The sequence below is a fragment of the Lactuca sativa genome, chromosome 3 (assembly GCF_002870075.4).
Source record: "Lactuca sativa cultivar Salinas chromosome 3, Lsat_Salinas_v11, whole genome shotgun sequence".
Classification (NCBI taxonomy): Eukaryota; Viridiplantae; Streptophyta; class Magnoliopsida; order Asterales; family Asteraceae; genus Lactuca; species Lactuca sativa.
Window position 1 is genome coordinate 180,653,341 of NC_056625.2, and position 72,089 is coordinate 180,725,429.

General features: G+C 32.5%; 1 long non-coding RNA gene across 1 annotated transcript; it reads left to right on the plus strand.

Annotated features, from left to right (window-relative positions):
- The first annotated feature begins 38,889 nt into the window (after positions 1-38,889).
- LOC111909418 (uncharacterized) lies at positions 38,890-41,962 on the plus strand. The gene is made up of 2 exons (XR_002856198.3): positions 38,890-39,211; positions 41,332-41,962. It is a non-coding gene; the product is annotated as an uncharacterized LOC111909418 (long non-coding RNA).
- The last annotated feature ends 30,127 nt before the right edge of the window (positions 41,963-72,089 follow it).

Consider the following 72,089-nt stretch of genomic DNA (forward strand, 5'->3'; position numbering starts at 1 on the left):
CGGATCATTCCGTATGTGCATCGATTATAGGGAACTCAACAAACTCACAGTTAAAAATCGCTACCCTCTTCCCCGCATCGACGACTTATTCGACCAACTGCAAGGGGCGAGTTACTTCTCCAAGATTGATATTAGGTCTGGGTATCACCATTTACGAGTGGTTGAGGAAGATGTTCCGAATACAGCCTTCCGAACACGTTACGGGCACTACGAGTTTGTAGTGATGCCCTTTGGACTGACTAATGCACCCGCAGTGTTCATGGACTTGATGAATAGAGTGTGTCGTCCATACTTAGATCATTTCGTCATCATCTTTATTGATGATATACTCGTCTAATCTCAGAGCGAGGAAGAACACAGGAATCATCTACGACGAGTCCTAGAAACCCTACGATCGGAGAAGTTATACGCGAAGTTCTCTAAGTGCGAATTTTGGATCCAAAGAGTTGAATTCTTAGGACACGTGGTTAGTGAAGAAGGAATCCACGTGGACCCATCCAAGATTAAAGCTATCGAGAACTAGTCAGCACCGAAGACGCCTACAGAAATTCGTCAATTTCTAGGCCTCGCTGGCTACTACCACAGATTCATAGAAAACTTCTCTCGGATTGCGAAACCTCTCACCATGTTGACACAGAAGAGCGTAACATTTGACTAGGAAGAGAAACAGGAGAAGCCATTCCAGACCCTGAAGCGAGCTCTATGCACCGCACCGGTACTATCCCTTCCCGAAGGGACAGAAGATTTTTTGGTATACTACGATGCATTGAATCAAGGGCTCGGTTGTGTCTTGATGCAACGAGGTAAGGTCATCGCCTATGCCTTGAGACAGCTGAAGACACATGAAGTTAACTACACCACCCACGACCTTGAGTTAGGGGCGGTCGTCTTCGCTCTAAAGATCTGGAGACATTACTTGTACGGAACGAAGAGCCTAATATACACTGATCATAAAATCCTCCAACACATACTTAACCAGAAAGAGCTCAACATGAGACAGAGACGATGGGTTGAACTACTCAATGATTACGGCTGTGAGATTCGTTATCACCCGGGAAAAGCCAATGTGGTAGCAGACGCCCTGAGTAGAAAAGAGTATTCTGGTCGAAGAACCAAATCATTAAAAATGACTATCCATTCGCATCTATCCACACAGATTAGGGAGGCTCAATTCGAAGCCTTAAAGCCTGAGAATGTGGCGGGAGAATCCCTACGTGGAATGGATAAGAGCTTGGAGGTCAAGAGTGACGGAGCCTATTATCTCATGGACCGAATCTGGACTCCGCGCCATGGTGGTTTCAGAGACTTGGTCATGAAGGAAGCACACAACACTCGATACTCCGTTCACCCAGGTTCAGATAAGATGTATATGAATCTCAAAAAGCTATACTGGTGGCCTAACATGAAAACAAAGATTGCTACCTTCGTGAGTAAGTGTCTTACTTGTGCAAAGGTCAAGGTCGAATACCAGAAGCCATCAGGTCTCCTCTAACAACCGGAAATACCGGAATGGAAGTGGGAGCGGATCACCATGGATTTCATAACCAAGCTACCCAAGACAACGGGTGGGTTGGATACCATATGGGTCATCGTCGACAGATTGACCAAGTCCGCGCACTTCTTACCCATCAAAGAAACAGACAAAATGGAGAAACTCACAAGAACATACATTAAGGAGATAGTACGACTGCATGGTGTCCCTGAATCTATTATCTCGGATAGAGATAGTAGGTTTACTTCAAGATTCTGTCAATCACTGCAAAAAGCATTAGGGACGAGGCTGGACATGAGTACGGCCTATCACCCACAGACTGACGGGCAAAGTGAGAGGATGATCCAAACCTTAGAGGATATGCTGCGAGCCTGTGTGATTGACTTTGGTAAAGCATGGGATACACACTTACCCTTGGTGTAGTTTTCCTACAACAATAGTTATCATACGAGCATCAAGGCAGCTCCATTTGAAGCCCTCTACGGTCGAAAGTGCAGATCCCCTCTTGCTTGGCTGAGGTGGGTGACACTCAGTTAGCTAAAGGACGAGTTCCTGATAGCACCCTCATGGGTCCGGAGATCATTCGAGAAACGACCGAGAAGATTGTACAGATTTGCGAATGATTAAAAGCCACCAGGGATCGACAGAAAAGCTACGCAGACAAACGAAGAAAACCTTTGGAATTCCAGGTGGGGGACCGAGTCCTTTTGAAAGTCTCACCCTGGAAGGGCACGATACGCTTCGGAAAGTGTGGAAAGCTAAACCCAAGGTACATAGGGCCTTTTGAAATTCTCACTAGAATCGGCCCCGTAGCTTACAAACTCAACCTACCCCACGAGCTAAGTGTTGGATTAATGTCTAAGTCCATAACTATAATTGGTAAGACTTGACCCGACCCGACATGGTCCATTTGGGTTGCATGGCATCATGCACTTGGATAGACTATAATGAGAGAAATAAGACACTTATGATTATTAATATATTATAAGTTCTAGTATATTAATAATAAGAATAATAAGATTATTTAATTAGTATTGATCAAGATTTAATCTAGGATTAATTAAGTGATCAAAAGAAGACTAATTAAATATAAGGAGTGATTGTGTAAATCATCCATACTTATATAGTGGGCTAATGCTCCATGGATTATCTAGTTGGGCTAAAACCCATATGATGCTCCATGGTGTATTTGTACCCATGGATCATGGAAATGAAAGGCCATGTCAATTAGGGTTTACATGGTGTAACCCTAACTATATAAGCATCTTATTCTTGACCAAAATCGAACACTAGAGTGTGTAAAAGGAGGGCTAGCCGATTTCATGAAGTGTAGAAATCTCTCAAGTTATTCCAAGTGTATTTGGTGTTGTGTGAACCATTTGAGGTGTCACACTTGGGGCACTAGGCACTCAAGCTTCATGAAGACTTTCTACATCAAAGAGGTATGTATTCTATCTTGTTACATTCATTGTTTTGTATGCTAGATTAGTATAATACCTTGGAAGTTCTTATTTGCATGTATAATAGAGAAAACATAGATCCAAGGTATTTAAGGTTGCATGTACACTTAGAAGTGTTAGAATGCTCAAAACCCAACAGTGGTATCAGAGCCTAGGCTTGTTTTCAATTATACTTGATGCAAATTGCTGAAAAATGCTGAAAAACTCGATTTTCTGTAGAAATCTCTCAAGTTATTCCAACTGTAAAAGGAGGGCTAGCCGATTTCATCAAGTGTAGAAATCTCTCAAGTTATTGCAAGTGTATTTGGTGTTGTGTGAACCATTTGAGGTGTCACACTTGGGGCACTAGGCACTCAAGCTTCATGAAGACTTTCTACATCAAAGAGGTATGTATTCTATCTTGTTACATTCATTGTTTTGTATGCTAGATTAGTATAATACCTTGGAAGTTCTTATTTGCCTGTATAATACAGAAAACATAGATCCAAGGTATTTAGGGTTGCATGTACACTTAGGAGTGTTAGAATGCTCAAAACCCAACAGTGGTATCAGAGCCTAGGCTTGTTTTCAATTATACTTGATGCAAATTGCTGAAAAATGCTGAAAAACTCGATTTTCTGGCTTTCTGGGCACTGGACTCGCCGAGTCCACTGATGAACTCGCCGAGTCCATGAGTAAAATCATCCTACTCGCCGATTAGGTTCATGCACTCGACGAGTAGGATCCCCAGACAACATATTTTCGAGGTTTTTGGCTAGAAATGGACTAGGAACATTACCCTAAGTTGTTTTTGAACTTATAAACTTGTTTTTGATGTGGTAATGTTCATGCTAATCCAATTTGAAAGATAAATGTCAATATATTCATGTTTTGTATTAGTTTAAGGTTTAGACTAATTACATGAAAAAGTTTGATTTGAATTATCTTGTTCTTATGAGTTGCTTAGATTAATAGAAAAGTTGAGTGAAATAGTTGTTTTCAATCCAAATTAATCTAAGAGTTGATTCTAAAATGTGTTTTTGTAACTTGTCCTCAAGTTATATGAAAAGTCACATTTAAGTTTCATAAAACTCATAAAAGTTGGCAAAGGTTACAAAGAAAATGAAGAGTCTAGTTCTAATTAAAAGGTGTTATGACTCCATAATTTGTCCTCAAGTTATGGAGGACCAAGAGTCTCTTCATTAAATAATAAATTAAAAAAAAAAGTGTAACCTTAATTAATTCCATAAGTTATAAAATAAAGAAAAGTTAATTCTTTTATTAGTTTAAAGTCTTCCATAACTTGTCCTCAAGTTATGGAACTTGAAGAGTTTTTGGATTAAAACTACTTTAAACACATAAGTTATGGAATTAATTAGTTTTGAATAGTTTCAAAACTTGCCCTCAAGTTTTGGAATTTGTAAAGTTTTCTCTTATGAATACTTTAATTCCAAGTTAGCCCTTAGAATTTTAAAAGTTAAAATTCAACCCTTATACTTTATAATATTATAAGTTAATAATATATATATGTATAAGAGTAAAGTCAGTCTTACCGCTAGTACGCCTCATTCACGAAGCCGGTCTATAAGGTGGGTATAAGGTTGTTGCCTATAAAATGGCAACTTAATGGGTGTCCACTCTCACCCACCGCTTGCTTGACCGGTGGAAGGTCGTTAGCCGAACGGATTTGACAGGACTAGAATTCTCCCTTCATTAAAAGTATTAATGATAAATACTAAGTAACTAAACTCTTAATAATACCCAATCTTAGTTACTTAGGAAAATGTGAATAAGGTGCTAATCCATGAAATTACACTTTTCACTTGTTTAAGTCGGTTGGTGGAGCGTGTGTGGTTAACCGGCACACTAACTCGTATTTAAAAAGGTAGGCAAAGGGTAACCTAATGTTTATCATAGTATCGATGGAGCGTGTGTGGTTAACCGGCACATCGATTGAGGGGTAAACACTTAAGGGTACCAAGTAATTTGCATGGTTACTTCACACCTTGTTTTGTGATCCTCGGCATCCCAGTCACAAAACCTGAAGGGCACACTCGAGATTGAAACATGCCATTGAACAGTTCAATGAATCTCAAAGATCTAGGAGTTTCAAAACCAATTAAAACCTAATAATACATTTCGTTTATCTTGGTGGAAATTGGTGAATCGTCAATCACCTACCTTCAAATATTTTATAGCTTGGATTACGGCATACCTCTTCTAAGTTATAAAATAGTTTGTTGGGTCGTAGCCTTAATATTTCATATTGGGTGTCATATTAAGGACTTAAGATCAACTATCTTGAATATCTCCCAAAAGATGTCTGGTTTAGACATTTATGATCTTCCCAAATCTCTTGAAACAAGCTTTCCTAAATGAAGATGATGTCCCTTGGAAATCATAATTCATTCACCTCCTCCAATTATTCTCCCTAACCCACAAGTTCTTGAAAAGTTTAAGGTCACTCAAGCCCAATTGGCAAGGCAAGGTCTAGGTGTGGTCACGTCTTGGAGATGTAGTCACATATTAACAAGCCGGGAGAGTTGGGTGTCAAAGTCTTGAGAAAGTTGGTGGTTCAACTACTTTCTAAGTCACATAGTGAGTTCTTTTGGAACACCTATGAAACAGACTATGACAAGACCCTTAATGATCTTATCTATTTGATAAGATCAACTTCCTCAAACTTTATGGACATTGACAATGATGACATTGGATATCTAGTAAAGCTCTCTCTTCCCAGTGGAAAAGGGATCAGCCATAGTCAACTGGGTTGACCAAATGGTAAAGAGAAAAGCTAAGTCTGTGATAGTCCCATGTACCATTATCAAAGGGTTCGTATGTTTATATTGCCAAAGGAAGGGGCATTGGTTGTGAAGCTGCCAAATTTACCTAAGGATGTTAAAGTCAATAAGTTTGACTCTACTTTAGGTAAAGTCCACTATCTAACTCTGCTAAGTTTCTAATCTGAGATTCTTGATACATGATGTGACTGGGTCACATGTTGATGTTTTAAGAATCAAAGAAAAGTAAAGAAACTTAAAGAAAGAATATGCTAAATCTGATCGCATAGATGGATTTCTATCGCGTAGTTTGAAGATTGGATTCTTGAGCTACTTCTTAGGAGTTATGAGATATTGCTTAGGAATAGATAACAACAAGTTTTCATATGGATTGTAAGGACAAGTTCTTCCGCAAAGTTTTTTAAAATAAAAGGAAAATTTTGATTTTATTTATTTTAAAATATCCTTACAATGGCATCTGTGGAAATTTTTGTTGCTTATAAGATTCCATTAATAGCAAGAGTGGAAATATGAAATTGATTCTTTCATTTGTGGTAATGTCTAAATTTACCAAATAAGGAAAGATCCTCATCACCCAAGTTTCAATTGGACCGAAACTTGGAATCATGCAAGTGGTATAGCATGATGAATGAGAACTTTCAAGCATTGGTAAAATTAAGACTAACTACTTGTTCACATGGATGTGTGAATCAAGTAACAGACTAAGGGATCGAGTACACATTCTTGTGCACTGATTAAGTCCACCACAAAAGATTGATAAGACTATTTGTCATAGTTTACTAAAGCTCAGTAAACATGATTATACTTACAAGCTTAAGTGTAACTCTGAGACATTGGAAAAGGTTCTAATGTATGGCAGAGCGAATAAGAAGAATCAACTTAGGCAGAAAGATAAAAGTTTCTCAAATCTGAAAAGATGGGAGAGTACTTTAGTGTCAGTTTTGTGATCATCTTAATGATTAAGAAACCATAGCACAATTAGTTCTCTAAGGAAATCTTAGTGCATTCTTATGACTAAGAAGAGGAACTTGAATTGTTGAAATGGTTAAATTAAGAAGATGAGTCATACTTCGTTCCAATACAAGTCTTAGAGTCATATCCAAGATTGTAACTTGAGTGACATGTCTTAAAGAAGGTTTAAAACACTTGTCAAATGTAAGGGTAAAAGTTTTCTACTCTTGTACATTTGAAATTGGTATGTTGTGATGTTTTGGATAAAACAAAGACCAACTTAGGCCAATTGTGTGAAGTGTTTGTCTTGATTAGAATCCACACTATCTCTTAAATATCTGACAAGAAAGTCTTAGAGGTCAAGAGGACAGTGGGAGTCTTAAAGGTCTTGAAAGTCTCAAGAACTAATCAAGAATAAAACCCGAAGTTCTTCACTAGCACACGACTTGAAGTTTATAATCTATCGTGTTGACATATTCTGTGCCCATTCCAGTTAAAGTTGGCTTTTCATATGAGTTCTTAGAGTTCTCAATTTGTTGCACAACAACTTGGAAGCAATGGCAGGCCCTTAAGCTGCCAGGTGGCAAGAAATTAAGATTGAGTTCAGTCCATATGAGTTTGGATTTGTCATTATCCTTGCCTTGTGACTATGGTTTTGACAATTCACATGGATAAGAACACATACAACATTAAATCTAAGTGTCATAAGGTTTTTCTCCTATTCATGAAAATGATGGTGAGGAAACACTTTCACTAAGTAGATTTTAGCTAGATAGCAATTGTGATATTTGCATTCTCAAAGTCGTTAGTGGAGCGTGTGTGGTTTACCGGCACACTAACCTGGACTTGTGAGAAGTGGCAAAAAGGTCTAACCATTATGATTACGACATCCCTCTTCATAATTTTTTAGACACACAAGTATGCTATCTAAGGGAAGGTGTATGATTTTGATAAAGTTTTATCAAAACAATCTAGTATCAGAAATCTGAACTTTGGTAAGAACGTCAGCTGATTTCTAAGTACATGTCAAAGCTAGTGGGAGCATAAGTGTTATGCTAATAATCATCATGTTAGTGGGAGCATGATAATTATGATATGTATTGCAAGCTAGCAATGTTAATTATAGAAAACAAAAGATTTCAATTGGGAAAAGTTGTTTTGCTATAATTAAGGGAGAGGAAATTATACTTCATCTCAAATCTATAAGCTTATATCATGAGGTTTTAATATATATATATATATATATATATATATATATATATATATATATATATATATATATATATATATGAATTTCATGTTGGAATGGTTCAACATAAGGAAATTCTGTATATGGGTCCCATTATTTGCGTTCTAAAATTCTATTATGATTACGGCATCCCTTTTCATAATCTGAATTATGAGAACTTGGCAAATTGAAATGGAAATGTTATAGCAAAAGACTGGTTTAGTCTTTATGTGAGACATCATGAATCGTGTCCCATATGCTTCAGATATAGGATCGATTACATGTGCTATATTCATCCTTTCTAAAATTTTCCAAATGCCTGGGGCATTAAGAAGGGAAAAGGTTTAGAACTGGATATGACTAAAAGGATTAAACAATTGTCAAGGACAATCTAAAGTTTACCAAAGATTGGTTGCTCAAGGACAGTTGGAAGTATAGTGATAATTCTGGAAGGACCATATTGACATAATCTGTAAGGAGGCAACTCTTGTTCATAAGTGATAGTCAAAATGGTATCTGGAAATGTTTCAAAGTTAGAATTTTCAATCTGTTTAAGATTAGGAAACTTAATGCAAGAAGGATGTTCCCAAGGAGCTGATCTCCTTTGGAATGCTCTGTAATGATTGTTGTCAAGTCTTTCTGACTTTGTGCATAATCATTACAAGAAGATCAATGCATATAAGTTTAGAATCTAACAGAATTCAGTAAATGGCATGAATTTGGAATTCTTGCATTTGCAGTAAGGATTTGGGACTGTGAAAAGAGGATCATTGAAGTTATGTTCAATTGATCTAGTTCACAAAGTGAAGATCATAGACAAACATAGTGTGCATACTTGGTGTGTGGCATGACTAGTGTTTAGAAAACATAGTGTACATGCTTGGAGCATGGGACAACTATTGTTTTAAATTCAAGAATAAAGTTGATAGCTGAAACAGTATACAATGAATAATGTGTAATCATATGGTGATAAATAAAAGGTGTTTTATTTATGTTCATAGGTTTTGATATCATATTGGATTCAATTATTATTGTGTTTCATTTTGCATGTTTTAACTTCCAGAATAAACTAGGTTATTCTTCCGGAATGACTAAGTTATTCAAACTATCCACAGTCACTCATATGTTGGAAGTAGATATGAATTAAGATTGTCATGGGTTGGATTGTAGAGGTCTAAGGTGTTGGACAAAGGGCTACAACACTCATGAGTGCTCATAAGTTCTGAGTATTGGATTCAACCCGCGCTCATTGGAATCACTTCATGGATTTTATCACAAGTGATCATGAGACGATAATATCTTATATTCTTCAAACCTAGAGATATGAGTTGTTACTATGAGTTGATAGTACATTGATTGCACGAAAATGCATTTGGTAAGTCGGTGCTATAAAACGTGTCTTTGTGTATGATTTAACAAGTAGTAGAACAAGCCATATGAGTCAAAGTTTATCCATTCCTTTTACCTTCGGGATAAAAGCGATATCTGTGTGCCCGTCAATGATTTGATGATGACAAATGGAAGTGCTCGGCCGGGCCAGGACTGATTTGATTTGTTCAATTAGTCAGTCGTCATAAATCGGAAATCGGGAAACAACAAATGGACAGAGAGAATGATTATAATCCATGTCCCAGTCCATATGATATTTAGACTGGAGGAATATATGATCCCTTATCTAATGGACAAGTCACTGACAAAGGTCAGAGTTCATCTACAAGGTCAGAGTTCGACAGAAGCTTTTGAGAGCTACGATTGCCAGTTGGTTCCTGAAGTCATACGCAATAATAGTTTTAGACTTATCCAAGTGGGAGATTGTTGGATTAATGTCTAAGTCCATAACTATAATTGGTAAGACTTGACCCGACCCGGCATGGTCCATTTGGGTTGCATGGCATCATGCACTTGGATAGACTATAATGAGAGAAATAAGACACTTATGGTTATTAATATATTATAAGTTCTAGTATATTAATAATAAGAATAATAAGATTATTTAATTAGTATTGATCAAGAATTAATCTAGGATTAATTATGTGATCAAAAGAAGACTAATTAAATATATGGAGTGATTGTGTAAATCATCCATACTTATATAGTGGGCTAATGCTCCATGGATTATCTAGTTGGGCTAAAACCCATATGATGCTCCATGGATGCTCCATGGTGTATTTGTACCCATGGATCATGGAAATGAAAGGCCATGTCAATTAGGGTTTACATGGTGTAACCCTAACTATATAAGCATCTTATTCTTGACCAAAATCGGACACTAGAGTGTGTAAAAGGAGGGCTAGCCGATTTGATGAAGTGTAGAATTCTCTCAATTTATTCCAAGTGTATTTGGTGTTGTGTGAACCATTTGAGGTGTCACACTTGGGCCACTAGGCACTCAAGCTTCATGAAGACTTTCTATATCAAAGAGGTATGTATTCTATCTTGTTACATTGATTTTTTTGTATGCTAGATTAGTATAATACCTTGGAAGTTCTTATTTGCATGTATAATAGAGAAAACATAGATCCAAGGTATTTAGGGTTGCATGTACACTTAGGAGTGTTAGAATGCTCATAACCCAACACTAAGTAACATACATCCTACCTTCCACGTCTCGAACTTGAAAAAGTGTCTATCCAACGAGACTCTTGTAATCCCACTCGACGAAATCGAGATCAACGAGAGCCTCAACTTTGTGGAAGAACCTGTGCAAATTATAGATCGAGAAGTCAAGCGAATGAAGCAAAGCCGGATCCCAATTGTAAATGTTTGCTGGAATGCCAAGTGAGGACCGGAGTTCACTTGGGAGCGCGAGGATCAAATGAAACATAAATATCCTCATCTTTTTGCTTAGTTAATATGTAATAGCTTAGTTGCTTGAACTCTAATTTCGGGACGAAATTCCCCTAACGGGGGGAGGATGTGACAACCCGACACTTTTACACTGAGCAAATCGATCCATATATCTATGATTCACTTGAATTTAGCATCTTTTAATAGTATATTGAGCCCGTGCTAGTGTCTTAGGCTTAATATATCATAGATATGGACCTTAGGAAGGATTAGGAAGGGTGTTGCATCACAAAAATCCAGCCAAACACACCAAGAGAGGTCTGTGCGGCTGCACACTAGTGTGTGCGGCCAAGCCAGCCGCTCACCCAACAGCAAACCCCTCCAGCCTCACACTCAACCTTATATAAAGTGGAGGACCCCCTTTCCATTCACTTTTGGCTGCATCCTTTCTCTCTCTATACTTTCTCTCTCGAGAAAACCACCCAAGAACACCTAGAAGGCCTCCAAAACGTGAAGAACATCATCATTTAACTTGTCTTAGAGGTAAAACACTTGAATCTAAACCTCAAACTCATAATGTTCTTCATGTTCTTCATCCTATGAAGGAGTGCGGCCGCACAACTTCATCAGGTGGCCGCACACACTCATAATACCCTCAAAAGTGGGAGTAAGGCCACACAATCGACACATGGGACTCAAACAAGGAGTGTATGGCCGCACACCCCTGTGTACGACCGCACACACACCCTATACGGCCACACACTCTAGTGTGAAGCCTCACACACAAGTCAGGCCGCATACCCCAGCCGCACACTCACCTTTATGACCATACACACACCCTAATACCCATATTTGACCTTAAACTTGCATAGATCATTGAGTATAGAACATGGGATACTTAGTCTTAGCGATTCCAAGCTCTTTGGAGGGATTTCCCATCATGTTTAGTCATGAAACACCTTAGCTCTAACTTATATATGTGTCACCATATAATTAATAGGGACTACTTGCGTTCAGAGCATCCGTTGACACTCAGCACTTATACGAATCGCATACTCAAACCCTACATTAAACAGTGAGTTCATACCCCTTAACGAACCTTTTCAACTGGTTTTACATGTTTTAGGGGGGGGGGGGGGGTACAAGTATAATGCTACAAGATTTATTATTGAATCATATGTGATTCACCAATTATCATCAAAAAGGAATTTCTCTACACTTTAACTGTCTTCCAATAAAAACTATTTTAGTTGATTGTCAAATGCATTTTAAAAAAAATTGTTATTAAACTGCTTTTAAAACTGTGTTTAAATTTACTTTTATTTTTAAAATATATATCTACACTAATATATTTATATAAGTAAGGCTTGAAGGACTTAGGACCGATAGCTCGCCTTATTTCCTGTTCTTGTTTGATGTGGTCTTAGGGTATCGGTTATCCGTCCGACTGTCATTGATTTCTTAGTTATATATCGCATATATTTGTATCAGATATGAAAGTCTACATCATACTCAATACCTTTGTTATTCAGAGGCAAGAAATCATACACTCTAGTTAGCTATAATAGGTATAGCTAAGACCACTACTCGTTATCTGCATTACTACTATACTCATCGTAACGGCTATCATTACAAGTTAATTCTCGTATAAGAGAACACTCTATGAACTATACAAAAGATTACTACACTATAATACAAGAGAATACGCTAATCCAGAGTATAACACACTATCTCTCTATAAGACACCCTACTACGCTTATACCATGTGACCAGGGCTTTTCGGAAGGCAACACTGCACATATAGATCTATACGGGGAAGACACTACTACATCCCAGCTGTTAACTACAGTCCGAGCCGACCAGGCCCGGGGGTGGCACTACTTCACTACACTACGTATGACCGGAAAGGTCATCGGGTTCTCTACTACTATAAAATTGGTCACATGAAGGATTAGACCTATATTCAAACAAATACACTAAGACTAAAGTCTAAGCTAACATCCCGAAGTAAATACGTATCTATTACCAACGGAAGTTTGCACCACTACTACTGTCAACAGGCGTAACTATTCTTCTTCTATGTTACCTACCTGGGATTTATTACCATACTTTTGCAACTGAAGGTTTTCAATGATGATACTTACACACTACTCAAAGGATTTAACTTACATTGTACTTTTATAGAAAATATAGGATTTTCTAGGGATTTCTACCACTTGTAAACATAAAATTTTGTTTTTATACTATGAGTTTGTAAACACTTTTATATACAACAACGACACTAAATTCGTATGAACTCACCAGCTTTATGCTGATACTCGTTTTCAAAATAACTTGTATCCTCAAGTCAAAGATAGACAGGTACAAGTGCAGCCTTTTGGAGAAGATGGAGCATACAAGACCCAGCTCTTATTTTTGATATACTTTTGGTGTCTCTTGAAACTTTATAGAACACGCTTGTAATTAAACTCACTCCGTAAATAAAATGGTTGTTTTCTCTTGTTTTTACTATTATGCAATTGTTATGATACTGTACATGACGTCCTCCACCCCAGAACGTATTCCGCCGTTATTGGTTTTGGGGTGTGACACTGGCGCACCACTGCCCCTGAAGTCCTTAAAGGACAGTGTGCGAGATCCTGACAGGCCAGATGTCATGTCACTCCTGAACGCCCTGAGGCGGTACTCCATCAGCTCAACTATCCCTTCCTTGATCGACCCGAAAATGATGGGGGTCGACTCAAGGATGCCTCTGGTGATCTCTGACGCGATGAACTCACATAGCCTCTTATCTACTGGCTCGGAACCTGATCCCGAACCCGATCCCTCTCTAGAAATGCCATTAGCTGGCCTCTAACATAGTACCACCATTCTGCAATACACACAGGCAACCATTAGTGATACTGATACCTCTAAAGGGATCACATCTATTTCAAGTTCCCTGGACTTGTCTCGGCCTTCCTTATTTCGGGTACGGATCCTCTGCTTTTAGTAGTATGGGCCCATACTACCTTCCATATCTATGCGTACCTTCTTCAAGTACTGCCTCAACTCCACCAGATCCCTTTCACTACTACTCATCACTGCTATACTCATCCTAGGCTTGCCCTAGGGAAATCTCTGACTCCACCCTACCTGGTCCTCAGCTGCTGAAGGCCTCCTTGTAATGCCAATTAGCCATTACCTGAATACCATCACATGTGATGAGGCTCAGATAATCCTTCGAGTAACAGACTCGTCCCTACAACGGTTAGACTCAAACGAGAGCTGCGCAATAGGGCAAAATCCAGCACTCTAAGTTTATTCAACCTTGGTCACATGTGACGTGACGTATTCACCTAATGGCTAACTCCCATCACTCATAGCCCCACAAATCACAAAGCAAGCAGCATTCAGACAAAAGGGAACAACCTCAAGCAAATCTGTTCTAATAGAGAGAAACTGATCTAGCATACAGTGCTAGACTCATACTGTCAGGTATAACCTAACAATCTATCATACTGCTGTCTACTCAATACTAGCATGCAATTCTCATAAGCTGAAGCACATAGAGCAAGCATGTAAGGTAACACTCCTAGATCCTTAGTCCTATTCTAGCATGCTGATCTACTAAAACTGTTAAACATAACATAAACTTGTATGGGTATTTTGGGGAATACTTACTTGAGCCCAGCCGGTCGCGCACATCACACACTTCGTTTTTTCGTAAAACTCTTTACTTAATCCTTTAGAAAACTTTTTCTTTTTCAAAATCCTTTAATCCCTTGATTTGAGTTCAGACATCCCCGAGGGTGTGTCCGAATCCCTCAAACCAGGGCTCTGATACCGACTTGTAACGACCCAATTTTCACAGCCAAAAATTTCATTTTTAAATCAACACATTGGAAAACATTTGTGTATAAACATCATCATTTCATAAACATAATTCATGTCCGAAATCAAAACATAAAAACAACCATAAATTCAGAGTACAAATCCCAGAATATCTCGTAGTGCAGAAAACAAAGAGCGTGTGTGTGATATGCCGCTTCCGCGCCAGCTCCTTCCTTTTCGTTGAAGAGGTACTTGAAACAAAACTATAAACCGTAAGCATGAAGCTTAGTGAGTTCCCCCATAATACCGCATACCATACAATCATATAATGAACAGCTAGGAGATACGGGCCTCACCCACACTCCGCTAGCTGGGAGATACGGGCCTCGCCCACACTCCGCTATCTGGGAGATATGGGCCTCACCCACACTCTGCTATCTGGGAGATACAGGCCTCGCCCACACTCCACTACTAAACCATAACGTACAAGTATCACACAGACAACGGGTATAAACAATTCCACCACACTAGCATGTATCATCATCAGACTCAACTAAGAGATACAGGCTCTGCCCACACTCCGACACTATCATATCGTCTATACGGGCCGACCTTGGTGCCTTAGACCCGTTCCTACTGGAAGGAAACTCACCTCGAAAAGTAGATGTTGAAAGACTGCTTGCTAGACGTCTGACTTCTGCACCGGTAATCCTCCGGCTATAAATCCATAGCATAGATTAGTCACTCATAATACCCTTGAGTCAAATGACTGACGTACCCCTGGTCCAAGGTCAACATCTTGATCAAAGTCAACTTCCAGTTGACTGGACTCGCTGAGTCATGGCACAGACTTGCCGAGTCCCTCTCCGATTAACCCAGTACCAATCCATTAAGTCCCTCTTCCACTCACTGAGTCACTTATAACTCACTACTTGGGACGATTGGACCGACTCGCGATCCGACTCACCGAGTCCCACGAGCAGATCTCCTACTCGATTCCAAATCCTCACCAGAGCATCCATCTTGAGGATTTGGGTTTCTGGGACTATTGATACACGTTAAATTGCTAATTCCGTGTGTAGATACGAAGGTTTGGACCTTCAACACTTAAACCCCTCTTACTCAGTAACAGTTCATATGACTCGCCGAGTTTGAAGAACAACTCGTCTAGTTCCAGGCAATCTTCATAGGACTCGTCGAGTTGTTCATCCAACTCGCCGAGTCTAAGGCCATCTTCATAGAACTCACCGAGTTCCACTTTGGGACTCGCCGAGTCCCTACGACCCATTTCCCATACAGACCAAATCTGAGACATACAACGCTTCCAAACCATAGATCTATGATCCTAGGGCATGCTTATCACGTAAAGTTGCAAACTTTATGTGCATGCATGGCCCTATAAGCTCCAAAAGGCAAAACCAAGCTCTTAATGAGGTCATACACTCAATGTGGTCCTCAATCACTTCAATCACATAAACTTTATACTTCTAATACGTCCATAAGGTCTAGATCTGAAGTCCTTTCGGATCATAGAGCACAAATACATGGAGTTTGAGGTTTTAGGGCTTGAAAACCACTCATTTGGGACAAAAGGGGGATCTAATGAACTAGTGATCTAGGTAAGAACTTTTCTACCTGAATGGAAGCTTCTCACAATGTGGATTCCGGATCTACCTCCCCTCCTTGCACACGTCAACCTCTTCCTTCTTCTTCTAAACTCTAAACCTTCTTCACAAAGCCAAAAACACTCTCAAGAACAATTTGGGGGTTAAGGTTTCGATCTACAGCTCTCTGGAAGTGTTAGGGACAAAGGAGGCCAAGTTAGAGTGCTTAAATAGGGTGCAAACACCCGGGTTAGGGTTTTTGCCCAAACAGGGCCTACTCCCCGAGTCCGGGAACCGACTCGCCGAGTTCGAGGCTCAGACCCCATGTCTCATCCCGCTCCTACTCGGCGAGTTGGTCCTTCAACTCGCCGAGTCCAAGGCAAATTTCATTAATTTAAGAATTATTAATTACAAGGAATACGTACTAGGAACCAGGTGCTACAGAAGTCCAAACTATATTTTTATAATTGAGAGTCTAACTAGGAAAAACTTTTACACACTCAAAGGATCAAACCTACAAGTAACCAAGTCCTGGAAGAAGACTACTTTTACTGGAAAATATAGGATTTTCTAGAGATTCACACTATTTTCAAACTTGATAACAACTTTCATGTTACACAATTGTAAACACTTTAATACAAGCAATGACACTAAATTCTTATGAACTCAACAGCTTTATGCTGACACTTGTTTTCAAAATAACTTGTATTCTCAGGTCGTCAAAATAACTTGTATTCTCAGGTCGTCAGTAGATATACAAGACAACTCTTTATTTTTTATTATACTTTTTGGTCTCTAACAAACTATACAGAACATGCTTGTATTACAATTACTATATTAATGCAATGGATGTTGTTGCTTGTTTTTACTATTATGCATTGTTATGATACTGTACATGACGTCCTCTACCCCAGAACGTATTCCGTCGTTCTCGGTTTTGGGGTGTGACAGGCTTTACATACTTGTATAAGGGCTTAGGTTATTCTATTCAAAGTAATTATTGTGTTATTGTATGCATAAATGTGGGCCATTCATTTTACTTATTTTAAGAAAGTGATTAATACATATTATTGAATTAAATATAATTAAAAAAATACCATCTAGTTTAACTAGAAGGGTATTTTAGTCAATTAATATAGATTTAATAAGGGATATTTTCATATTTTAAGGGATCATAGATTCTATTAATTTTAAAAATCCGATTTTACGAATTATAAGGTTTTTAATTCGGACATTCTGACAGAATATGTTTGACTATGTTCAAAAATAAAAGTATTCTTGAACCATAAAATAATAAAAATATTCTTGAACATATTTCTTGATCATGACTTTAAAAATTTCTTGTAGAATAACAAAATTCTCGAACCATCAATTGAAGAATTAAAACAAAAAATACATTAATTCTTATAGAATACATATAACAATTGCTAAGAATTACATTTATTGCTAAGAATTATATTTATTGTTAAAGAATAATACATTCTGATAGAATATTGTTGCTAATCATTTTGACAGAAATAAATGTTAATCCATTTTGAACGAATATTGTTGTCATACTTTCCATTTTTCACGAAGCTTCTTTTTCTTTGGTTGATGTTATTTCTTTCAGAATTTATAGCTTCTTGAGAATTTATAACCTTCTTAAACCTTGCTTCATTGCTGTACATAAAAAATAAATAAATAAATAAACATTACAATTTGCTTAAGCATAGCCGGACGCATAAGAATTATGTATATTCTAATAGAACGTGCAACTAACATATTTGTTAAAACCATAAAAGTAACAAATTTTTAGCCATTATTTTAAACTTTAAACTTACATATCGTGTAGATGAGGGAGCTTGGATCTCGTTCTTTAAGAATGATGTAATTATAAAAAAGAAAATTAAAATAAAGTTAGTAAACGAATCGAACTATACATTCTCCATGAGAATTCAGTGCATTCTAAAATAATAAAATTAAAAATTGGAATAGAATATGGTCGTAGGTCCTGTACTATGCTGCAGGAGAGGTTGTGCATGGGGCTGTTGATGGAATTAATGCAACTACACTTGGTTGTGGGTAAGCTTCTTGTGTCATTCTGAAAATATTTGTATGAACCATTATGATAGGATTCTTGTGCAAAAAATGTTACAAAAAGTAGCAGGTGATCAAACCTTTCCAATTCAAACAGAAAATCATTAGTACAAAACCATTCCCATTTTTTTATGGATTAAACATAGATCATGCATAATATATAGAGCCTTTTAGTCGATTATCTATCATAATTATTAAATTCCCGGAATAAATATGATATGAGAAGTGTAAATCATATACTAACATTTTAGAATCTAAAATAAAACGATTAATAATTAAACGTAATTTGAATGAAACGATAGCTAAAAAAAAGAGACATTAATTGTATACACTTTTGTTCTAGAAGGTTGCGTTGTGTTTCAATTTATTTAGTCGAATTCATATTAAAAACCTAATACCCAAACCAATTAGATTGCATAGAAAATTAAACAAAAATTGGAATTGTAAAAAAAAATCATGTGAATAACCATATTAACAAGAATGTAATGCATCACATACCTAACCCCCCATCATTCATCGCACATGGAGGCAAACAAGAAGCAATAGAATACATGTCACCACCGTTAAGATTTCCTTCCCAACAATTTGGTATTTCATCCTCTGTTATGGTCCACATAAGTGATATTGGAATAAAAGACTTATTCTTGACACGATAATCTTCATCCGCCTAATATCGATTGCAATACAAAATCGGTTTACTTTCTGAAAACTCACTGTCGTCAATGTTTTCTTTGATTGCAACCCAGAGTTGGCTCTTTGATTTTTAGAGTTGCTGTAAATCGAGGGGGTGGTCGTCGGTGGAAGGTTTTATGGTGGAATAGGGTTTTTGATAGTGAACAGGAGTATATAAGAATGAAAAGAAATTAGGTCATAGTCAAAATAACTAGCATAATTATAGGATGTATTTATGGAAGTTATTTATAAAATTACTTTATTACCCTTATTTATTTATTTAATTATTTAATTATTTATTTAATTTTGATTGGCCCACATTAATGCATACAATAACACAATACTTACTTTAAACATTTGAACCTATCTCCTTGTATAAGTATGTATTTCCACATCCATTTGTTGGGCTGAAAGATGATCATTAATTTATGAAACATAACTTTTTGGTACTAAAACTTCATCTATAATGCAATTACCACATCATGTATCTACGAAAGATAAATATTCTATTATATGTGTATTAATTCTTATTTTACTTTTTATTTTAGAAAAAATTAAATTATCAGTATTGCATATGAATTTTGTATAAGAAGGTAGTGTATAAATTTGTTCTACAAATATATTTTTTCTTGAATAATATTTTTTCCTTTGATATTGTTTTCAAACACATTAATTTTTTTTTGTATTAATTTTAGAGTATCCTTTATAACTTCTATTCTTTTACTTAAAAGTTTTCTTCCTTGTTTTTCAAATTCTATAAAAATGGGTTTATCAATTTTCTCTTCAATCTTAATAAATTTTTTTTGTTTCTAAACAATTTATACAAGCTTCTAAAAAACAAGTTTCATATCGGGCTCGTAAATTTTTATGAGGATAAAATTTACAAATAAAAAATGAGATATTATATGATCCTAAACTCTTTTGCCAATTATGATTCCATTTTTCTATATTCATTAATTCATATCCTTCTTCACTAATTGAATCTTCATATTCTATATTATCTTTTGAAAATTTTTTAATGGTATTACATCATGTATTATTCTTTTATACATGAATGGTTTCATCTATTGAGACTATACTATAAATGGATTCATTGTCACTAACACTTTCGTCTACAGTATTAAATCATTGTTAATATATTCTATTGGTATACTATTTTTCTCATGATTATTTTATCTCGTTGTACAAGTTCTAGCTAGATGTTCAATACTATTACAAACAAAACAACTAAGTTTGTTTTTATAATTCCTTTCGGGTTTGAATTTTCTAACATGTCTTTTTTAAGCTAAATATGGTTTCCTTTTATTAGATTTTCTTAAATAATATTTCGTCTGGATAGTTTTCTTGTACTTTACGTAGTTATTACTTCTTTGTGGTTTATTACTTCAATAAGTTTAGGGTGCATATATTTCACTACAAAATTTGTAATTACTCTGTTTTACTTTTTTTTTTGTATTTGTAAATCTACGCATTTTTCTTCTAATATTTTTATTATAAATTGAGCTGTTTGTGTTATTGCCCATAAATTAGTTCAATTATTTTTAACCTCATGTAATTTATTCCATTTTATATGAATTTCTAGTACTAAAGGTCCGGGTAATTTATGAAATAATTTTTCTACTATTTCTTTTTTAAAATGATTTGCTGCAATTGTAGTTAGATAAACATAATGATTTACAAATTTTTTAACATATAAGCCACTAATCCAATTTTTTAAACTTAATTGTTCTAAGTTTCTCATAGCCTTTTTTTAGGACTTCTACATGTCCTGAATTTGGATCGTCTTCAGTTATTAAAATATGTATTTTGTTAACAAAATTATCAGGATTACTTCCTAAATTTCTTACTTTTATATATTCTTCTATTTGTTTATTTTTATAAGCTTCCCATATTGCTTTTACACTTTTTCCTAAAAATCTTTATAAATACTTATACATTTCTTCTAATTCTAATCCTTGAAAATTTCTATACTAATTTCCTATTAGAGTAGTTTTCTAAACATATATAACATTTATCCATGTTTCGGGATCATGTGTTGTTAGATTTAAAAATAAATCTTTTATGGTCTGCTTGAAACATTATCGGCTGTTCTAGAGGTTGTTCTGCCCATTTTGTTACATATTCAAAATATTTTGGTCGATTATTATATTTTGTATAAGGTGTTTTTGATGGAAATTCATGAAAATTAAACTTTTCTTTTAATTCATATTTTATTAAAAGGAGTGTGTCCTGATGAAAAATAACTAGTACTTGCCTCTTCTATATTCGTGTTCGCTAATGATTTTTGATAACTTATTTCTGAAATATTTGATGTATTATAAGAAATTATTAATTCTTCTTCTGGTTTATATTATTTTCTTCTAAAACAATGTTTACTATATTATCATATTCTAAATATTCATTTTCATTTATTTTTTTATTAAAAAACATTTCATCTTCTATCTGAAGAAGTTCTTCTTTGTTTAATTTAATTTTTAATTTTTTTGGGAATATAATTTTTTTCTTTTGGTATTTCTATATTGAAAAAATTACTTTTAGTTTCTGTTTCTTCAAACTTGATTAGGAGTGGAGTTGTAATTGGAAAATCTTAAAAAAAATTTCCAAACCTATTTTTATATGTTACTGGTTCGTCTGCTACTATAGCAGATGAACTATCTGGAACGAATCTACTAACATCCCATTCTAATCCAACACGAGTTTTTGTGGAAAATTCTTTAGGTTTTACCATTTTAATTCCTTTACTACTTATTAAATTTACTACCTTATTTGAGATTTTGAATTTTGTAGTAGAAGTGGGTGAACATATTCCTAAAATTCCTAAAGTTATTAGTAAATTATCTTCAAATGCAACTTCTTCGTATCATTTCGTGTGGATTCAAAATGTTATATATTTATAAAAATCTTTAATTGTTATTAAAAATCTGGACTACAATATATTATTCCTCAGTTACTATTCATATCTACTTCTATGCTAGCAATCATATTTTTTTATATCTTTAATTCTCTTGTCAAATAAGGTAATAAGACTTTACAACCTAAATTTTTTCTCCTTAATACTTTAATTACTATAACTATTATTCCTAAACGGATAAATTTAAAATTTCTTGGTTTTAAATTATTTTCTCCTTTCTTGGAGATTATATTTAACATTTTAACTTGACTTTTTATGCACTGAATAGTGGTTTCATAACTATTTCTATAAAATTGGGTAGTATTTACAAAATACCCTTTATTATATGATATTTTTGGTTTTAATAATTGTAAATCATGAGTTTGAAATCTATTATAATCTTGTTCATGGATAATTAATTCTTCTAAATTATAATAATATTGTCCACGTTTACTTGATATTCTACTTATAATATTTTTTGGGAGTTATAATTAAACTTCTATGAGATGATTCTGTCATTAATCTTATATTGTAATACCCCAAAACTAAAAGGATGTGTTTTTTCTATTTTAATAGTTTTTCTAGTTGTTTTTTGTAATCCTGTTGGTTTTAGTGACAAAGATTGAATTTGTTTTGTTAATATTTAAATATCGTCTTCTATCTCACTTGATTCTTTTTTCTAGATATTTTTTTTCTATTTTTTCTACTAATGTACTTATGGTTTCTTTAAATATTTTATCTTCGATTTTATATGGAATTGTTTTATCTAGTATAGTTTTATTTTGATCTTTAATATAATCTAATTTTTTTTATCTAAAGTATTAAAATCTTTATAAAGTAAAGCTAAAACATTTTGAATTTTATTTTCTAGATTATCTGCTATATTAATAAGTAGTTCTATAACTATATTTAAACAAGGGTCTGCATAATTAAAGTTATGTTGATGATCTTTATCAAAATTACACTTAATATTATTTTTATCAGTAAGGACTAATGATCTTTTTATATAATTTGTATGTTCTAGTCCTAAATAATCTAATCTTTTAATTTCCAGGTTATCTATGCTCTGATACCAAATGAGAAGGGGAGGGGGTGTAGTGTGTTGTGGTGTATTTATATATGTGTTTATATGGTGTAAATTTCCTACTCAATACTTCCCTTAAGTTGGTTCCTAAATATCAATATAATTTTACTCTTGTTCCCTTTAATAATATATATATATATATATATATATATATATATATATATATATATATATATAGTTTTTTATTTTATTTATTTTTGTATGTTGTGTATAATCTATATTAAACATGAGCTTATTTTTAAGAGGAAGACAATTGTTTTTTTTTAAATCCCTCAAATACCAACATTATAAAGAAATTAAAAACTGAAATACCATCCTTAATTATAAAGAAATTGAAAAACGAGTGAAGCTAGTATTTTCCACTACTCCATAAGGACCATTTCTGTAATTTTATCTTTATTTTTGTTAAGTATTTTCAAGCTCAAATATATTGATAAATTAAAGATGACATAGTACGTACATCTACGCAAAAGAGCTTCCTGCTTGGGTTTCAATGTAAATAATTTCAAAAACATTGTCGACTCCATTCCCTGAAGATTTGGGGAGTTGTTTTTCTTGTTGGTCTAAATTGAAATTTTTGGTAAATTATTAAAAGAATAGTAAATTGCAAATTTGGTCCATGTGTTTGCTTTGAACTATTAGATGTTTGGGAATTTTGTAGAATGTCCATCTGGCTATGTATGCGGATGGTTACAAGAATCACCCGATAGAAATTCAACCCCTCACCAAGATCTCTCGAATCCAACAAGAATTAATCAAATGATACCCCAAAATAACCCAATAGTCATAAATAATGATCATGGGCCGGTTATTATCATCAACGAAGATGAAAAATCAGATGCAAAAAACTTCATGCAAGATGGCGTGTTTGTACCTCCCCTTCATGTATCATGTCCTATATTAGAAGGAAGCACACCAACCATAGTTCAAGAAAATAGTCTAACTCCTACTGGACGTTTAAATTATTTAGATATAACGGACTCCTAAAAAGGATAGCGGATAGTAACCATGAATGTGCTATTGCGCAAAAGCAAGTACATCAACAACCATATTACATCATGGTGCTGGAAGAACGTTATTGCGCAAAAGCAAGTACCTATGTTTGGAAAATTATAATCTGAAAAGTGATACATTTTCTTATTTGTCTAAATTTTGTACATTACCTTGTATATGAAAGAACGTTATTTTGTCATTATCATTGGTAAATTTTTCTGTTTTAAAATATGGCAGATTCTAATGTACAGTATCTTTTAGATGAAGATCATATAAACGAAGATCAGATTCAGTACGAATACATTGATGAACTCGAAGAAATTGTAGAAGAAAATATTGAAGGAGAAGTCCATAGCATATAATTAGTCGAGTAATTTTATATTGGAATGATGCATATTGAAGAATATGAAAGGGTAAGAGACCAAGCCGAACAACTAGATGCTCGAAATTGGGAACTGAGGCTTCGATGCAAGATGTATGAGCAATAGTTGAGGATCACAAAAATATCTCTCTTGGTAAAGATCAAAGATAGACGGAGCTTTTGGAAAAGTAAAACATCTAACATATCAAAAAAGGAGAGAGGGGGTGTAGTGTGTTGTCGTGTTTTGTGGTGTATTTATATATGTGTTTATATGGTGTAAAATTCGTACTCGATACTTCCCTTAAGTTGGTTCTTAAATATCAATATAATTTTACTCTTGTTCCTTTAATATATATATATATATATATATATATATATATATATATATATATATATATATATATATATATATATATATATATATATATATATATATATATATAAAATCAGCTTTTATTTTTTTATATTTTGTGTGTACTGTATAAGCTCTATTGTACACCTTTCCCCACCCAAAAATGACTTTATAATAGGCTTACTCCGGCCATTCGTATGTCTAAACATTTTTCTTCTTTTTTAAGAGAAACATGTTATAAAGCTTTAAAAAATATTAATATTTGGAAAATTTTGTAAAGTCTGATTTCCAAATCTAATATTATCATAATAGTATATGTTTGAAGATTGTATTGGTCTTGCTACAAAATAATTTATTAATGGAATTCCATGTGGCCTTTCCATACCACGAAATGGTGGATGGCCTCGATGACTTCCTGAATTGGAACTAGACATCTGAGATGGAAAAAACAGAATTAATTTTTTATAAATTTATTTTCTAATAATCTACTTAAAATATTAGCCACCTTATTATCTTTTCCTTTAATGTGTTCTATATGAATAGTTAATCTAATGTTGTTTATTCGGTTTAATAAATTTAACCATCTCCTTCTACTACTTCTTTTACTATCTCCATTCATTTTATTGTAAAAGGAAACAATAGCTTCACAATCAGTCCTAAGACTAATTTCTATTTTAGAAATGATAAATAATTTAAAACTATCTAACGCATAATTGTTGGCAAGTAGTTGCTTATCTATACTACTAATACTGAATTTTTCTTTATATTTACTACTATTATTTCCACAAATTCTTTCCAAACTTGTTTTTACAAAATTTGATTCATTTACAACAAAGAATTTCTCCCCAAACTTGACTACATCCATCTGTTTATATTATCAAATAATCTTTATCTAATGGAAGTGCTAATTTTGGGAGGTTTTTTATTTTTTCTTTTAATATTTGTACTAATTTTATGGGCGTGTTTGGCATGGAACTTTTGGAAGCGTTTGGGAGCTTGTAGCTTTTAACTTTTAATAAAACACTCTAGCTTAAACAAAAAGTTTCGTTTGGCAATACGAGCGTTTAACTTTTAGTTTTACAAAGCGCTCTGATTGTAAAAGCTACTTCATGTAGTGTTTAACAAAACGCTTCTGAGCTTTTGAAATTAATTTCCATAATTAACCTTAAAAATATATTTATATATTTATTTATTTTTAATCAATTGTCCTTTTATGTAATTTTATATCTTTCAAAAGATTCCAGCTACTTTTGCCAAACATTCATAGAAAAAATAAAAGCAACAGCTTACCGCCACCAGCTACCAGCTAACCGCTACCCGCTTCCAGCTAACAACTAATATATGTTTTAGAATATAAAGGTCCAACTAGTTTTCCTAAATCTCTAATAAATAGTCTAGCATAGTTTATTCATCCTAAATTTTTTTGTAAGGATTTTAAATCTTCTAACTTATCAGGAAAATCTAAAGCCTTTTGGGCTATATAAGGTTGTAATTTTATCTTTCCTTCTTCTATGTTAAATCCTAAGAATTCAATATAGTTTTTAAAAAGTTGCATCTTCTTTTTTACTTATCATCAAACCATGTTTAGTAAATTCTGAGAATATGATTTGCAAGTGTCCTCTATGCTCTTGTCTATTTTTACTAAATACCAAAATTTCATTAATGTATACAATAGCAAAATTTTTGTGTTAATTAAATATATCTTCCATTTTTGTTTGAAATATACTAGGAGCATTTTTTTAATCCAAAAGGCATGACTAGCCATTCAAAATGTTCTTCTGGACTTGTAAAAGCAGTCTATTCTTATACTATTAGGACGCATTTTTATTTGCCAAAAATCAGATTTTAAATCAAATTTGCCATGTACTTTACAATTTTGAATTCTATTGATTAAAACAATTTTGTGTGGTACGTTATAAGAATCATGTATTGTATTATCATTTAGTCTTTTATTGGTCATTACCATTCTACTTTTTCCTCTTACTACTTATGAATGTTTTCTTACTATGAATGATGCAGATCTATGAGGATTATCAGATTTTCTTATAACTCCTAATCTAAATAATTATGAAACATGTAATTTGAAATCATATATATATTTTCATTAGTTGGTTCTATATTTTAGTGTTGATTATCTACTGTGGATTTTTTATTTTTAATTCACATACTATTTTACCATTCTCCTAATACTTTAAAACATTTTCTCTTATTATTTCCATTTTTTCTTGTTTTGAAATCAATTGATCTATTTCTTGTTCAGTTACTAAAGTTGTATAAACTTTCTCTGTATTTTTATGAAATTATAATCTTCTTCTATAAAACCATCTATTTCACTACCTGTTACATATTTGCTTTCTTCTACTAATTGACATTCATTTTCTTCTTTACATTTACAGGTTGATTCTATTTTACTAGTCTCTCCATATTTAATTCATGGAGAAAAATATATAGTTGTAACAGGGTCAAGAAGAGAATGTTTTTTGAAAAAGAAGATAATCTTTTGAAATTGTCAGAGCACCATGGTCTTTCACAACAAAGGTTAAGCCAATAATAAACTCAATGTTTTTTAGTTTTAGTTTTCTAACCCATGTCTTGGGTAGAAAAGTATATTCTTTACTATAACCATAATTTCTATCAAAACATATTTTGGATACAGGTTTTACATGCTTGTATAAGTATGTATTTCCACATCCATTTGTTGGGATGAAATATGATCATTAATTTATGAAATATAACTTTTTGGTACTAAAGCTTCATCTATAATGCAATGACCACATCATGTATCTACGAAAGATAAATATTCATTTTATATGTGTATTAATTCTTATTTTACTTTTTACTTTTAAAGAAGTTAAATTATCAGTATTGCATATGGATTTCGTATAAGAAGGTAGTGTATAAATTTGTTCTGCAAATATATTTTTTCTTGAATAATATTTTTTCCTTTTATATTGTTTTCAAGCACATTACTTTTTTTTGTATTAATTTTAGACTATCCTGTATAACTTCTATTCTTTTACTTAAAAGTTTTATTACATGTTTTTCAAATTCTATAAAAATGGGTTTATCAATTTTCTCATCAATCTTAATAATTTATTTTGTTTCTAAACAATTTATACAAGCTTCTAAAAAACAAGTTTCATATCGGGCTCGTAAATTTTTATAAGGATAAAATTTACAAATAAAATATGAGATATTATATGATCCTATACTCTTTTGCCAATTATGATTCCATTTTTCTATATTCATTAGATCATATCCTTCTTCACTAGTTGAATCTTCATATTCTATATTATCTTCTGAAAATTCTTTAATTGTATTACATCTTGTATTCTTCTTTTATACATGAATGGTTTCATCTATTGAGACTATACTATAAATGGATTCATTATCACTAACACTTTCGTCTACATGTATTAAATCATTGTTAACACATTCTATTGGTATACTATTTTTCTCATGATTATTGTCTCTTTGGACAAGTTCTAGCTAGATGTTCAATACTATTACAAACAAAACAACTAAGTTTGCTTTTATAATTCCTTTCAGGTTTGAATTTTCTAACATGTCTTTTTTAATCTAAATATGGTTTCCTTTTATAGATTTTCTTAAATAATATTTCTTCAGGTTAGTTTTCTTGTACTTTACGTAGTTATCACTTCTTTGTGGTTTATTACTTCAATAAGTTTAGGGTGCATATATTTCACTACAAAATTTGTAATTAGTCTGTTTTAGTGTTTTTTTTTTTTGTATTTGTAAATCTACGCATTTTTCTTTTAATATTTTTATTATAAATTGAGCTGGTTGTGTTATTGCCCAGAAATTAGTTGAATTATTTTTAACCTTTGGTAATTTATTCCATTTTGTATGAATTTCTAGTCCTAAGGGTTCAGGTAATTTATGAAATAATTTTTCTCCTATTTCTTTTTTAAAATGATTTCCTGCAATAGTAGTTAGATAAACATAATGATTTACAAATTTTTTAACATATAAGCCACAAATCCAATTTTTTAAACTTAATTGTTCTAAGTTTCTCATAGCCTTTTTTTTGGACTTCTACATGTCCTGAATTTGGATCATCTTCGGTTATTAAAATATTTTTTTGTTAACAAAATTATCAGGATTACTTCCTAAATTTTTTACTTTTGAATATTCTTCTATTTGTTCACTTTTATAAGCTTCCCATATTGCTTTTACATTTTTTCCTAAAAATCTTTATAAATACTTATACATTTCTTCTGATTCTAATCCTTGAAAATTTCTATACTAATTTCCTATTAGAGTAGTTTTCTAAACATATATAACATTTGTCCATGTTTGGGGATCATGTGTTGTTAGTTTTAAAATAAATCATTTATGTTCTGCTTGAAACATTATCGATTGTTCTAGAGGTTGTTCTTTCCATTTTGATACATATTCAAAATATTTTGGTCGATTATTATATTTAGTATAAGGTGTTTTTGATGGAAATTCATGACAATTAAACTTTTCTTTTAATTCATATTTATTAAAATGAGTGTGTCCTGATGAAAAAAAACTAGAACTAGCCTCTTCTATATCCGTGTTCGCTAATGATTTTTGATAACTTATTTTTGAAATATTTGATGTATTATAGGAAGTTATTAATTCTTTTTCTATTATATTATTTTCTTCTAAAACAATTTTTACTATATTATCATATTCTAAATATTCATTTTCACTTATTTTTTTTATTAAAAAACATTTCATCTTCTATCTGAAGAAGTTCTTCTTTGTTTAATTTAATTTTCAATTTTTTTTGGGAATATAATTTTTTCTTTTGGTATTTCTATATTGAAAAAATTACTTTTAGTTTCTGTTTCTTCAAACTTGATTTGGAGTGGAGTTGTAATTGGAAAATCTTAAACTTTTTTTTCCTAACCTATTTTTATATGTTACTAGTTCGTCTGGTACTATAGCATGTAAACTATCTGGAACGAATATACTAATATCACATTCTAATCCAACAAGAGTTTCTGTGGAAAATTCTTTAGGTTTTACCATTTTAATTCATTTACTACTTATTAAATTTATTACCTTATTTGTATAGATTTTGTATTTTGTAGTAGAAGTGGGTGAACACATTCTTAAAATTCCTAAAGTTATTAGTAAATTATCTCCAAATTCAACTTCTTCGTATCATTTTGTTTGGATTCCAAATTTTATATATTTATAAAAAATCTTTAATAGTTAATAAAAAACATGGGCTACAATCTTTTATTCATCTATTACTATTCATATCTATTTCTATGCTAGCAATCATACTTTCTTTTATATCTTTAATTTTCTTGTCATATAAGGTAATAAGACTTTACAACCTAAATTTTTTCTCATTAATACATTAATTACTATAAGTTTTATTCTTAAATGGAAAAATTTAAAATTTCTTGGTTTTAAATTATTTTATCCTTTCTTGAAGACTATATTTAATATTTTAACTTGGTTTTTTATGCACTGAATAATGGTTTCATAACTATTTCTACAAAATTGGGTAGTATTTTCAAAATATCCATTATTATATAATATTTTTGGTTTTAATAATTGTAAACCATGAGTTTGAAATCTATTATAATCTTGTTCATGGGTAACTAATTCTTCTAATTTATTATCAAATTGTCCACGTTTACTTGCTATTCTACTTATAATATTTTGGAGTTATACTTAATCTTTTAAGAGATGATTCTGCCATTAATCTTATATTGTAATACAAAAACTAAAAGGTTGTGTTTTTTCTGTTTTGATAGTTTTTCTGGTTATTTTTTCTAATCCTGTTGGTTTTAGTGACAAAGATTGAATTTGTGTTGTTAATATTTAAATATCGTGTTTTATCTAACTTGATTCTTTTTCTGAATATTTTTTTCTATTTTTTCTACTAATCTACTTATAGATTCTTTAAATATTTTATCTTCAATTTTATATGGAATTGTTTTATCTAGTATAGTTATATTTTGATCTTTAATATAATCTAATTTTTTTTTATCTAAAGAATTAACGTCTTTATAAAGTAAAGCTAAAACATTTTGAAGTTTTTGAATTTTATTTTCTAGATTATCTGCTATATTAATAAGTAGTTCTATAACTATATTTAAACAAGGGTCTGCAGAATTAAAGTTATGTTGATGATCTTTATCAAAATTACACTTAATTTTATTTTTATCATTAACGACTAATGATCTTTTATATAATTTGTATGTTCTAGTCCTAAATAATCTAATCTTTTATTTTCCAGGTTATCTATGCTCTGATACCAAATGAGAAGGGGAAGGGGGTGTAGTGTGTTGTGGTGTATTTATATATGTGTTTATGTGGTGTAAATCTCCTACTCAATAATTCCATTAAGTTGGTTCCAAAATATCAATATAATTTTATTCTTGTTCCCTTTAATAGTATATATATATATATATATATATATATATATATATATATATATATATATATATATATATATATATATATATATAGTTTTTTTATCTTTTTATTTTTGTATGTTGTGTATAATCTCTATTAAACATGAGCTTATTTTTAAGAGGAAGATAATTGTTTTTTTAAATCCCACAAATACCAATATTATAAACAAATTAAAAAACTAAAATACCATCCTTATTTAAAAAGAAATTTAAAAACGAGTCAAGCTAGTATTTTCCACTACTCCATAAGGACCATTTCTGTAATTTTTTCTTTACTTTTGTTAAGTATTCTTTAAGCTCACATATATTGATAAATTAAAGATGACAAAATACATACATCTACGCAAAAGAGCTTCTTGCTTAGGTTTCAATGTAAACAATTTCAAAAAAATTGTCGACTCATAGTTCGAGAAAAAAGTCTAACTCCTCCTGCACATTTCAATCATGCAGATTTAAAAGAACTCCTAAAAAGGATAGCAGATAGTAACCATGAATGTGCTATTACGCAAAAGCAAGTACATCAACAACCATATTACATCATGGTGCTAGAAGAAGAATTAAGAGAAACAAGAAATAGATCGGAAGATACCACCCAAATCTTAAATCAAAGCCAAAATAAACTTAATTATCCACCTAATTTTCATTACACTGCTGTCTCGAGGATGGAATCCATGGAATTAGGCATCCACCGCGATAGTAAAACAACAATAGAATAGCAACGATAAAATAAAAAAATAGGGATACAAAAGCAAAAAAATTTCTTATTTACCTATGTTCGGAAAATTATAATCCGAAAAGTGATACATTTTCTTATTATCTAAATTTTGTACATTACCTTGTATATGAAAGAACGTTATTTAGTCATTATTATTGATAAATTTTTCTGTTTTAAAATATGGCAAATTCTAGTGTACAGTATCTTTTAGATGAAAAACATATCAACGAAGATCAGATTCAGTACGGATACATTGATTAACTCTGTAAGAACTGGTAAAAATTGGTCAAATTTCAGCGGTCAAACCACCGCGAACTGTTATGCAATAAACACCAATTACGTGAAATTTCATGTTTATAAAGTATATTAAAGATATTATTTATCAATTTCAGAAAAATTATTTCATATCCGGATCAAAGGCACACAAATTGAGAAAGTTAAGAAAATATTATCATTTTAAGATATCCAAATATGACATCGTACTTTTGACACTTTGAGTCATGCTTAGTTGAATATAAACTTTCGACAATATAACTATAGCATCTATGTTTATATTTTCTACCACATCACTCAATAATACATAAATACATGTTTGTACATATAGAAAATACATGTTAATACATACATAAATACATAGAATGTGATTATACATATACAAATACATGTAATATATACATCAATACATAGAATGATTGAAGCATTATATTGCTTCTAAATCTATATAAAAGTACAACCAATAAATGAAATTGAGAATTATGTTTCTTCTACACTTCAACTTACTTAAAACAACACTCCAAAGAATCACAGTGGTACAACCAAATCATATAGAAAGCTAAGAGATTTTCAGCCTTGGACTACCTGGAATGGGTTCATTGCTTCAAATTATCTTTCTTCTTTCTTCTTTCTTCCTCGTGATTTACTGCTCAAGGAACCGATGGTGGTGGCTGTTTTCCGGCGTGACCAAGAAGGGTAACATCCCCGTTTTCTTCTTCTTTCTATTTCTTGTCAACTGAAACAACAAAACACCCCACAATATCAGTGTTTGATTTTGCTTCCTGTTTTCCCCTCTTCTTTAATTTCAATCACAGAAAAACTCCATAGGAGGTGGAGATCTCCAACAATCAATGAGGGTAGCAGCCCCTCGTATCTTCTCTTCTCTCTAGTCGAATCCACAAGAGACCAGAACAACCTACCTTTCGCTGTTTTCCTTGCCCACTGAACAGCCACTTCGACACCTGCTCCACCACTGCCAGTCACTGCTATTGATGCCCTTTTGTTTTCCCTTTTGTTTATGCCTATGCTTTTGGTTGAATGACATAAATGAGAAAATTGTTGTCATCATGATGGGTGAGATTCGTTAACATTGTAATGAGATTGACATAGTAGAAAAGGTCTTGAGCCGAAAAGAACGTACCAAACCTCGTTGAGTATGAATGCTAATTATGAATATCCATTCACAACCTTCGGCTCATATTCGAGAAGTTTAACTCAATATTCTGAGAGAGGGAAGGCTTCACGAGAGAAACTCTGTGAAAGATGGATAAATAAGTCAAGCTTAGGGATGACGGGACGCGATACTTTATAAACCAAATTTGTACGCCTAAGTGCAGTGAACACGAGAGCATAGTCTTAGACGAAGCTCACAGATAAAAGTGTCCCATCCATCTAGGCTCTGACTAAATATTTTTAGATTTAAAAGAATTGAAGTGATGAACGTGCATGAAAGAGGAGATTGCCACTTAAGTGGACAAATGTTAGAATTGTACCAAATGCAGAATGTCAGAAACACTCAGGACTAGAGTAATGGTAAAGAAATACGCAAGTACTGTCACACCCCCGAACCAAACGGCGGAAACGTCCGAGGGCTGTCGTGACTTAATTGAATACCATAACATTGAATATATATGAAACATAACATCATTCGTCACCATGCATTAATATAGTACAACTGATAAGGTTTACACTGAGTACAATGTTTTAGCATTACATTCCCAAAAATAAATTGTTCGGTACATAGATAAACAAACGGCAAGCCATCACTGAGTACGTTTTCCTTTGGTTCACTTGTTACCTGAGAATACAAGTATTTTGAAAAACGTCAACATATGAAATGTTGGTGAGTTCATAAGCGGTATTTGAAAAGCAACGTTTTGTATTATTTTGAAATCCACCAGAAAATCCGATATTTTCTGAAAAAGTTTGTGACGATCCATAAGTATGCTTGTTTGTTTCTATAGTTGTAAAAAGTGTTCATTAAACTTGTGTACATTTCGAAACTGTATGTATTGTAAAACCCTAGGAAAACCCGATATTTTCCTAATACTTTGAATTCCATGTAGTTGTAGAACCACCGCGGCGTGTGAAGTCATTGATTCCAGGCGACGTCGGATTATTGCGCATGGTGAATTGCTATAAACACGCGTTACACAAACGGCCAGTTTACAACTTATACTAACGATCCCGTAGGCGTCGTACATACTATTCACGTAATCCAACCGCCCCGACTTCTTGTAGTCCCACATCCAAAGAGAAAGAGAGCACGAAGACCTCGATAACTCCGTTAGCCGGTTGGGGATAAAAAAAAAAAAAAAGAGTGCGAAGGGCCCTTGACCCGAGTCGCATTTGAATAACCGACTTTACTAGCCATACCAAAGGACCCTTGGGGACCAATAGTATAAAAGCCATTGAAAGTCCTTTTACGTTGTGTTGGGTCATGTAAGACTCAACAACTCGTAAGGTTGAAGTCTTCGGGCCTAAAGATCAGGTCATCGGGCTAGCTAGGCCCAATAAACAAGATTTTACACTTTTGGGCCCAAAGGTGGTGCGTAGATGTCTGTGCACTCTCACGTGTGTATTGAATTCCCAAATGTTTTCGTGTATGAGTCGAGTTATTGTCGTGTTAGTAGTTTCGGGTTTGTCATTGATTCGAGACCGAATCAATTCGTTTGATAACTATTTTTGGTGTTGTTGTGTAATATAATTCGTCGGTAGTCGTAGTGCCAGTGTTTGATCACAACGGATGTATTGAATTAACATTTCAACTTTTCTGTTACAGCCCCTCTTTTTGTTGTAAATTTACTTTTTCAACCCTTTAATTAAATAAATTTCCGGTTTGATCCTTAAACCATTTTTCTTGACATTTTAACACCAAAACTTATTGAAATTGATATTTTTCAGCATATTTTTAGTTGAAAACAGTTTTAGTCCCTGAAAATACAGTTTTCTCGGTTATAACCCCTCTTTTTCGCAGTTTTTACAATTTTGGCCCAAATTGGAAAATTTTTGCAACTTTGGTCCTTTTTAATTATGAAAAGCATTTTTAACCTTAGAAAAGGACTTGGGACACTAGTAGTCCACTGTTTTGCAGAAAAATACAGTTTTGGCCCTTCAAAACAGAAAATTTCGCATATTGGGCCCTATTGGGCCAAAAATGTCATTTTTAGCCCATTAAGCTTGAAATTTATATTTTTAACCCTCCAAAAGAGTATATTTCCAGAAGATACTTTATTGAAACTGTTTTGACTCTTCTCATCCATCAGAATTCGTAATATGTCATTTTGGGCCCTTTAACTTTATATTTTTAACATTTTATGTCCAAAAATTGAGTTTTTAGCCCAAAGAAGATGTTATTAAGCCACTTAGCTATTTTTCTTGGAACACTTTGTATGTAGAAATATATTTGGTGCTAGTATCATTTAACATAAGGTATATCTCGATTTTTAGGGGCTTATGACTAGATCTAACCTCATAAACACACAAAAACACACATATAAGCATAGAAATCATACAAGGCATACAAAACACATATATATCTACACTTTCACTTGTATTCCCCCCCCCCCCCCCCACAAAACTTATAAAACAGAAAAATAGGGAGTATGAAGCTCACCTTAGGGTGTGGTTTCGGTTTTTGAAGAAAAGATGGAAGAAAGCTTGGTGATTTTTGGCCTTAGCACCCTTTTCTTGAAGATCTCGAGTTTGAGGTGGTTCTAGGATGCAAGATCACGACTTTTGCATGGATTAGGAAGAGATTTTTGATAAAACAAAGAATCTAAGTCATAGATCCAAGCATAACCTTACCTTAGATGAAGAGTTTGTGGAAATATCCTCTTGAAAGCCTCTTAATTTTCGAGATTTTTGAATGGAGAGGAAGGATGATTTCTTGAGTAATCTAGAGAGAGTTTGTGAGGTGTGTGTGTATTTGAAATGGCCGAGAGCAAGAGAGAGAGGGAGAAATAGACCTTGAGGTGATATGCATGGAAACATGGAATAGGTTGCATGGAAAACCAAAAGATAATAATGAGGTATCAATTGCAAGTCAACTCTCTTCATTTCTTCTTGGGTTTGGGCCTTGGGCCGAGAATTTGGAAGGAAAAGGGAAAATTTGGGCTTTTATGCCCTCTAGCCCATGTAGAAGTTAGCTTGGAGGAGTTTTAACCTAAAAGGAACATAATATGATTTTTACACTTTGTTGGACTAGTTTAGGTTATTCATGGTTCAAAACTCTTAATTTATTTCATTCTAGGCCCAATATGGCCCAAAATGTTGAAATAAATTAATGTGGGTCCAATTAGAGCCCAATTAAGGGTTCTAAGCCCATGGTTGTCAAATTGGAAGCTTATTGATCCATTGAGTCCAATAAGGAAGTCCTAGTCCCATATGGACCTAAACAAGAACTTCTAGGGTTTCCAATTGCTTGATGACTATTTGTAGTATTTGTATGATGTATTTGATTGAAGTTTTTGATGTCATAATACTAGGTATCACGCATGCTCTTAAGTTTTTGATTCAACATTTACTTGAGTATAGTGATTACAAGACACAAAATTTCTAGTTGTGACAAGTACAAATGGGAACCAACGTTAATGGACTTTATATCAAAACTACCCAAGAAACCTAATGGTTTCTAATTATATTCGAGTAGTGGTCTAAAGATTGACTGAGTATGCCTACTTCCTGCTAATCTAAGAACCATGTGAAATGGAAAAGCTAACCAGTACTTGCCAAAGAAATTGTCAGACTACATAAGGTGCCAATCTCTATCCTCCCTCACTAAGATAGTAGATTAACCTATTAGTTTTGACAACCATTGAAATCCTTGAGCATGGTCAGACCGAATGAACCATCTAGACATGAGTAATATGCTCTGAACCTGTATGACAGACTTTGAATATTGCATGGAATACTCATTTTTGATAATTGAGTTTCCTACAATGATAGTTGTCACACTAGCATAAAGAACTCAACGCTTGAGGCTTTGTACAACAAAAGTGTTGATCCCCATTAAGTTGAGCAATGATTAAAGATGCAAAATTGAAGAGAGAGCATGCAAGTGATGTGTTGCATGTGAATCCAAGAATCGCTCATGAGATCACAAAAAAAAAAGATTATGTGAACCGAAGAAATATTTTAGACTAGTCATGAAAGACAAGAGAGTTATGTGAACGAAAAATGTAAGTCTCTCGACTTCCAAGTCAGAGACTCTGTAGATTTTAAATGCCTAGTCTTTTAGAGAAATGATTCGGCTCAGAGAACTAGGCAGGTTAAACTTGCAACTCAAACGACCTTAGAAATTCTTAACAGAATTTGTTCCTGATATTGGTATTAAGTTATCTTGATAAATAAACGGTGTAAACGACATCTTTCCTACGCCAAATGTCAAGGAGTGTCGATCCGATGACACACTTGTTATCTTTGCTTCCATGAAGTGAGCTAGGAAACTGTGCGAGTATTTCATAATTGGTAAAGTACACGCGATAGAATTATATATTATATTTGAGAACGTTAAAAGACTTGATTCGATCGTATTTCCTATCCATTTCTTTTTGTAGGAATTAGGATAGAGCCATCTATTCGATTGAATAACCAATCTTTAGTTAAGCGACTTAAAACGATTATAGAATGATCATGTGTGGGTCAAGCAAAAAGAAAATTCCTCCGATTGTTTTATAAATGTTTTATCTACGCGTTGAATTTCGGGACGGAATTCCTTTCAACGGGGGGATAATGTAACAACTGGTAAAAATTGGTCAAATTTCAGCAGTCAAACCACCGCGAACCGTTATACAATAAACACCAATTACGTGAAATTTTATGTTTATAAAGTATATTAAAGATATTATTTATCAATTTTAGAAAAATTATTTCATATCCGGATCAAAGACACACAAATTGAGAAAGTTAAGAAAATATTATCATTTTAAGATATCCAAATATGATATTGTACTTTTGACACTTTGAGTCATGCTTAGTTGAATATAAACTTTCGACAATATAACTATAGCATCTATATTTATATTTTCTACCACATCACTCAATAATACATAAATACATGTTTGTACATATGGAAAATACATGTTAATACATACATAAATACATAGAATGTGATTATACATATACAAATACATGTAATATATACATCAATACATAGAATGATTGAAGCATTATATTGCTTCTAAATCTATATAAAAGTACAACCAATAAATGAAATTGAGAATTATGCAACTTACTCAAAACAACACTCCAAAGGAATCACAGTGGTACAACCGAATCATATAGAAAGCTAAGAGATTTTCAGCCTTGGACTACTTGGAATGGGTTCATTGCTTCAAATTATCTCTCTTCTTTCTTCTTTCTTCTTTCTTCCTCGTGATTTACTGCTCAAGGAACCGATGGTGGTGGCTGTTTTCCGGCGAGACCAAGAGGGGCAGCATCCCCGTTTTCTTCCTCTTTCTATTTCTTGTCAACTGAAACAACAAAACACCCCACAATATCAGTGTTTGATTTTGCTTCCTGTCTTCCCCTCTTCTTTAATTTCAATCACATAAAAACTCCACAGGAGGTGGAGATCTCCGACAATCAATGAGGGTAGCAGCCCCTCGTATCTTCTCTTCTCTCTAGTCGAATCCACAAGAGACCAGAACAACCTACCTTTCGTTGTTTTCCTTGCCCACTGAACAGCCACTTCGACACCTGCTCCACCACCGCCAGTCGCTGCTATTGATGCCTTTTTGTTTTCCTTGTAGCCGGCGATGAAGTCACGAAAACCAGGAAGGATCGCCGGTCTTGATGGACCCCTCCTCGTGAGTTGCTAACCCACCTCCGATGACCCGCAATTTCTGCGATCGCCCCTTTTTTTTTCCCGATGAGTGAGAACGGTGATTTCCCCATCGATCTTGTGTAGCCGCTTTTTTTTTTGCTCGATCTGATAACCACGATGGCGTTTTCCCTTTTTAATTTTGTTTTACAACTAAACCAAACCAGCCCCTCAAATAATTTTTAAAGAGCAAAACCCACCCCTTGTGGTAATTGTTTGATCAACAGCTTGTATAATTACAAAATCAGCCCTCAGATACCTTGTTTTATTTAAATCAGTCCTATTGTTTATAATAATGGAACACAACAATTCCTTTATTTTAATTGGTTACAAAAGGAACCCGGAAATGTTTTAAAGTCCAAGAGTGGTTAATTTGCAGTTTCTCATGACAAGCTTCACGAAGCAAGCCTAGATCGAGATCACGCATCGAATGTAAGTTTCTACGGCCCCTCTTTTACATTTTTAATATTTGGGGGAGAATACATGAGTGTCTATTTAAAGTTTGATGATTTTCAAGTCTTATACATAAAATGACATCATACTTTATTATTGTTTAACAGTTATGAAAATAACAATTTAAAAGGTATAAAGCATTAGTAAATTATATAAGTTATATTAGAATGCTATAAATGATATAATTATACCTTGTTGTGATATTATTAATTAATATTAATAAAAATCACTGGATTATAAGTAGATTGACATAAAGATATAAGTTATTCGACGAATCATAAACTGTAATACTCGTCGTATATATATACATGAAAATATTGAGAAAACGTAAAAAGACACTATATCCACAACAAAATGTGTTATTTGATATAATTGTGTATAAAGGAAATGTACATTGTCTTAAACGACTATAAATAAAGATTTGACGAATATATAATAATTAATTGAAAATATACTAAAAAATCAATTATTGTTATTATTATCCTCTTGATTATTATGTCGGAATGATTTCTAAGTAAATGATATAATTTATTTTATAAATATTATAAAAATATAAATCACTTTAGTTATAATACTAAATGCGTGACATACAATGATATAATTGATTCTCAAATCTTTAGGGATTATTACCTAATAAATTATATATCATATCAATTATGCAATTTATCGAATATTTGCATAAATGAGTATTCGGCTATGCGAACGAACATCCTCCTTATCGGCTGAAGTAAAGAACTATACAAATTATTACCGCCACAATAGTCGAACGCTACATTAATTTCACTATGTAACTAATTTCACTAAGTTTCGAAAGTCTTAATAATCTAAGATCCGCATTAGTGACCCTAGTGAACGACAAATTTTATGAGTTGAAGAATCGTCATCATGGATTTCGTGGATTGTGAATCCCATGTGTGTTTGTGGGAGGAATGTATCGAAAGGGGTGAAAGAGAGAGTTTTATGATGGTGTATTTTTCCTTTGTAGGGATCAAATCCTGGAATCGACACCTAGCTCTATAACCGTTAATCCAGGAGGAATCATATATTGTGGGTCTATGTACACAGCATATATTTATAATAAAGAAATTTGGTGTAGATCTATTTCTTATGGAAAGATTTATGCGAATGGTTATTTTTCGTCTGTGGTTGCTAGATACAACTTCGTCTGACGAGGCAACAGGCGTCAAGTATTTCTTTCTTCGTTACTATACGACTGCTTTTAAACGTTAGTAATGATCTCGATTCCTCTATTTATATTTATATTGTGCCTGTGTGGCTTGTTTATTGTGCCTTTTTGGCTTGTGGAGGAGCGACGAATAGTGTCGGTTATAGACAAATTGATATATTGAAGATTCTATTCGAAGAAGTATAGATCTAGATTGAGTCAATCCTCCCAATTTGGGCCGAGTGTGTAAGAGTGTTTAGGTATTTAACTACCTCTCCCTACGACTCAATTCTCCGTAAGCAGAGACGTTTGAAAGAATATAATTGTAAAGATAATGGTTAATATTTGTCGTTGAAATTATACGAGTGGTAAAAATATGCATTTATAATTTACCGGTTATTGAAAAGTATTTTGGGATAAGTTTGCCCCACTGGTTAAGTGTTGATTTCCAAATTAAGTAAGATAATGCTTAATTAATAATATGACACGGATTTACAAAGTTTATAAAATTCAAAATTTTGAGTTTTACATATAAACTATACGAACGTTTGTACAAAGTTTTAAGAGAAAGCTTGGCTATTTTATGTTTACACAAAGTGTGATATAACTTTATTTATATAAATTGGTTTCAAAATCTTTATATAAAGAGCATTTCGGTCATCAGAACCGTAAGAATTTGTTATAAGTTTGGTTTACTTATATATTTTACAAATGGTGTATTTTTGGATTTGAGCAAATGACATTTCTAAATGAGTTTAAATATACTTTTATGACGCAATTGTTTTATACTTTCGATAGAAAAGTATGTGTTTAGAAAAGCTGGTCAACCAGATAAATTTTATAAAACATTTTCGGGTGTAAAAATACTTTGTGTCAAAACCTGTAAAACTCACCAACAACTTTTGTTGACGTATCTTAATGCATGTATTCTCAGGTTATTTATAAGGTCAGAAGAGTTCGTATAGAAGATTCTCCGATATTCTTATCATACAAATGTGAACGCCGGATTGTTAGGCGTTTGTAGCGTTTCAGCAATAACTATTGTCAATGTAATTTCCATTTCGGTAGTAATAAAAGATTATATTTCTATTGTTCAATGTATGTTCGATAACTGTGATTACTGGTTTACGTCATGCACCTCGGCGTTTCCGCCGTCGGTCGAGGGTGTGACAAACTTGAAGAAATTATAGAAGAAAATATTGAAGGAGAAGTCCATAACATAGAAGTACTTTTATATTGGAATGATGCATGTTGAAGAATATGAAAGGGTAAGAGACCAAGCCAAGCAACTAGATGCTCGAAATTGGGAACTGAAGCTTCGATGCAAGATGTATGAGCAAGAGTTGAGGATCACAAAAGGATTTCTCTTGGTAAAGATCAAAGATAGACTGAGCTTTTGGAAAAGTAAAACATCTAACATATCAAAAAAGGAGAGAGGGGGTGTAGTGTGTTGTCGTGTTTTGTGGTGTATTTATATATCTGTTTATATGGTGTAAAATCCGTACTTGATACTTCCCTGAAGTTGGTTCCTAAATATCAATATAATTTTACTCTTGTTCCTTTTATATATATATATATATATATATATATATATATATATATATTATCGGTTTTAGTGATAAAGATTGAATTTGTGTTGTGATACCAAATGAGAAGCGGAGGAGGGGTGTAGTGTGTGGTGGTGTATTTATATATGTGTTTATGTGGTGTAAATTTCCTACTCAATACTTCCCTTAAGTTGGTTCCAAAATATCAATATAATTTTACTCTTGTTCCCTTTAATAGTATATATATATATATATATATATATATATATATATATATATATATATATATATATATATATATATATAGTTTTCTATTTTTTTATTTTTGTATGTTGTGTATAATCTCTATTAAACATAAGCTTATTTTTAAGAGGAAGATAATTGTTTTTTTTTAAATCCCACAAATACCAATATTATAAAGAAATTAAAAAACTAAAATACCATCCTTATTTAAAAAGAATTTTAAAAACGAGTCAAGCTAGTATTTTCCACTACTCCATAAGGACCATTTCTGTAATTTTATCTTTATTTTTGTTAAGTATTTTTCAAGCTCAAATATATTGATAAATTAAAGATGACATAGTACGTACATCTACGCAAAAGAGCTTCCTGCTTGGGTTTCAATGTAAATAATTTCAAAAACATTGTCGATTCCATTCCCTGAAGATTTGGGGAGTTGTTTTTCTTGTTGGTCTAAATTGAAATTTTTGGTAAATTATTAAAAGAATAGTAACTTGCAAATTTGATCTATGTGTTTGCTTTGAACTATTAGATGTTTGGGAATTTTGGAGAAGGTCCACCTGGCTATGGATGTGGATGGCTACAAGAATCACCCGATAGAAATTCGACCCCTCACCAAGATCTCTCGACTCCAACAACAATTATTCGAATGATACCCCAAAATAACCCAATAGGCATAAATAATGATCATGGGCCGATTATTATCATCAGCGAAGATGAAAAATCAGATGCAAAAAACTTCATGCAAGATGGCGTGTTTGTATCTCCCCTTCATGTATCATGTCCTATATTAGAAGGAAGCACATCACCCATAGTTCGAGAAAATAGTCTAACTCCTCCTGCACGATTCAATCATGTAGATGTAAACGAACTCCTAAAAAGGAAAGCGGATAGTAACCATAAATGTGCTATTGCGCAAAAGCAAGTACATCAACAACCATATTACATCATGGTGCTGGAAGAAGAATTAAGAGAAACAAGAAATAGATTGGAAGGTACCACCCAAATCTTAAATCAAAGACAAAATAAACTTAATTATCCAACTAAATTTCATTACACTGCTGTCTTGAGGATGGAATCCATGGAATTAGGCATCCTCCGCGATACTAAAGCAACAATAGAATAGCAACGGTAAAATAAAAAAAATTGGGATACAAAAGCAAAAAAATTTCTTATTTACCTATGTTTGGAAAATTATAATCAAAAAAGTGATACATTTTCTTGTTTATCTAAATTCTACACATTACCTTATATATGAAAGAACGTTATTTTGTCATTATTATTGATAAATTTTTTTGTTTTAAAATATGGCAAATTCTAGTGTACAGTATCTTTCAGATGAAGATCATATCAACGAAGATCAGATTCAGTACGGATACATTGATTAACTCGAAGAAATTGTAGAAGAAAATATTGAAGGAGAAGTCCATAACATAGAAGTACTTTTATATTGGAATGGTGCATATTGAAGAATATGAAAGGGTAAGAGACCAAGCCAAGCAACTAGATGCTCGAAATTGGGAACTGAAGCTTCGATGCAAGATGTACGAGCAAGAGTTGAGGATCATAAAAAGATCTCTCTTGGTAAAGATTAAAGATAGACGGAGCTTTTGGAAAAGTAAAACATCTAACATATCAAAAAAGGAGAGAGGGGTGTAATGTGTTGTCGTGTTTTGTGGTGTATTTATATATGTGTTTATATGGTGTAAAATCCGTACTTGATACTTCCCTTAAGTTGGTTCCTAAATATCAATATAATTTTACTCTAGTTCCTTATATATATATATATATATATATATATATATATATATATATATATATATATATATATATATATATATATATATATATATTATCAGTTTTAGTGAAAAAGATTGAATTTATTTTGTTAATATTTAAATATCGTCTTTTATCTCACTTGATTCTTTTTCTGGATATTTTTTTTCCTATTTTTTCTACTAATCTACTTGTATTTTCTTTAAATATTTTATCTTCGATTTTATATAGAATTGTTTTATCTAGTTTAGTTTTATTTTGATCTTTAATATAATCTAATTTTTTTTATCTAAAGTATTAACGTCTTTATAAAGTAAAGCTAAAACATTTTGAACATTTTGAATTTTATTTTCTAGATTATCTGCTATATTAATAAGTAGTTCTATAACTATATTTAAACAGGGGTCTGTAAAATTAAAGTTATGTTGAAGATCTTTATCAAAATTACACATAATTTTATTTTTATCAGTAACGACTAATGATCTTTTTATATAATTTGTATGTTCTAGTCCTAGATAATCTAATCTTTTGTTTTCAAGGTTATTTATGCTCTGATACCAATTGAGAATGGGAAGGGGTGTAGTGTGTTGTGGTGTATTTATATATGTGTTTATGTGGTGTAAATTTCCTACTCAATACTTCCCTTAAGTTGGTTCCTAAATATCAATATAATTTTACTCTTGTTCCCTTTAATATATATATATATATATATATATATATATATATATATATATATATATATATATATAGGCAGGTTCAAATGTTTTTCACATCTATTGTGTGTTAGAATGCACCAATAAGAATTTAGTATTAATTATATGTAAATTAAATGTTATCCATACTTATAACTCATTTTTATGAAAACTAATTAAATTCGTCATTAATGTCAATAATAATATTCTTTCAGAATAAATTCATATCTAGAAGAATGAGAGTGTATTGCAACAGAATGAGAGTGTATTCTAGTAGAATACACTTTCGTTCTTCATATTCCATACAACTTTATTATATTTTAAGTGATTGAGTTTTGAAACAAAGTACGAACTCATATATACAAAACCTAGATGCAAATTCATTCTGAAAGATTGTTATTGCTGACATTAACGACGAATTTAATTAGTTTCCATAAAAAGAGAATTATAGTTATGGATATCATTTAATATACATATAATTATTGAAATCATTTAATATCTATAATTATTTAATTTACTAAATTTCTATTAGTGCATTCTAGCACACGATAAATATAAAAAACAAAATAACCTAGCCATATATATATATATATATATATATATATATATATATATATATATATATATATATATATATATATATGCAAAAGAGCTTCCTTCTTGGATTTCAATGTAAACAATTTCAAAAAAAATTGTCGACTCCATTCCCTGAAGATTTGGGGAGTTGTTTTTCTCGTTGTCTAAATTGAAGTTTTTGCAGAATGTCCATCTGGTTATGGATGCGAATGACTACAAGAATCACCCGATAGAAATTCGACCCTCACCAAGATCTCTCGACTCCAAGAACAATTAATCAAATGATACCCAGAAATAACCAAATAAGAATAAAGAATGATCATGGGTCGGTTATTATCATCAGCGAAGATGAAAAATCAGATGCAAAAAACTTCATGCAAGATGGTGTGTTTGTACCTTCCCTTCATGTAACATGTCCTATATTAGAAGGAATCACATCACCCATTGTTCGAGAAAATTGTCTAACTCCTCCTGCACGTTTCAATTATGTAGATGTAAACGAACTCCTAAAAAGGAAAGCGGATGGTAACCATGAATGTGCTATTGCGCAAAAGCAAGTACATCAACAACCATATTACATCATGGTGCTGGAAGACGAATTAAGAGAAATAAGAAATAGAATGGAAGATACCAACCAACTCTTAAATCAAAGCGAAAATAAACTTAATCATCCAACTAAATTTCATTACACTGCTGTCTCGAGGATGGAATCCATGGAATTAGGCAGCTACCCCGATACTAAAGCAACAATAGAATAGCAAGAATAACATAAAACAAATAGGGATACAAAAGGAAAAAAATTTCTTATTTACCTATGTTTGAAAAATTATAATTCGAAAAGTGATACATTTTCTTATTTATCTAAATTTTGTACATTACCTTGTATATGAAAGAACGTTTTTTTGTCATCATTATTGATAAATTTTTCTGTTTTAAAATATGGCAAATTCTAGTGTACAATATCTTTCAGATGAAGATCATATCAACGAAGATCAGATTCAGTAGGAATACATTGATGAACTCGAAGAAATTGTAGAAGAAAATATTGAAGGAGAAGTCCATAACATAGAATTTGTCGAGTACTTCTATATTGGAATGATTCATATAGAAGAATATGAAAGGGTAAGAGACCAAGCCGAGCTACTAGATGCTCGAAATTGGGAACTGAAGCTTCGATGCAAGATGTATGAGCAAGAGTTGAGGATCACAAAAAGATCTCTCTTGGTAAAGATCAAAGTTAGACGGAGCTTCTGGAAAAGTAAAACATCTAACATATCAAAAAAGGACAGAGGGGGTGTAGTGTGTTGTCGTGTTTTGTGGTGTATTTATATATGTGTTTATATGGTGAAAAATACGTACTCGATACTTCCATTAAGTTGGTTCTTAAATATCAATATAATTTTATTCTTGTTCCTTTAATATATATATATATATATATATATATATATATATATATATATATATATATATATATATATATATATATATATATATTATCGGTTGTTATTTTTTTATTTTTTGTGTGTACTGTATAAACTCTATTGTACACCTTTCCCCTCCCAAAAATGACTTTATAATAGGATTACTCCAGCTATTCGTATGTCTAAACACGTTTCTTCTTTACTAAGAGAAACATGTTATAAAGTTGTAAAAAAATATTACTATTTGGAAAAACTTGTAAAGTCTGATTACCAAATCTAATATTATTATAATAGTATATGTTTGAAGATTGTATTGGACTTGCTGCAAAATAATTTATTAATGGAATTCCTTGTGGCCTTTCCATACCACGAAATGGTGGACGGCCTCAAGGACTTCCTCTTACTATTTTTGAATGTTTTCTTACTATGAATGATGCAGATCTATGAGAACTATCAGATTTTCTTATGACTCCTAATCTAAATAATTATGAAATATGTAATTTGAAATCATCTATATCTTCATTTGTTGGTTCTATATTTTAGTGTTGATTATCTACTGTGGATTTTATATTTTTAATTCACTTACTATTTTATCATTCTCCTAATATTTTAAATCGTGTTCTCTTATTATTTCCATTTTTTCTTGTTTTGAAATCAATTGATCTATTTCTTGTTCAGTTACTAATGTTGTATAAACTTTATCCGTATTTTTATGAAATTATAATCTTCTTCTATAAAACCATCAATTTCACTACCTGTTTCTTCTATATCTGTTACATATTTGCTTTCTTCAACTAATTGACATTCATTTTCTTCTTAACATTTACAGGTTGAGTCTATGTTACTAGTCTCTCCATATTTAATTCATGGAGAAAAATATATAGTTGTAACAGGGTCAAGAAGAGAATGTTTTTTGAAAACGAAGATAATCTTTCGAAATTGTCAGAGCACCATGGTCTTTCAAAACAAATGTTAAGCCAATAATAAAATCAATGTTTTTTAGTTTTAGTTTTCTAACCCATGTCTTGGGTGGAAAAGTATATTCTTTACTATAACCATAATTTCTATCAAAACATATTTTGGATATAGGTTTTACATACTTGTATAAGTATGTATTTCCACATCCATTTGTTGGGATGAAATATGATCATTAATATATGAAATATAACTTTTTGGTACTAAAGCTTCATCTATAATGCAATTACCACATCATGTATCTACGAAAGATAAATATTGTATTGTATGTGTATTAATTATTATTTTACTTTTTACTTTTAAAGAAGTTGAATTATCAGTATTGCATATGGATTTTGTATAAGAAAGCAATGTACAAATTTGTTCTGCAAATATATTTTTTCTTGAATAATATTTTTTCCTTTGATATTGTTTTCAAACACATTAATTTTTTTCTGTATTAATTTTAGAGTATCCTCTATAACTTCTATTCTTTTACATAAAAGTTTTATTGCTTTTTTTTCAAATTCTAAAAAAAAGGGTTTATCAATTTTCTCTTCAATCTTAATAAATCTTTTTGTTTCTAAACAATTTATACAAGCTTTTAAAAAACAAGTTTCATATTGGGCTCGTAAATTTTTATGAGGATAAAATTTACAAATAAAATATGAGATATATTATGATCCTAAACTCTTTTGCCAATTATGATTCCATTTTTCTATATTCATTAATTTATATCCTTATTCACTAGTTGAATCTTCATATTCTATATTATCTTTTGAAAATTCTTTAATTGTATTATATCCTGTATTCTTCTTTTATACATGAATGGTTTCATCTATTGAGACTATACTATAAATGGATTCATTGTCACTAACACTTTCGTCTACAGATATTAAATCATTGTTAAAACATTCTATTGGTATACTATTTTTCTCATGATTATTTTGTCTCTTTGGACAAGTTCTAGCTAGATATTCAATACTATTACAAACAAAACAACTAAGTTTGCTTTTATAATTCCTTTCAGGTTTGAATTTTCTAACATGTCTTTTTTAAGCTAAATATGGTTTCCTTTTATTAGATTTCTTAAATAATATTTTCTTCTGGTTAGTTTTCTTGTATTTTACGTAGTTATTACTTCTTTGTGGTTTATTACTTCAATAAGTTTAGGGTGCATATATTTCACTACAAAATTTGTAATCAGTCAATTTTAGTTTTTTTTTTTTTTTTTTTTTTTTTTTTGTTGTTAATCTATGTATTTTTCTTCTAATATTTTTATTATAAATTGAGCTCGTTGTGTTATAGCCCATAAATTAGTTGAATTATTTTTAACCTCTAGTAATTCATTCCATTTTATTTGAATTTCTAGTCCTAAGGGTCCAGGTAATTTATGAAATAATTTTTCTCCTATTTCTTTTTTAAAATGATTTCCTCCAATAGTAGTTAGATAAACATAATGATTTACAAATTCTTTAACATATAAGCCACTAATCCAAATTTTTAAACTTAATTGTTCTAAGTCTCTCATAGCCTTTTTTTTGGAATTCTACATGTCCTGAATTTGGATATTCTTCGGTTATTAAAGCATGTATTTTGTTAACAAAATTATAAGGATTACTTCCTAAATTTCATACTTTTATATATTCTTCTATTTGTTCATTTTTATAAGCTTCCCATATTGCTTTTACTCTTTCTCTTAAAAATCTTTATAAATACTTATACATTTCTTCTTATTCTAATCCTTGAAAATTTCTATAGTAATTTCCTATTAGAGTAGTTTTCTAAACATATATAACATTTGTCCATGTTTGGGGATCATGTGTTGTGAGATTTAAAATAAATCATTTATGGTCTGCTTGAAACATTATTGGTTGTTCTAGACGTTTTTTGTCCGTTTTGCTACATATTCTAAATATTTTGGTCGGTTATTATATTTAGTATAAGGTGTTTTTGATGAAAATTCATGACAATTAAAATGTTCTTTTAATTAATGTTCATTAAAAGGAGTGTGTCCTGATGAAAAATAACTAGTACTAGTCTCTTCTATATCTGTGTTCGCTAATGATTTTTGATAACTTATTTCTGAAATATTTGATGTATTATAAGAAGTTATTAATTCTTCTTCTATTATATTATTTTCTTCTAAAACAATGTTTTCTATATTATCATATTCTAAATATTCATTTTCACTTTTTTTTTATTAAAAAACATTTCATCTTCTATCTGAAGAAGTTCTTCTTTGTTTAATCTAATTTTTAATTTTTTTGGGAATATAATTTTTTCTTTTGGTATTTCTATATTGAAAAAATTACTTGTAGTTTCTGTTTCTTCAAACTTGATTAGGAGTGGAGTTGTAATTGGAAAATCTTAAACTTTTTTTTCCTAACCTATTTTTATATGTTACTGGTTTGTCTGGTACCATAGCATGTAAACTATCTAGAACGAATATACTAGTATCCCATTCTAATCCAACAAGAGTTTCTGTGGAAAATTCTTTAGGTTTTACCATTTTAATTCCTTTACTACTTATTAAATTAATTACCTTTTTTTTAATGAGTTAAATTTATTACCTTATTTGTACAGATTTTGTATTTTGTAGTAGAAGTGGGTGAACACATTCTTAAAATTCCTAAAGTTATTAGTAAATTATCTCCAAATTCAACTTCTTCGTATCATTTTGTTTGGATTCCAAATTTTATATATTTATAAAAATCTTTAATAGTTATTAAAAAACATGGGCTACAATATTTTATTCCTCAATTACTATTCATATCTACTTCTATGGTAGCAATCATACTTTTTTTTATATATGTTTAATTCTCTTGTCAAATAAGGTAATAAGAGTTTACAACCTAAATTTTTTCTCATTAATACTTTAATTACTATAACTACTAGGTGAATGCCCGCGCGTTGCGCATAAACACATATATACTTGAAATCCATATAAATATATGTTTTTTAAATACAATAATAACATTGTTGTTAAATTTGATATAATAATTCGTACAATAAATTGATATAATATTTTGATTATTTTGAATTATATGATAATATATACATCTATTATAATTGCATAATCTCAACCGTTTGAATGATTTCTACCCGTGAGTTACTCATGAAAATAAATTAAATATAACATATGGTTTAATGTTATTTATGGTTGTTATTGTTAATTATTTTTTTTTTTAAATTTATTTGCTTAACTTCTTAATTTCTATAATTATAATTATTTAAAACATCAAACATGGTTTTTTGATTTTAAAGGTAGCAATGTAATCATTTATATAAAGTTATTTTTAACTATTGTTATTGTAACTTATTTTAAGCTACTTATTTGAAAACTTCTAACAATTATACACATATCTTTAGGAAATATTTTAGTTAAATTGAGATTATAATTTAGTTTTTGCATTTAGCACTACAATTTATCAATTTTAACTATTCAGAAAATATTCATTGGGTTTTTTTAAGTAGAACTGAAATCTATATTTAAGTTGACACTGTAATGTTATATTTTGAATTAACAATTTAAGTATTTTTTTCCAAACTGTTCAAAAGTTGTAACTTTAAATTGATAATGGTTTACATATAACAACAATTTAAATATAATAAATTAAGTATAATATGTTAAAAGTTAAAGACATAACTTTATAAGTAGAGGTAAATATATTATTTTAATATTAAAATATAGTTTATTTATGATTACGCATTAGGTATGATTTTTATTTAATCTTATTAACCAACTTATAATCATTATTAGAAAGACACTAAAATTTATCACTTTTAACTATTTACAAAATATTATTTGGGTTCTTTAACAAAAAGTAAAATTTATATTTAAGTTGATTATCTAATGTTATATTTAAATTTATAATTTAAGTATTTTATATAAATTGTTCAAAAGTTGTATTATTAAAATGATAATGGTTTACACCCAACAATATATTAAAACTAATAAATTAAGTATAATATGTTAAAAGTTAAAAAAAACATAATTTTATAAGTAGATGTGAAAATATTTTTTTAATATTAAAATTTAGTTTGTATATGATTATACTTTATGTTTGATATTTATTTAATCTTATTAACCAACTTATAACCATTATTAGGAAGAAATTGAAAAGTCATGGGAGTTTCAAATGAATGTGGTGAAAGAAAAAATGCTAGCTTTATAAGATATATATATATATATATATATATATATATATATATATATATATATATATATATATATATATAGATATAGATTATTCCTAAATGGATAAATTTAAAATTTCTTGGTTTTAAATTAATTTCTCCTTTCATGGAGATTATATTTAATATTTTAACTTGGCTTTTTATGCACTGAATAGTGGTTTCATAACTATTTCTATAAAATTGGGTATTATTTTCAAAATATCATTTATTATATAATATTTTTGGTTTTCATAATTGTAAACCATGAGTTTGAAATCTATTATAATCTTGTTCATGGGTAATTAATTCTTCTAAATTATTATCATATTGTCCATGTTTACTTGATATTCTACTCATAATATTTTTGGGAGTTATACTTAAACGTTTATGAGATGATTCTGCCCTTAATCTTATATTGTAATATCAAAACTAAAAGGTTGTGTTTTTTCTGTTTTAATAGTTTTTCTGGTTATTTTTTCTAATCCTGTTGGTTTTAGTGACAAAGATTGAATTTGTTTTGTTAATATTTAAATATCGTCTTTTATCTCACTTGATTCTTTTTTCGGATATTTTTTTTTCTATTTTTTCTACTAATCTACTTATATTTTCTTTAAATATTTTATCTTCGATTTTATATGGAATTGTTTTATCTAGTATAGTTTTATTTTGAGCTTTAATATAATCTAATTTTTTTTTTATCTAAAGTATTAACGTCTTTATAAAGTAAAGCTAAAACATTATGAATTTTTTGAATTTTATTTTCTAAATATCAATATAATTTACTCTTGTTCCCTTTAATATATATATATATATATATATATATATATATATATATATATATATATATATATATAGTTTTTTTATTTTTTTATTTTGTATGTTGTGTATAATCTCTATTAAACATTAGCTTATTTTTAAGAGGAAGATAATTGTTTTTTTTAAATCCCACAAATACCAACATTATAAAGAAATTAAAAACTGAAATACCATCCTTATTTAAAAAGAAATTGAAAAACGAGTCAAGCTAGTATTTTCCATTACTCCATAAGGACCATTTCTGTAATTTTATCTTTATTTTTGTTAAGTATTTTTCAAGCTGACATATATTGATAAATTAAAGATGACAAAATAGATACATCTACGCAAAAGAGCTTCCTGCTTGGGTTTCAATGTAAACAATTTCAAAAAAAATTGTGGACTCCATTCCCTGAAGATTTGGGGAGTTGTTTTTCTTGTTGGTTTAAATTGAAGTTTTTGGTAAATTATTAAAAGACTAGTAAATTGCAAATTTGGTCCATGTGTTTGCTTTGAACTATTAGATGTTTGGGAATTTTGGAGAATGTCCACCTGGCTATGGATGCGGATGGCTACAAGAATCACCCGATAGAAATTCGACCCTCACCAAGATCTCTCGACTCCAACAAAAATTAATCAAATGATACCCCAAAATAACCCAATAGGCATAAATAATGATCATGGGTCAGTTATTATCATCAGCGAAGATGAAAAATCAGATGCAAAAAACTTCATGCAAGATGGCGTGTTTGTACCTCCCCTTCATGTAACATGTCCTATATTAGAAAGAAAAACATCACCTATAGTTCGAGAAAATAGTCTAACTCCTCCTGCACGTTTCAATCATGTAGATGTAAACGAACTGCTAAAAAGGAAAGCAGATAGTAACCATGAATGTGCTATTGCGCAAAAGCAAGTACATCAACAACCATATTACATCATGGTGCTGGAAGAAGAATTAAGAGAAACAAGAAATAGATTGGAAGATACCACCCAACTCTTAAATCAAAGCGAAAATAAACTTAATCATCCAACTAAATTTCATTAAACTACTATCTCGAGGATGGAATCCATGGAATTAGGCAGCTACCCCGATACTAAAGCAACAATAAAATAAAACAAATAGGGATACAAATGGAAAAAAGTTTCTTATTTACCTATGTTTGGAAAATTATAATTCGAAAAGTGATACATTTTTTTATTTATCTAAATTTTGTACATTACCTTGTATATGAAAGAACGTTTTTTTGTCATTATTATTGATAAAATTTTCTGTTTTAAAATATAGCAAATTCTAGTGTACAATATCTTTCAGATTAAGATCATATCAACGAAGATCAGATTCAGTACGAATACATTGATGAAATCAAAGAAATTGTAGAAGAAAATATTGAAGGAGAAGTCCATTAGATAGAATTTGTTGAGTACTTTTATATTAGAATGATGCATATAGAAGAATATGAAAGGGTAAGAGACCAAGTGGAGCTACTAGATGCTCGAAATTGGGAACTGAAGCTTCAATGCAAGATGTATGAGCAAGAGTTGAGGATCACAAAAAGATCTCTCTTGGTAAAGATCAAAGATAGACCGTGTAACCTTACAATCTCCCTAATGATAGATAAGGGAACACCGTGCAGCCTTACAATCTCCCTAATGTAAGTTCTGGTAAGTTTCTCCATCTTGTCTGTTTCCTTGATCGGTAAGAAGTGTGCAGACTTGGTCAGTCTATCGACGATGACCTATATGGAATCAAGTCCCCTCGTCGTCTTGGGCAACTTGGTTATGAAGTCCATAGTGATCCGTTCCCACTTCCATTCTAGTATCTCCGGTTGTTGTAGAAGACCGGAGGGTTTCTGGTATTCGACCTTGACCTTTGCGCAAGTAAGGCATTTACTCACGAAGGTAGCAATATCTGCTTTCATGTTAGGCCACCAGTATAGCTTTTTAAGATCCAGATACATCTTATCTGAACCCGGGTGGACGGAATAACGAGTGTTGTGAGCTTCGGTCATGACCAAGTCTCTGAAGCCACCGTGTTTCGGTGTCCAGATCCGATCCATGAGGTATAAGGCTTCGCCACCCTTGACTTCCAAGTTCTTATCCATCCCTCTAAGGGATTCACCCGCCATGTTTTCAGGTTTCAAAGCGTCGAGCTGAGCCTCCTTTATTTGCGTGGACAAGTGTGAATGGATAGTTAGAGTCAAAGACTTGACTCTACGACCAGTATATTCTTTCTGACTTAGGGCGTTGGCTACTACATTGGCTTTACCCAGATGATAACGAATTTCACATTCGTAATCACTAAGTAGCTCGACCCACCGTCGTTGTCTCATGTTGAGCTCTTTCTGGTCGAAAATGTGTTGTAGACTCTTATGGTCTGTAAAGATCGTGCTTTTTGTACCGTATAGGTAATGTCGCCAGATCTTCAGAGCAAACACAACTGCTCCTAGCTCGAGATCGTGGATTGTGTAGTTAACCTCATGTGTCTTCAGCTGTCTCGAGGCATAGGCTATGACTTTACCTCGTTGCATCAGTACACATCCGAGTCCTTGATTGGATGCATCGCAATAGACAATGAAGTCTTCTATTCCTTCGGGAAGGGATAGTATCGGGGCGGTGCACAAGGCTCGTTTGAGCGTTTGGAACGCTCTTTCCTGTTTCTCTTCCCAGTCGAAGGCCACGCCTTTCTGGGTCAGGGTTGTAAGAGGTTTCGCTATGCTAGAGAAGTTCTGAATGAACCTACGATAGTAGCCAGCTAGACCTAGAAATTGACGAATTTTAGTAGGTGTCTTTGGTGCTGACCAGTTCTCGATGGCCTTAATTTTAGAAGGGTCCACGTGTATACCTTCTTCGCTAACTACATGGCCCAAGAATTCGACTCGCCGAATCCAAAATTCGCACTTCGAGAACTTTTCGTAGAGCTTCTCCGATCGCAATGTTTCTAAGATTTTACGGAAATGTTGACCATGCTTTTCCTTACTTCGAGAGTAGATGAGTATGTCATCAATGAAGACGATGATGAACTGATCCAAGTAAGGACGACACACCCTATTCATCAGATCCATGAATACTGCGGGCGCGTTAGTTAATCCGAATGGCATCACTACAAACTCGTGATGTCCATAACAAGTTCGGAAGGCTGTCTTGGGAATATCTTCCTCTAACACTCGTAGTTGGTGATATCCGGATCGCAGATCTATCTTCGAGAAGTAGTTGGCTCCTTGAAGTTGATCAAATAAATCGTCAATGCGGGGCAAGGGATAACGATTTTTAATGGTAAGTTTGTTGAGTTCTCTATAGTTGATGCACATGCGAAACGATCCATCTTTCTTCTTGACAAACAAGACCGGTGCTCCCCATGGTGAGAAGCTTGGTCGAATGAATCCCTTCTTGAGAAGTTCGTTAAGTTGACTGGAAAGTTCCTGCATTTCAGCCGGTGCCAGACGATAAGGAGATTTGGCTACGGGGGTAGCCCCTGGCACTAAGTCGATTCTGAACTCGACTTGGCGTTGTGGTGGTAAACCAGAAAGTTCTTCTGGGAATATGTCGGGAAAGTCGCGTACTTTCGGGATTTTCTGGATGTCTTTCAGTTCTTGACTGGTATCGACGATGTGTGCTAGGAATGCATGATATTCCTTTCGTAAGCACTTCTGGGCTTGAATGCACGATATGATACGAAGGCTCGTACTAGGTTTGTCGCCGTAGATAATTAAAGTTTCGTTGTTAGGAAGGTTAAGACGAACTGCTTTTTCGAAGCACATAATGTCACCACGAAGAAGACTCAACCAATCCATACCGATGATAACGTCGAAACATTTAATTGTGACTGGCATGAGATCTATCTTGAAAGTATGGCTATCTAAAGTTAAGGTACAACCTACGTATATGCAGTTTGTACTCTCTGTTTTCCCATTAGCCATTTCTACCGTGAATGAACTATCTAATGCACATGGTTTTTGTTTAAGCAGGTGTGCAAATTTATGATTTACAAAACTTTTCTCGGCTCCACTATCGAAGAGTATGCAAGCATATGAGTTATCGAGGAGGAACGTACCAGTAACTATCGTAGGATCAGCTACTGCTTCCTCGTGGCCTAGGGCCATAACTCTTCCTACTCCTCCAGCCATTCCTGCTTTAGGGCAGTTCCTCTTGTAGTGGCCCACTTCACCACAACCGTAGCAAGCTTGGCCCATACCGGCATTAGGAACCTGGGCGGCTTGAGTTGTTGGCGTCCTGCAGACACGGGCTGTATGCCCCTTCCTGTTGCAGTTAGAGCATTGCATCACCTTGCAAGGTCCGTGGTGGTGGTAGTTGCACTTGGTGCACTTTGGAAGAGTTCCAGCATAAGTTTTTGCTGGTAAGGGGTTCGCGGGGACTACAGGAGTCACTGTGGCAGCATTGATCGCCACAAGTTGTTGCTTATTGGAGGATCCTTGCGGAGCCCCTCTTTTCCTCTTATTCCACCCCTTCTTGTGGTAGTCGGGGTTGGATTTTTGTGGTACAGGTGTAGGGATTGTTGTGTTCTGAGGTTTCCGGTGATCGATGAGGGATTGTGCTAGTTCATTGGCGCTATCAAAGGTAATAGGCCTGGAAGCGATCACACTTGACTGGATCTGGGGCGACAGTCCCCAGATATATCTCTCGATATTTTTGCTCTGGAGAGCAACCATATCAGGGCATAAGTTTTCCAAATCACAGAACCTATTTGTGTAGGTAGTGATGTCGGATCCAACCATTTGTAGACCCCAGAATTCTTGCTCGAGTTTTTGCATTTCACCTCGAGGACAGTATTCTTTCATCAGCATGTCTTTCAACTTTTCCCAGCCGATGGAATACGCCACCACCAAAGTTAGATAGTTAACATGGCTGTTCCACCATGTTAGTGCTCGGTCAGAGAAGGTACAAGCTGCGAACTTGACCTTGCTGCCCTCTTGGCATCCGCAAATCTCGAAGACAGATTCCATCTTCTCAATCCACTGTCTCAACACCATAACACCCCCGGTTCCATTGAAGCTGCGGGGTTTGGCGTTAGTGAAGTCCTTGTAGGTGCATTCCCGAGGGTGTCCATGGCTTTCGCCGTGGTTCGAGGGTGGTGCACCTGTTCCTGATCCGTTAGGGGCAGGAGCGTTGATTGCTGACATAGCAGCTGCAATTGCTGCTGTGAAAGCTGCCTGGAACATGTTGGCATCAAAAGGGTTAAGTGGTTGAAGAGGTATAGGTGGTGGTGGAGGTGGTGGTATTGGTGCTGCGTTGTTTGGGTTCCTCCTTGGATTCCTGTGTGGCGGCATCTTTAACTATACGTTTAAAAGATGACGAAATGGATAAGAATAAATGATTAATGAATGTGTCTCATGGACTAAATCCCCATAGCCCAACAACAGAAAGAATAGTATCACTAAATGAAGAAGATAGCATTTGGATAAAAATTTCCATTAGATTAGATATCCATCAATAATACTGGAATTACAGATGTAACAAGTTCGGGAAAAATGGCCTAGAAGTAGGCCTTACATCAACCAAGATGGAAAATTTTGACAAAATTAAGACTAGATCAAGACTTAACAGGTCTAAGATTTATACAGGTAGGAAATTAGACCAAAGTTTTACATAAACTAGGTTATATCCAAAAGATGAGTCGATGAGATTCTATCGGCGACGAGAACTGCTAGCATGAGTCCTCGATCCCGACAGTAGACGTTCAATGTCCCTTATACGCCTGTCCGATCTTGCTTGTTGAGTTCGAAGTTCTCTAACTTCAGCTCGGGTTTCAGCAAGTTCCCTTTGCAGATTTGCATTGCGGACCAGAGTCCTTTCATGAGCCGACTCTAGTTGGCGAATGTGGACAGTGTTAACACCAGAGTTGGCGTCAACTTCCAAAACTTGATTGATAGTCGCCTGAGCCATTATCGTGTTCCGAGAAATCCTACGCACCATGATTGGTAGGACTCTATCAGCAGAACCTCCTTCAATGAGGTTGTAGAAACTTCGGTCGCCATTGTAGGGAATGGACTGACCCTGTTCATGACTCCATGTAATCAAGTTAGTGGCCCACAGAGGTGTGGGTCCTTGAAACACAGGGCGAGGGTTTAGGTTTGGGTTTTGAGCATTTGGGGGTAGGTTGTTGACTTCTGGCTCCGAGTCAGAACTATCAGAAAAACCTTCAGCATGGTGATCATCCAAAGGAATTGGGTTATCATCTTCTGGTTTAGCCTCTAGCCAACCAGCATTGCCTTGGTTCGGGAAGTACGGATCGCCATGGTGAAATCCAACCATTTTAATCTACGCGAGAAAAGGGATTATAAGAAATAGATAAATAGACAAACTAACTAAGATAATTACAGTAAGACCAAATACCCCTATGGTATTTCTTTATGGTTGTGTTGGTAAGTTTTTAGACTTGCTGCCATATCACAACCATTCTCGGGCATATTCTAATCACTCCTCAGACCAGCATAGTTGATCAGGCTATGCCATTCCCAAGACTGACCATATATCCCCAGGCTTACTTGTGATATTCAACAATCGTAATACTTTTGTTCTTGTCGTTGTGACATTGATTTTAGTATGAATGCAGGCACGTATACTTTGTTAAATATTTTATTATTTAAAAGTATAAACTCTTAGACAGAGTGTTTTAATCCCATGTATTTATAGTTAGTATATCTTTTATGGGTTGATATACTTAATTCACTATAAACAATGCTCTAATACCAATCTGTCACACCCCAAAACCACGAACGGCGGAAACGTTTAGGGGTGGAGGACGTCATGTACAGTATCACAACAGTGTAATATAATAAACAAGCAACAACATCATCCATTGCATTATAAGTAAAGTTTAATACATGTGTGTTCTTTCATTGTAATAAGACACCAAAAATATACAATCAAAATAAAAGACGAGACTAGTCTGCTCCGTCTTCTCAAAACCTGGCCTCCGTACCTGTCTACTGATGACCTGAGAATACAAGTTATTTTGAAAGCGAGTATCGGCTTTAAAGCTGGTGAATTCATAAGTATATAAGTGCCATTGCCTTGTTTGTGAAAATCTGTTATGAAAAACCATGTAAACCTTTAAATGAAAATGTTGATGTACGTATGAAAAACCCTAGAAAATCCTTTATTTTCTATTAGTTTTAGATGTAGTCTTCTACCAAGACCCGAATGTTTTGTTTGTAAAATGATAGTTTTTCCTTCTTTTGACTACTACATACAGTAACTAGTCTAACTCATCGCTTATGTGAATATTTCACAAAATAAAGTAAATAGGAAAATATAACCATGAAAGTATTACTCTTGGGTTACCCGGGGATAACACAACATCGCTGAAGAGAAAGATATATCCTAATGAACATCCAAAGATTGTTCAATTTAACCTCTGTGGCGAACAGTAGATTCCAGGAATGGTTAGTCCTGTAACTGACTTTACATTGATGTAGTCGAAGTAAATAACCTAATGAACATCCGAAGATTGTTCAATTAACCTCTGTAGCGAACGGTAGGTTCCAGGAATGGTTAGTCCCGTAACTGTCTCCTAATATAAGTAATAACAACCCAATGAACATCCTAAGATTGTCCAATTAACCTCTGTGGCGAACAGTTGGTTCCAGGAATGGTTAGTCCCGTAACTCACTTTACCTTGCTATAAGGGAAATAGATAACCTAATGAACATCCGAAGATTGTCCAATTAACCTCTATAGCGAACAATAGGTTCTAGGAATGGTTAGTCCCGTAACTGACTCCCGTTGAACTGGGATGGGCAGGACGATTTACTGAAGGTACTAACAATTCATCCTAATGAACCGAGGTTCAGATATTCATGTAAGTATACACAGGTCGATGTATCTACGTAACAGTATTCATGTAATGTGTTCATGTAAGCGTGTTCATGTATGATGTAAGCATATGTAAAGGTACTCATGTATCAGGTAATGTAATAAATAAAGACTCATGAATGAACTGACTCTTGTGTGATTCCTTGTAATAGAAGTAATGTTTGATATCTTCAAATTATCCCTATGATAATTTACTGTAATATAACTGGTTAATCATGTAGGTTTATACACTCTTACTACTCAAGGGTGTGGGAAACTAAATGAAGGATGTAAACTATAACATCAATACATATATAAGAATATAAGTGTATATGGATAGTTTAGTTTTAAGATGTAAAACCATTTCATGTATCACCTTTTGTAGCATGTGAAATCTGTTAAATGACAAACATAGTTATAAAATACATGTCAATGATTAAATAACATGTTTGTTTCTACCTGTATTCCCCCCCACCCATTAAAGCATTTAAAATCATTTAAAATATTGATTAGGGGTATGAACTCACTTGTGGTGAGCTGATTGGATTGTAGTGTCGGATACCGTGCTAGGTGGCAAACGGAGACTTGCTTACACGTACGAGCCTAGTTATCATATAATAAGCATATATATAACTAATTAGCCAAATAATAACTTAATAAAATAAGTTGGGACACTTAGGAACATGAAGACACTTTGTATAAATGTTATAGGTCCTAAGGGTTGCATCTAAGTCGATACGGGACAAGGCAAAAGGGTTTAATGTACCAAAAGACCTTGAATAAGAGTTCACCACCCAACAAACCCCACCCTTGGAGTTTACGGTCGTAAACCCTTGAGTTTACGGCCGTGAACTACACACTTGGTGGTTTTAGGTGTTTTAAGGTGCTATACTAATCCTAGAATAAGCCTAGCATTTGTGGAATAATCCTTGAAGTAGTTTAAGGCCCTAGAATGCTCCATAGAGGAGTTTACAGCCTAAAGACCATATCCCCTAGAGTTTACGGCCGTAAACTCCTATGGGGTGTTGGTTTTAATTCTTTTAAGTCCCTTGCACATAAAGGATAGCTTCTAGGTTTTTGTTTAAGGCTAAAGGGGACATTAGGCACACATTTGTGCCTTCACTTGGAGTTTACGGCCCAAGAGATGTTCCTTGGCCATAAACTCCCTTTAAGCGATGATTTTGATGTAATTTACTCCCCATTCAAGTCATAAGTATTAAAGGGTAATTGTCTTAAAGCCTTAGGGGTGTTTAGGGCACTCTTAGCCCTTGAAAAAGGGGTTTACGGCCCAAGAGCATATCATTGGCCGTAAACTCCTAAAACTATATGATTTTGATTGATTTCTAGCCTCTAATGTTCATACATAAAGTCCCTAACTAGATACCTAGCATGGAAATGAGACTAGGTAGCTTTTAGGCCCTTTTTTGGAGTTTACACCCCAAGAACGTTCTTGGGCCGTAAGCTCCCGGATCTTGTATTTTGGACATGTAAATAATGTTATTAAGCATATAACAAGTATTAAAACACATCAAAGAAAGTAGACTCACAATCTGGGATGAAAACCCGAAGACCCGTGAGAGAGAAAATGGCTTTTCTCTAGTTGGAATTTTGAATAATGAATTAATTTAATTCAGAAATCTATTTATAGTCCTGAAATATTTTGGCAGAAAATATTTTTATTCCGGAAATTTGACTATGACATTATGAAACTTGGAATGTTCAAGTTTCACAAACCCAGGAGCATCCACTCTCCTGATATCTCCTTAAACGTAAACCCTAATGTACACAAACTTGTTCGGAAAAGTCTGAAAATCACTGAAACTGGACTGGCTTCTATTGAATAGATATTGTTCGTACAAATGGAAATTTCGGGTTGTCACAATTATATTGGTCTTGCTGCAAAATAATTTATTAATGGAATTCCTTGTGGCCTTTCCATACCATGAAATGGTGGATGGCCTCGAGGACTTCCTGAATAGGAACTAGACATCTGAGATGGAAAAAACACAATTAATTTTTTATAAACTTATTTTCTAATAGTCTACTTAAAATAATAGCCACCTTATTATCTTTTCCTTTAATGTGTTCTATATGAATAGTTAATCCAATGTTGTTTATTCGGTCTAAGAAATTTAACCATCTCCTTCTACTACTTCTTTTACTATCTCCATTCATTTTATTGTAAAAGGAAACAATAGCTTCACAATCCGTCCTAAGACTAATTTCTATTTTAGAAATGATAAATAATTTAAAACTGTCTAACGCATAATTGATGGCAAGTAGTTGTGCATCTATACTACTAGTACTGCATTTTTCTTTATATTTACCACTATTATTTCTACAAATTCTTTTCAAACTTGTTTTTTACAAAATTTGATTCGTTTACAACAAAGGATTTCTCCGCAACCTTGACTACATCCATCTGTTTGTATTATCAAATAAATTTTATCTAATGGAAGTGCTAATTTTGGGAGGTTTTTTATTTTTTTCTTTTAATATTTGTACTAATGTTATATCTTCTTGATTAAAATATCTTTGACATCTAATATATGTTTTAGAATATAAAGGTCCAACTAGTTTTCCTAAATCTCTAATAAATACTCTAGCATAGTTTATTCATCCCAATTTTTTGTTGTAAGGATTTTAAATCTTCTAACTTATTAGGAAAATCTAAAGCCTTTTGGGCTATATAAGGTTGTAATCTTATCTTACCTTCTCCTATGTTAACTCCTAAGAAATCAATATAGTTTCTAAAAAGTTGCATCTTCTTTTTACTTATCATCAAACCATGTTTAGTAAATTCTGAGAATATGATTTGCAAGTGTCCTCTATGTTCTTGTCTATTTTTACTAAATACAAAAATTTCATTAATGTATACAATATCAAAATTTTTGTGTTAATTAAATATATCTTCTATTTTTGTTTGAAATATACTAGGAGCATTTTTTAATCCAAAAGCCATGACTGGCCATTCAAAATGTTCTTTTGGACTTGTAAAAGCATTATATATTATACTATTAGGACGCATTTTTATTTGCCAAAAATCAGATTTTAAATCAAATTTGCTATGTACTTTACAATTTTGAATTCTATTGATTAAAACACTTTTGTGTGGTACGTTATAAGAATCATCTATTGTATTTTCATTTAATCTTTTATTGTTAATTACCATTCTACTTTTTCCTCTTACTATTTATGAATGGTTTCTTACTATGAATGATGCAGATCTATGAGGACTATCATATTTTCTTATGACTCCTAATCTAAATAATTATGAAATATGTAATTTGAAATCATCTATATCTTCATTTGTTGGTTTTATATTTTAGTGTTGATTATCTACTGTGGATTTTATATTTTTAATTCACATACTATTTTATCATTCTCCTAATATTTTAAAACGTGTTCTCTTATTATTTCCATTTTTTCTTGTTTTGAAATCAATTGATCTATTTCTTGTTCAGTTACCAAAGTTGTATAAACTTTCTCTGTATTTTTATGAAATTATAATCTTCTTCTATAAAACCATCAATTTCACTACCTGTTTCTTCTATATCTGTTACATATTGGCTTTCTTCTACTAATTGACATTCATTTTCTTCTTTACATTTACAGGTTAATTCTATTTTACTAGTCTCTCCATATTTAATTCATGGAGAAAAATATATAGTTGTAACAGGGTCAAGAAGAATTTTTTTTTAGAAAACGAAGATAATCTTTCGAAATTGTCAGAGCACCATGGTCTTTCAAAACAAAGGTTAAGCCAATAATAAAATCAATGTTTTTTAGTTTTAGTTTTCTAACCCATGTCTTGGGTGGAAAAGTATATTCATTACTATATCCATAATTTCTATCAAAATATATTTTGGATACAGGTTTTACATACTTGTATAAGTATGTATTTCAACATCCATTTGTTGGGCTGAAAGATGATCATTAATTTATGAAATATAACTTTTTGGTACTAAAGCTTCATCTATAATGCAATTACCACATCATGTATCTACGAAAGATAAATATTCTATTATATGTGTATTAATTCTTATTTTACTTTTAAAGAAGTTAAATTATCAGTATTGCATATGGATTTCATATAAGAAGGTAGTGTATAAATTTGTTCTGCAAATATATTTTTTCTTGAATAATATTTTTTCCTTTGATATTGTTTTCAAACACATTAATTTTTTTCTGTATTAATTTTAGAGTATCCTATATAACTTCTATTCTTTTACTTAAAAGTTTTATTGCATTTTTTTCAAATTCTATAAAATTGGGTTTATCAATTTTCTCTTCAATCTTAATAATTTATTTTGTTTCTAAACAATTTATACAAGCTTCTAAAAAACAAGTTTCATATCGGGCTCGTAAATTTTTATGAGGATAAATTTTATAAATAAAATATGAGATATTATATGATCCTAAACTCTTTGGCCAATTATGATTCCATTTTCTATATTCATTAATTCATATCCTTCTTCACTAGTTGAATCTTCATATTCTATATTATCTTTTGAAAATTCTTTAATGGTATTACATCCTGTATTCTTCTTTTATACATGAATGGTTTCATCTATTGAGACTATACTATAAATGGATTCATTATCACTAACACTTTCCTCTACAAGTATTAAATATTTGTTAACATATTCTATTAGTATACTATTTTTTTCATGATTATTTTGTCTCTTTGGACAAGTTCTAACTAGGTGTTCAGTACTATTAAAAACAAAACAACTAAGTTTGCTTTTATAATTCCATTCAGGTTTGAATTTTCTAGCATGTCTTTTTTCATCTAAATATGGTGTCCTTCTATTAGATTTTCTTAAATAATATATCTTTTGTTAGTTTTCTTTTACTTTACGTAGGTATTGCTTCTTTGTGGTTTATTACTTCCATAAGTTTAGGGTGTATATATTTCACTAGAAAATTTGTAATTGGTCTGTTTTAGTTTTTTTTGTATTTGTAAATCTACGCATTTTTCTTCTAATATTATTATTATAAATTGAGCTCGTTGTGTTATAGTCCATAAATTAGTTGTATTATTTTTAACCTTTGGTAATTCATTCCATTTTGTATGAATTTCTAGTCCTAAGGGTCTAGGTAATTTATGAAATAGTTTTTCTCCTATTTCTTTTTTAAAATGATTTCTTGCAATAGTAGTTAGATAAGCACAATGATTTATAAATTTTTTAACATATAAGCCACTAATCCAATTTTTTAAAGTTAATTGTTCTAAGTCTCTCATAGCCTTTTTTTTTTGGACTTCTACATGTCCTGAATTTGGATCTTCTTTAGTTATTAACGAATGTATTTTGTTAACAAAATGATATGGATTACTTCCTAAATTTCTTACTTTTATATATTCTTCTGTTTGTTCATTTTTATAAGCTTCCCATATTGCTTTTACAATTTCTCCAAAAAATCTTTATAAATACTTATACATTTCTTTTGATTTTGATCCTTGAAAATTTCTAAAGTATTTCCTACTAGACTAGTTTTCTAAACATATATAACATTTTTCCATGTTTGCCGATCATGTGCTGTTAGATTTAAAATAAATCCTTTGTGGTCTGCTTGAAATATTATCGGTTGTTCTAGAGGTTTTTCTATCCGTTTTGCTACATATTCAAAATGTTTTGGTCGATTATTATATTTAGTATAAGGTTTTCTTGATGGAAATTCATGACAATTAAACTTTTCTTTTAATTCATATTTATTAAAAGGAGTGTGTCCTGATGAAAAATAACTAGTACTAGCCTCTTTTATATCCGTGTTCACTAATGATTTTTGATAACTTATTTCTGAAATATTTGATGTATTATAAAAAATTATTAATTCTTCTTCTATTATATTATTTTCTTCTAAAACAATGTTTACTATATTATCATATTCTAAATATTCATTTTCACTTATTTTTTTTATTAAAAAACATTTCATCTTCTATCTGAAGAAGTTCTTCTTTGTTTAATTTAATTTTTAATTTTTTTGGGAATATAATTTTTTCTTTTGGTATTTCTATATTGAAAAAATTACTTTTAGTTTCTGCTTCTTCAAACTTGATTAGGAGTGAAGTTGTAATTGGAAAATCTTAAACTTTTTTTTCCTAATCTACTTTTATATGTTACTGGTTCGTCTGGTAGTATAGCAGGTGAACTATCTAGAACAAATCTACTAATATCCCATTCAAATCCATCAAGAGTTTCTGTGGAAAATTCTTTAGGTTTTACCATTTTAATTCCTTTACTACTTATTAAATTTACTACCTTATTTGTACATATTTTGTATTTTGTAGTAGAAGTGGGTGAACATATTCCTAAAATTCCTAAAGTTATTAGTAAATTTTCTCCAAATTCAACTTCTTCGTATCATTTTGTTTGGATTACAAATTTTATATATTTATAAAAATCTTTAATAGTTATTAAAAAATCCGGGCTACAACATATTATTCCACCATTACTATTCATATCTACTTCTATGCTAGCAATCATACTTTTTTTATATATATCTTTAATTCTCTTGTCAAATATGGTAATAAGACTTTACAACCTAAATTTTTTCTCATTAATACTTTAATTACTATAACTATTATTCCTAAATGGATAAATTTAAAATTTCTTCGTTTTAAATTATTTTCTCCTTTCTTGGAGATTATATTTAATATTTTAACTTGGCTTTTTATGCACTGAATAGTGGTTTCATAACTATCTCTATAAAATTGGGTAGTATTTTCAAAATATCCTTTATTATATAATATTTTTGGTTTTAATAATTTTAAACCAAGAGTTTGAAATCTATTATAATCTTGTTCATGGTTAATTAATTCTTCTAAATTATTATCATATTGTCCACGTTTACTTGCTATTCTACTTATAATATTTTTGAGAGTTATACTTAAACTTTTATGAGATGATTTTGCCATTAATCTTATATTGTAATACCAAAACTAAAAGGTTGTGTTTTTTCTGTTTTAATAGTTTTTCTTGTTATGTTTTCTAATCATGTTGGTTTTAATGACAAAGATTGAATTTGTTTTGTTAATATTTAAATATCGTCTTTTATCTCACTTGATTCTTTTTCTGGATATTTTTTTCTATTTTTTCTACTAAACTACTTATAGTTTCTCTAAATATTTTATCTTCAATTTTATATGGAATTTTTTTTATCTAGTATAATTTTATATCGATCTTTAATATAATCTAATTTTTTATCTAAAGTATTAACGTCTTTATAAAGTAAAGTTAAACCATTTTGAATTGTTTGGATTTTATTTTCTAGATTATCTGCTATATTAATAAGTAGTTTTATAACTGTATTTAAACAAGGATCTGCATAATTAAAGTTATGTTGATGATCTTTATCAAAATTACACTTATTTATTTTTATCAGTAAGGATGTTGAGTCCATTTGTGTTGCGTCTTGGGCCTTATACTTTGTATTCGGATTGGGCCTGTCCATCCGTGTCTATCTAGATTAGTTTCGTTGTTATCTAGATTAGCTGTTAGGGTTATAGTATATATATATGCATGCATGTATGCGTATATTAACAAGTTATTAATCACGTAGATTCTTGTAACCCTAAACACCTCTACAGATTGAAGTTCTTTATCGAGCTCTTCTGAGGTGTTATCACATTAATCATACGACATATTCAGTGCCATACTTGTGTTCTTTATTACGTTCTTATTTAATATCCTGCTTAGAATCTTACGATCCTAAAAGAACTTTGTTCTAACAATTGGTATCAGAGCAGGAGATTGTGTGATCAATACACATTACTTATGTATTCATAATACTTTAGGGTTTCCGCTTTTATCATATAAATAGAAGCCGTCGTCTTCATATCGATGACAACTCTGTTTTTGATAAAACCCTAATCTCAAGTTTACAGGTTTGATTCTAGCAGCTCACCATGTCTCACGATGATTCGCATACAAACCCCATAAACATCTCAAACAACATCGGATCAACAACCAGAGTACCCATACTCTATACTCAAGACTACGAAGTATGGGCTCATCACTTTGAAGATTACGTGGTTGGATTTGAAGACAATGGCTATCTCATCTGGGAAGCTATCACTCGTGGACCGTTTGTACATTCGGGAACAAACACGACTGTTAAGTCGCAAACGGATTACAACAAGCTGGTGATGGATGTTGAGAAGATGCCACAGGATGAGAAGGACAAGCTCTTGTGTAACGTTAAAGCCATGCGAATGATAAGATTCGCCCTGCAATCTGACACCTTTCGGCTAGTAGGTTCATGCACAACTGCTAAAGATATCTGGGATAGGTTGAAGGAACTTTACTCAACTGATGAAGAACTAGAACACTCCATTCAAACTCTGTTGCTGTCAGAATTTGGAGTTTTCGAACAGAAACCTGAAGAGAAGCTTGTACACACCTTTGATCGGTTCAATCATCTCCTCAGTAAGATGATCAAGTATGGGATAGAGAGAAAGCTGATCGAGCAGAAAGTAACGTTCATGAATGGGCTGAGACCAGAATGGATGGTTGTGGTTTCCACTGTGAAGGCGCATGAACAGTTCAAATCATACTCGCTGGCGAAACTAGTAGGTATACTAAAGTCTCATGAAAGTGTTGTAACCAAGGAAGCGAAAGTGATCTCTGGTGTGGGATCGTTGGCTCTTGTTTCTAAAGGAAAAAGTACTGCAGAAGAAGAAGAAGAGTCAGACATGTCAGAATGCGACCTTACAAGTGAGGAGTATGCCTTGATGGTCACAAATCCAAAGAAATTTGCAAGGAGAAAATTTCCCGTCAGCAAGAACCGAAACTGGAAGGGAAGTTATAGTTCTGAAAAGATGAAGGATGAACCGAAAGTCTCCTCTCAAAAGGATGAAGAGAAAAAGGAGAGCAAGCTTGCTGGAGACTCTGGATACGACTGCAACTATTGTCACGGCAAGAAGCATTTTGCCAAAGATTGCATGTTGAGAAAGATGGCTGAGAAAAGAGAGGGTGAAGATGATGAGGTGTATTATATGTGAAAATTAGAAGAAGAAAAGAAGAAAAAGGCATCCAACAGCTCGATGAATGCCTTAATTGTACATGAGAATGCTGGGGAAGATGAGTTCGGTGGCGTAGAAGTCTAGTCAACCGACTCTGAAGACGAAGAGGTAAGAAGGCCCACTCATGGAAAGACATATGTGGCAAAGAATGAAGGTTCGGGTGGAAAGTGCTTTATCGTCACTGCTGGTCCATCATCCGAAAGTGCAGATACGGAACCAAACCTGACAGAAAACAAGTGCTTTGCGGCCAAGCCGGTGAGTGAGAAGATCAACGACTGCGATCGATTGATCAAAAAGGTACATGCTATTCTTGAGTCTCTTAAAATCTCAAAAACTGATTATGAAGAAGAATTAAATGAATTAAACTTTAAATTTTCTAACCTAAGTAGTAGCCTCATGCAAACCCGCTTAGCAAATTCTAACCTAACTGACCAACTCGGCAGGGTGTCTTCAAAAAGTGAGGAAAGGAGAAGGTGGATTGAGCTGAAGCAAGCGAAGTTAGTTAGAACTAGGGATGAATGTATTTATTTGCAAAGAGACAATTTAAAGTTATTAAAACAAAGAAATGTTTTATGTTTAATTGCGAAGCGTCTTTATACTAATATTGCTCAATTACATTTAAGCTGTGAAATTGGAAAGAAAATTCATAAAATGATTTTGCCCTTTCTTGAATTTAAGGAAGATGAAGTTATAGCAGAATGTGAATCAGAGGTGTCCTCTGAAGAGACATCAATCTCGTATAGGCTAGGTTTGGATAAGATAGAAACCTTCATCGATTCTAAGGAACATAAGAGTATGTTAAAAAATATCTTAGATGAAAATGATAGGCAAAAGATTAAAACTGAAACTATACAAGCATTCGATCTGTCAAATACCAAAATTGTTCAAGGTAATAAAATAAACTTAGATAATTCGTTTGAATTTGATGCGGAAAGCGAGATGAGTGAAATCTCAGTAGAGGATGAAGTTGATTGCTCTAAGTTTATGAAACATGAAACCGAGAATGAAAAATATCTTATATCAGAAAACTCTGTTGAGTTTGCTCGTCTGTCAAAAGAACAGAAACCAAAACTCAAGGAAAAGGCCTTGGTCTATCAAAAGGTTCAGACCATGCCAAGTCAGGTTTATGTTGTGACTGGGGTCACTCAAAGGCAAACGGCAGAATTAAGAATCATAGTTGACGAAGATAACGCTAAAGGATGCGAAGACTATTTCTGGTCTGCTCCTATTGACAACGCAGACGAGACTGTGGGACTATCTGAGAAAACCACATGGAGAGTCAAAGGTAGATACATACCAGAGCCCATCAACAAACCCTCCAGTTTCGATATTCCAAGCTCAAGTGGAACCAAAGATGTTCCTGAGGAACCAATGGTTGAACCTGATGTTCCAATCAAGAGGGAAGAACCGAAAGTTCAAACTAAGAAGAGTACAGAATCTAAAATGAAAGGTAAGACAACTGCAACTCAGAAGGAGAAACCAAAGGCCAACTTCAATACTCACAAATCTCAGAAGGAGCTAGCTGAACAGAAACGCTTGAGAAATCAGAGATATGCCACGAATCTGAATGAAAGGAAAAAGTATTGGAATTCTCAAAATCCCAACTATGAGCCTCCCAGGAAAGGATCCATGGACAAGGGAAAGGAAAAGTTGAAGGAAAATTTCAGTCCAAATTCCTACTATTCCAAATCCTAGAACCGAAAGTCATGTCTCGGTCCTGAACCCACTTTTGGTCCTCGACCTAGACTCGGTCCTCGACCTAGATTCGGTTCTCAACCCGGATTCGGTCCCAATCCTAGTAATGGATCCTCCAAGTCCCAAGTTGAAACAAATTGTTTAAAGGACATCAAAGGAAAAGAAAAGCTAGTATCAGACTTTGAGAAGGAAAATAAGAAATCCTCTTCTAAACCTAGGAATCAAACGAAAAATCCTAAACCATCAAAAACAACCCCAACTGATACACTAAAATTTAAAGAAGATAAAACAAAAATCAAGATGTATACCATTAAAAGAAAAGATCAAACCACTCTCATTAAACGAACCTTTTTAGTTGATGTTTCTACAATTATTCCTTTCTCTGTGAAAAACTCACCAGGACCCAAGAAACTTTGGGTTCCTAAATCAACTTGAATTTGCAGGTAATCAGTGACGAGCAGTTTGACGACGAATGGTATATAGACAGTGGCTGCTCGCGTCACATGACAGGGAGGAAGGAGGAGCTAAGAGAGTTTCGGTCCCTGAAAGATGGTGGGTCTGTGAAGTTTGGAAACAATTCCTATGGAACAATCAAAGGATATGACATGATAACTAATGGAGACTTCTCGATCAGAAAGGTGGCTTATGTAGAAGGATTGCAACACAATCTCATCAGCGTGTCACAATTAGTTGTAGGCACGGGTCTGAAGGTATCGTTCGATGATGAGGGGTCTGAGATAATGGAAAAACAATCCAAGAAGGTACTGCTGAAATCTGCACGAAAGGGAGAGATGTACCCTCTGAATCTTAACCCAATTCGAGGGACACCAGCTATCTTTCTGCTGTCAAAGGCAAACACCGATGAAAGTTGGTTATGGCATCGACGTCTATCACACCTAAATTTCAAAGACATCAACAAATTAGTGATTGGTGATCACGTTCGAGGCCTTCCTCTTCTCAAGTTCGAAAAGGAGCAT